Source organism: Oncorhynchus kisutch, linkage group LG12, assembly GCF_002021735.2.
Source record: "Oncorhynchus kisutch isolate 150728-3 linkage group LG12, Okis_V2, whole genome shotgun sequence".
Lineage (NCBI taxonomy): Eukaryota > Metazoa > Chordata > Actinopteri > Salmoniformes > Salmonidae > Oncorhynchus > Oncorhynchus kisutch.
This window is the reverse complement of record NC_034185.2, coordinates 43295098-43356045: the sequence shown is the minus strand read 5'-3', so window position 1 is coordinate 43356045 and position 60948 is coordinate 43295098. Positions and strand designations below refer to the sequence as shown.

Here is a 60948-nt window from a genome sequence, read left to right as displayed (position 1 = left end):
CAAAGCAGTTCGACACATACAACAACACAGAGTTACACATGGAGTAAAACAAACATACTGTACAGTCAAGAGGGCAAGTTGGTTAGGATGATATCTATGAGGGTGCCCGTGTTTACGGCTTTGGGGTGGTACCTGGTAGGTTCATTGATCATTTGTGTGAGATTGAGGGCATCAAGCTTAGATTGTAGGGTGGCTGGGGTGTTAAAGCAAGTCCCAGTTTAGGTCACCTAGCAGCACGAGCTCTGAAGATAGATGGGGGGCAATCAGTTCACATACGGTATATAATGGTGGTCCGCAAGCCAACGTTGCGTGCTGCAACCTACTGTGCTGGAGTGTGTGGTCAATCACGGTTTACAAAATTTCTAAATCCTCCTACCTAACTCAGTACTTCTGAGAAAATAAAAAAGAGCTCTACTAACTTCTTATAGACCCTCCCACATCCCCAAAATCCCTTCCAACCCGTCCAACCCCGTCCAACCTCAATGACCCTACACTTCAATCTTTTCCTCTCCTCAACATACTTACCACAATATAATAACACATGCTCCACCGTTTCATGGATCATACAGTCCAGACACAAACCATTCACATGCTTGCCAACCAGATGTAATGACAAGTTCAATGGACAACGTCCGAAGAGCAATCGAGCAAACACCACCTCTTCCTTCCTAATCTGACCATTGAATATTGGTCCACCGACCTTTCTTTGCAGGGCATATAAATGCCGGCACTTGGGCTCAGAGTCCCATCTCTTCTGCCACACATCTATCAAAATGACTCTGATCATACACTTGGCCTCACCTCTACCCAGTGGAACATTAGTATCAATTATATCAGGTTTTAAAGCTCTTTTGGCTAACTGGTCTACAATTTAATTAGCTGTAATTCTTCTTCTTCTTCTTCTGTGGATTTATATGGCAGTTGGCAACCAACTTTGGGGTGCATTATCGCCACCAACTAGACTGGAGTGTGGACCAGGGAAAGGGAATGTCTAAATTCTACCCATTATTCTCGTCTTCCTAAGGAAATTAATTGCATAGTTAAATACTACATCCCCTGAAGATTTCCTTAGCATTTCACTCAATCTTGGCTCTTCCACCCCATTACTCCATAATTACAGCATATTGAAAGGCCTATAGTTGACAATAAAGAAAGACGAATGCCTTGTTTATACTGTCATTGGAGGGGAATATGGGGATATTAGAGACCAGGTTCAGTTACAATTTTTTAAATAATTACATGTTTCATTTAGGAGTATAAAACGGAATGTTCCCATTACATTTGTGCATGCAGTTTTAAATGCTGGTGAAAGATTAATATGAGAAAAACGCAACATTGTAACTAACACCACGTGTTATCGCGATAACATATGATGCCTATGTGAGACAGCAAGGCGGACATCCGCTCTCTTTTCGGTGGCAGACTGTTGTCGAGCCAGTTTTACAAAATGAAGGTAAGGTAATTCAATTCAACTCATCTTTCAAATAACATGTATATCCTTGTTAATGTCCAGGCCGAATTGGAGTAGTTTATTACAATATTATAGCACGGTATCTTGTTTAGTCAGATATTGCATTGTATTTTAGGATGCATGTTGATTTTGTTGCTAGCTAGCTAGTTAGCTATGGCTGGCAACGTTACTAAGTGAACCTGAAAACATGTCTGCCTCCTGAGAGAAATGTGCATGTCTTGCCGGGCGTCATTCAAAGAACCGCAACAACGTATCATCTGCTGTTCTTTGGGGTGGGGGTTACGAATATGATCTCTGATGTGGGTTTGTTCACACATCCATATTTCGCCAATCTGTTGCAGGTTTGTTAATCGCAACGTAGTCATCCTCAAGGCCGCTTACAGCCAGCTAGCTTCCGACATTGGTTAACTACAGTTAATGTTAGCTACTTAACAGCGTGTCCCTGGATCGTTCCAAATAGTGTGAGGTTAGCTGCCGAATTATTTTCCCGTGACTGAAATTCACTTGCATCCCGTGTTCTGTGTAACGAATCTTGTTTCTAGGAAACTAGCTAACAAGAATGAACCAATTGCATTAACAGCCAACATGCTAGCATCCCGGGTACATCTGCATCATGTTGCACTCAATTCAGCTGTCTCACCATCGTTTTGGTTAGGCTACTGTAGTAGTTAATTATTCAAGACATTTAAAGTTGGTTATGGATTTTATTTATTTATTATTTTACCTTTTTATTTTACTAGGCAAGTCAGTTAAGAACAAATTCTTATTTTCAATGACTGCCTAGGAACAGTGGGTTTAACTGCCTGTTCAGGGGCAGAACGACAGATTTGTACCTTGTCAGCTCGGGGAATCGAACTTGCAACCTTTCGGTTACTAGTCCAACACTCTAACCACTAGGCTACCCTGCAGCACCTATGCTATGGATGGGTAGCATAGGTGCAAGGTGATCGTCTAGCAAGCAATCTGCCTGATGTACATTGCTATGGCCTTCTCAACTAGGAGAGCTTGCTACATCTGGTCAATATACAACACACTGATCTATATATGTCTCTCTCAGCTGAATATCTCGTTTCCTGCCACTGGCTGTCAGAAGCTGATTGAAGTGGATGATGAGCGCAAGTTGCGAACCTTCTACGAGAAGCGTATGGCCACAGAGGTGGCTGCTGATCCCCTGGGAGATGAGTGGAAGGTAAGCTACAGTCACTAAGAAAGATGCTCAGTTTTCAGATCCTGCAGGCAATTTTTTTGAATAGTTAAATTAGTTAGCCTCAAACTCAAGTGAATGTAGTCTTCATTATTTACTCCAAGCTCATTGACTATAGCACTGGGTAATTTTGGAATAGTCAATTTAATGCCTTGGATGCCAGTGTGTCTTGAAACCGAATGTTGATACTGCTTGTGTTCAACTCAACATGATCTCACAACTTAGTAGACCCTTCCTGGCTGGTCTGTAGGGGGGACAGTGTTGTGCTGCAGAAACTGCAGAGCTGCTTTACAAGATGCAACCTTACCCTCTGACCATGGCTGGTTGAACTGCATTGCTCTTCCAAACCTTTCGCTAATACATTTCACTAAACAAATGTCTAACTTGTATGATCATCAGGTCCTTGTATAGAGCAAGGTTTTTTTTAAACTTAATCTTGGCTCATCTCTCCCAGGGCTACATGGTGCGCATCAGCGGAGGCAACGACAAGCAGGGCTTCCCCATGAAGCAGGGTGTGCTGACCCATGGCCGTGTGCGCTTGCTGCTTGCCAAGGGCCATTCCTGTTACCGCCCCCGTAGGACAGGAGAGCGCAAACGCAAGTCTGTCCGTGGCTGCATCGTTGATGCCAACCTCAGCGTGCTGAACTTGGTTATCATCAAGAAAGGTATGGAGTTGTAATGATGGTAACCACTTGCTCTGGCACACCTTAGTAGACCCTTTCTGGCTGATCTGTAGCCTCAAAGGGGGGACAATGTTGTGCTACAGAAACTGTAGAGCTGCTTTACCAGATGCAACCTGACCCTCTGACCATGGCTGGTTGAACTGCAATGCTCTCCCAATCCTTTCCCCATTTTAACATTGGGTTATTTTGAAAGGTCATATTTTTTTTAATGTATTATTTAACCTTCATTTTCACAGGGAAGTCCTACTGAAACTAGAGCCTTCTAATTTTTTAAAGATGAGTCCTGCATAAATCTAATCTATTAAACACAATATACAAATTTACAAAACCCATTAAGGAAAACAAGACGTGCATGTTTCAAGACTATATACCTTTGAAAACAACTTGAACATCCTCAGTGCTGTTCTGCTCCCGCTGCCAGCGCTTGGATGTGGTTAACCATTTGGGTGGTGATTTCTGTATAGCCTTTTTTTTAAATCTAGTGGCCTGACGCCTTTTCCCTCCAACTCCCAGGTGAGAAGGACATCCCCGGCCTGACCGACAGCACTGTGCCCCGCCGCTTGGGACCCAAGAGGGCCAGCAAGATCCGCAAGCTCTTCAACCTGGCCAAGGAGGATGATGTCAGGCAGTATGTTGTGAGGAGACCCCTGACTAAAGAGGGTGAGGCCAACACTGCTTCTAAATGGTCCTGTTAATGAATGGATTGGTAACAAGCTTAGCACATCAGCACTTGTAAAACTCTTGACAGCATGATTTTATTTTTTTCAACTTCTAATATTTCTGCTTGCCAAATTGTGCAAAAGTTATTGTCTGGCACACCAGTAGACCCTTTCTGGCTGGTCTGTAGCCTCAAAGGGGGGACAATGTTGTGCTACAGAAACTGTAGAGCTGCTTTACCAGATGCAACCTGACCCTCTGACCATGGCTGGTTGAACTGCAATGCTCTCCCAATAAGTAGATTTGCTAAAATCTCATTTGAGGCAACTTATAGTTTTGTGTGGGACATTTTGAATGACTGGGACATTTCTTTCATGTGAACATTCAGAATGCTAACTAGAATGAACAACAGCTATAACTCTCAATCACTAAGATCTACATACATTTCATAAACATTGAAACCTTAACTATTTTCCCATGTGCACGCACACACTTTGTAGTAAATGCCACTGGTAACACCTCTTCTCCCCCATCTTTTCCAGGTAAGAAGCCCAGGACCAAGGCTCCCAGGATCCAGAGGCTAGTGACACCCCGTGTGCTGCAGCACAAGCGCCGCCGCATTGCCCTTAAGAAACAGCGCACCCAGAAGAACAAGGAAGAGGCTTCCGAGTACGCCAAGCTGCTGGCCAAGAGGATGAAGGTACCGAAGGGACTTAGGCACTACTTAGGCATTTGGCTGTAATATGAGTCATTATCTATTCTGTGTAATGAATTGCCCTGAATGTTGTGAACACCATTGATTTCATTCCAACGATTGCAAGCGAGTTGATGTATGATTGCAAGTTTACTCATAAAATGGTTAATTAATTTAAAATGTCTATGTATAAAATCCCCAATGACGTGAACAATTTTGTCATTGAGTAACATGTAGGAGGACTAACAAATCTCATCCTTGTTTGCAGGAGGCTAAGGAGAAGCGCCAGGAACAGATCGCCAAAAGGCGCCGTCTCTCCTCCCTTAGGGCCTCCACATCCAAATCTGAGTCCAGCCAGAAGTGAAATGTGGAATTGAATTAAATGTTTTGCTGAAATGCTCTTACTGGTTTTTTTTGTTTTGTTTCATACATCTAAAATAATGTCCATGTCTGAAACAAACATCCTGGTTCTATCTGTATTGATCATTTTCACATCCATAAGAGGCTCCATGGCTCCGAAAACTGTTTAGAAAAAGTATGAACCCTTTGGAATTACCTGGATTTCTACATAAATTGGTCAAATGGGATCTGATCTGCCTCTAAGTTGCAACAATAGACAGTGCTTAAATGAATTATTGTATTTTTCTTGTCTATTGAATACATACTTTAAACATTCAGTGTAGGTTGGAAAAGTATGTGAACCCCAAGGCTAATGACTTCTCCAAAAGCTAATTGGCGTCAGAAGTCTGCTAACCTAGAGTCCAGTCAATGAGACGAGATTGGAGATGTTGGTTAGAGCTGCCCTATTTAAAAACTCACACAGTGTGAGTTTGCTATTCACAACAAGCATTGCCTGATGTGAACCATACCTTGAACACAAGTTCTCAGAAAACCCGAGATTAAGAATTGTTGACTTGCGTTTAGCTGGAAAGGGTTACTAAAGTATCTCTAAAAGACTATGTTCATCGTCCACAGTAAGACATTTCAGGACTTGCTACTCCCTAGGAATGGCCGTCCTGTAGAGATGACCTCAAGCACAGTGCAGAATGCTCAATGAGGTTAAGAAGAATCCCAGTGTCAGCTAAAGATTTTTAGAAATCTCTGGAACATGCTAACATCTTTGACGAGTCTACGATATGTAAAACGCTAAACAGGAATGGTGTTCATGGGAGGACACCATGGAAGACAAAAAAAAATTGGCATGTTGGATGTTCCACAGCGCTACTGGCAAAATATTCTGTGGCCAGGTGAAACTAAAGTAGTGGTTTGGAAGGAACACACCACCAATATCAAAACCTCATCCCAACTAACGTGTGGAGGGAGCATCATGGGTTGGGGCTGCTTTGCTGCCTCAGAGCCTGGACAACTTGCTGTCATCAACAGAAAAATGAATTTCCATGTTTATCAAGACATTTTGCTGGAGAATGTAAGTCTATCCGCCAATTGAAGCTCAACAAGTTGGACGACGCAACAGGACAACGACCCAAAACACAGAAGGAAATCTTCAATGGAAGAAAATACGCCTTCTGGGGTGGCCCAGTCAAGAGTCCTGACCTCAGAAAATGTTTGAGGATATTGGTGCCAAAGGAGGGTCATGCAGTTATTAAATCCAAGGGTTCACATACTTTTCCCATCCTGCACTGCGACTCTATATGGTATATTCAATAAAAACAAAGTGTAATTGTTTGTGTTTAAGCAGACTGTTTATTGTTGTGATTTAGATGAAGATTGGATTATATGACCAATTTATGCAGAACTCCAGGTAATTCGCAAGGGTTCGCATCCTTTTTCTTGACACTAATTGGTGAACACTAAAATCTGTAAAGGGAGTGTAGAGAACAAGACGAGATGGAATCTGTTTTAATGACTGCCACAGCCCAATGGGCAATCGTAAAATAAATGTAGGTACCCACTGCTATTTAAGGCAGTCTGATCTGGAGGGGATCTCATTAAACAGTTGCCATCCTTTGGAAGCCAGGGTAATGAACAAATTATTATGAAAAATCTGTTTGTACGTCAACATTCAACTGACTTGGAACTTTTGCACGTACATAACTAATTTTCACATCTTTTCTGTTAGAAAAATACAAATGTGCCTCAATATTAGTACTGCACTTCCACGCAGAGGCTCTGAAAATTGTGATGTTTGTGGACTCGTCACAGGAAAGACGACGGCTCCTTTAAAACGGGCAGCCCCATTCTGATCTTTTTCTCAATTGGTCTTTTGACCAATCCGGGTTTGGACTGCCAGTGTAAATGCAGCCATAAAGTGACCCAGATATACTGACTCAGAAAGGAGAAACTACATGGCTGCTCTGTCTGGTAGAATATTCGAGGGGATGTCCTGAGGCATGGATAACATCCACAAAGAGAACGGGATGAACCATTACTCTGTCAGACAACAGTTAGGTAAAGCAACTCTGGGTCATTCATGCTGTGGGTGTCAGGTTGAATCAATGGTGGTGTTGTATACCAATGATTTATAATGAGGTAATGGTCAAGCTGTACAAAGTATTATAAAAAATTATGTTTTCACGTTATTTGAAGCAGGAATTCGTGGTTGTTTTGGGATGTTTCAGGATTTAGCCCCGTCAGCCGTTTTATCTCAAGCTCGTGGACAGACGCACGTAACAAAACGGGTGTTGTAGCGTCTGTCGAGACTGTGGGATGCGACGGTTAACGTGGAGCTTTGTTCCAGTGCGCAGATTTTTCGGCACTGATTGTTTGGCATGGCTTGGTTAACAGGCTATACATTTGGCTTTAACCTGGGTACCAGTCTGTTTCTGCCATCATTCCACTGCTTGTCATGCAAAACTCAGGGTTTTTCTTTTTGGTACTTACTTCTGGTGATACGTTTACAGCTGAACTCCAGGCCTGCATTAACTACAGAGTGTTACATCAGATAATGTGTTTTACCAAAGCTTTTTGGTATCCATTACTGGGAGTCACAGGTTAAGTACTGTTTGGTGTAGCACAGCGAATTTTCGACCAACCTTAATGTGGCAATTACGATCTTCATTCTCGATTCGGACAAACATGTCTTCTAAAATGTGTCCAGTTGCAGATGATCCATTTGAATTTAGAAAATGCTCCATTTATTTAAAAAAATAAGTAATCCAATAATGTGTACGATGCCATAGTGTCTATTTAAAATCTTCTCGTTGATTGAGACGGGTGGGTCCACTCCAAAGAAGGAGAAGGATTTAATACACCAGGATTTAATAGTTTCCTGGTATTTTACAAATGTCCCACACCGATAATAAATCACTTTTCTCCCAGGTAGTCATGTATATCATTCAAAATCATAATGCATATAAATATGTCTGGATTTGATTAGAGCTTTGATCAGCATGAAAATGCTAACCTGATGCTACCTGAGCCTGATGAGCCATATATGAAATGCATTTTATGATCCACACATTAATGACATGTAATGAGCCCAAGCCCAAAAAAATACAATTATATTGCAGTTATCCAATACATACAGTGCATTCAGAAGGTATTCAGACCCCTTGACTTTTTCCACATTTTGTTACGTTACAGCCTTATTCTAAAATAGACCACATTTAAAAAAAAAAAAATCTTCATCTACACACAACACCCCATGACTAAGCAAAAACTGTTTTTTAGATATGTTTGCAAATTTATTGAAAAATCAAAATCAAATGTATTTATATAGCCCTTCAGGTACATTAGCTGATATCTCAAAGTGCTGTACAGAAACCCAGCCTAAAACCCCAAACAGCAAGCAATGCATGTGTTGAAGCACGTTGGCTAGGAAAAACTCCATAGAAAGGCCAAAACCTAGGAAGAAACCTAGAGAGGAAACAGGCTATGAGGGGTGGCCTCTTCTGGCTGTGCCGGGTGGAGATTATAACAGAACATGGCCAAGATGTTCAAATGTTCATAAATGACCAGCATGGTCAAATAATAGGTCTGGAACAGGTAGCACGTCCGGTGAACAGGTCAGGATTCTATAGCCGCAGGCAGAACAGTTGAGACTGGAGCAGCAGCACGGCCAGGTGGGCTGGGGACAGCAAGGAGTCATCATGCCAGGTAGTCCTGAGGCATGGTCCTAGGGCTCAGGTCCTCCGAGAGAGAGAAAGGAGAGAGAGCATACTTAAATTCACACAGGACACCGGATAAGACAGGAAAAGTACTCCAGATATAACAAACTGACCCTAGCCCCCTGACACAAACTACTGCAGCATAAATACTGGAGGCTGAGACAGGAGGGGTCAGGAGACACTGTGGCCCCATCCGATGATACCCCCGGACAGGGCCAAACAGGAAAGATATAACAGCAACCAATTTGCCAGAGCACAGCCCCCACACCACTAGAGAGATATCTTCAACCACCAACTTACCATCCTGAGACAAGGCCGAGTATAGCCCACAAAGATCTCCGCCACGGCACAACCCAAGGGGGGGGGGCGCCAACCCAGACAGGAAGATCACATCAGTGACTCAACCCACTCAAGTGACGCACCCCTCCTAGGGATGGCATGGAAGAGCACAAGTAAGCCAGTGACTCAGCCCCTGTAATAGGCTTAGAGGCAGAGAATCCCAGTGGAAAGAGGGGAACCGGCCAGGCAGAGACAGCAAGGGTGGTTCGTTGCTCCAGTGCCTCTCTGTTCACCTTCACACCCCTGTGCCAGACTACATTCAATCATATGACCCACTGAAGAGATGAGTCTTCAGTAAAGACCTAAAGTTTGAGACTGAGTTTGCGTCTCTCACATGGGTAGGCAGACCATTCCATAAAAATGGAGCTCTATAGGAGAAAGACCTGCCTCCAGCTGTTTGCTTAGAAATTCTTGGGACAATTAGGAGGCCTGCGTCTTGTGACCGTAGCGTACGTGTAGGTATGTACGGCAGGACCAAATCAGAGAGATAGGTAGGAGCAAGCCCATGTAATGCTTTGTAGGTTAGCAGTAAAACCTTGAAATCAGCCCTTGCCTTGACAGGAAGCCAGTGTAGGGAGGGTAGCACTGGAGTAATATGATACATTTTTTTGATTCTAGTCAGGATTCTAGCAGCCGTATTTAGCACTAACTGAAGTTTATTTAGTGCTTTATCCGGGTAGCCGGAAAGTAGAGCATTGCAGTAGTCTAACCTAGAAGTAACAAAATCATGGATACATTTTTCTGTATCATTTTTGGACAAAGTTTCTGATTTTTGCAATGTTACGTAGATGGAAAAAAGCTGTCCTTGAAACAGTCTTGATATGTTCGTCAAAAGAGAGATCAGGGTCCAGAGTAACGCCGAGGTCCTTCACAGTTTTATTTGAGACGACTGTACAACCATTAAGATTAATTGTCAGATTCGACAGAAGATCTCTTTGTTTCTTGGGACCTAGAACAAGCATCTCTGTTTTGTCCGAGTTTAAAAGTAGAACGTTTGCAGCCATCCACTTCCTTATGTCTGAAACACAGGCTTCTAGCGAGGGCAATTTTGGGGCTTCACCATGTTTCATTGAAATGTACAGCTGTGTGTCATCCGCATAGCAGTGAAAGTTAACATTATGTTTTCGAATGACATTCCCAAGAGGTAAAATATATAGTGAAAACAATAGTGGTCCTAAAACAGAACCTTGAGGAACACCGACATTTACAGTTGATTTGTCAGAGGACAAACCATTCACAGAGACAAACTGATATCTTTCCGACAGATAAGATCTAAACCAGGCCAGAACTTGTCCGTGTAGACCAATTTGGGTTTCCAATCTCTCCAAAATAATGTGGTGATCGATGGTATCAAAAGCAGCACTAAGGTCTAGGAGCACGAGGACAGATGCAAAGCCTCGGCTTGATGCAATTAAAAGGTCATTTACCACCTTCACAAGTGCAATCTCAGTGCTATGATGGGGTCTAAAACCAGACTGAAGCATTTCGTATACATCGTTTGTCTTCAGGAAGGCAGTGAGTTGCTGTGCAATAGCCTTTTCTAAAAATTGAGAGGAATGGAAGATTCAATATAGGCCGATAGTTTTTTATATTTTCTGTGTCAAGGTTTGGCTTTTTCAAGAGAGGCTTTATTACTGCCACTTTTACTGAGTTTGGTACACATCCGGTGGATAGAGAGCCATTTATTATGTTCAACATAGGAGGGCCAAGCACAGGAAGCAGCTCTTTCAGTAGGTTAGTAGTTTAGTTGGAATAGGGTCCAGTATGCAGTTTGAAGGTTTAGAGGCCATGATTATTTTCATCATTGTGTCAAGAGATATAGTACTAAAACACTTGAGTGTCTTTCTTGATCCTAGGTCCTGGCAGAGTTGTGCAGACTCAGGACAACTGAGCTTTCAAGGAATACGCAGATTTAAAGAGGAGTCCGTAATTTGCTTTCTAATAATCATGATTTTTTTTCCTCAAATAAGTTCATGAATTTATTACTGCTGAAGTGAAATCCATCCTCACTTGGGGAATGCTGCTTTTTAGTTAGCTTTGCAACAGTATCAAAAATACATTTCGGATTGTTCTTATTTTCCTCAATTAAGTTGGAAAAATAGGATGATCGAGCAGCAGTAAGGGCTCTTCCAGATACCTTCCTAAAACCAGATACCTTAAGTATTCAGACCCTTTGCTATGTGACTCGAAATTGAGCTCAGGTGCATCCTATTTCCATTGATCATCCTTGAGATGTTTCTACATCTTGGAGTCCACCTGTATCATTCTTAAAATGGAAGAAGTTTGGAACCACCAAGACTCTTCTTAGAGCTGGCCACCCGGCCAAACTGAGCAATTGGGGAAGAAGGGCCTTGGTCAGGGAAGTGACCAATAACCCGATTGGAGCTCTGAGAACCTTCCAGAAGAACAACCATCTCTGCAACTATCCACCAATCAGGCCTTTATGGTAAAGTGGCAAGACGGAAGCCACTCCTCCGTAAAAGGCGCATGACAGCCCGCTTGGAGTTTGCCAAAAGGCACCTAAAAACTCTGAGACCATGAGAAACAATATTCTCTGGTCTGATGAAACCAAGATTGAACTCTTTGGCTTGAATGCCAAGCGTCACATTGGGAGCAGCATGCTGTGGGGATTTTTTTCAGTGGCAGGGACTGGGAGATTAGTCAGGATTGTGGGAAAGATGAACAGGAGCCAATTGAGAGAAACTTGATGAAAACCTGCTCCAGAGCGCTCAGGACCTCAGACTGGGGCTAACGTTCACCTTCCAAAAGGACACCAATCCTAAGCACACAGGCAAGACAACTCAGGATTTGCTTCAGGACAAGTCTCTGAAGGTCCTTGAGTGGCCCAGCCAGAGCCCGGACTTGAACCCGATTGAATATCTCTGGAGAGACTTGAAAATAGCTGTGCAGCGACACTCCCCATCCAGCCTGACAGAGCTTGAGGATCTGCAGAGAAGGATGGGAGAAACTCCACAAATACAGGTGTGCCAAGCTTGTAGCGTCATACCAAAGAAGACTCGAGGCTGTAATCGCTGAGAAAAGGGTCTGAATACTTATGAAAATGTGATCTTTTAATTTTTTTATACATTTGCTAAAATTGCTAAAACTATTTTTTTCCTTGTCATTATGGGGTATTGTGTGTAGATTGACGAGGGGGGAACAAAACAATTGAATCCATTTTAGAATAAGGCTGTAAAGTAACAACATGTGGAAAAGGTTACTGGCTACTGCACATTACACACAACAGGAAAAAAGAAAAGCCCATAGATGTTGGTGCTACCTTTGGTAAATACACTGAACAAAAATATAAACACAACAGGTAAAGTGTTGGTCCCATGTTTTATGAGCTGAATTTAAAAATCTCTGAAATTTTCCATGATGCACAAAAATCATCCTGATTGGCTGGGCCTGGCTCCCCAGTTGGTGGACCTGGCTGCCAAGTGGGTGGGCCTATCCCATCCAAGGCCCATCCATGGCTGCACCCCTGCCCAGTCATGTAAAATCCATAGATTAGGGCCTAATTTATTTATTTAAATTGACTGATTTCCTTATATGAACTGTAACTCAGTAAAATCTTTGAAATTGTTGCATGTTGCGTTTTATCAATTAAACTAGCTCCAGTAGGCTAATATTTTTGAGTGAACTGTATTACTGTACTGCAGGGCTGCCCAACCCTCTTCCTGGAGATCTACTGTCCTGTAGGTTTTCAGTCCAACACAAATTTAGCATATCTGATTCAGCTAGTTAAGGTCTTGTTGAGCAGCTAATTAGTAGAATCAGGTGTGTTAAATTAGGTTTGGACTGAAAACCCACAGGATGGTAAATCTCCAGGAAGAGGGTTGGGCAGCCTTCCTGTACTGTATTGAATTATACTGTATTATTATATGGACTGAAATGACTCACATCGTACAAACCATGATAAACCAGGAGAGAACATGTGATTCTGGTGCAGCGCCTGCGGCCTACAAAGTAAAAAATATAGGCTAGCGAATTTGATTTGAATTTTGAAATATAATAGTGCCTATTTGTATAGGCTAATTAGTAGGCTGTCGCATATATACAGTTGAAGTCGGAAGTTTACATACACCTAAGCCAAATACATTTAAACTCAGTTTGTCACTTCCTGACATCCCCTTTCTTTTGGTCAGTTAGGATCACCACTTTATTTTAAGAATGTGAAATGTCAGAATAATAGTAGGGAGTGATTTACATACTCTCAATTAGTATTTGGTAGCATTGCCTTTTAAATTGCCTTTAAATTGGTCAAATGTTTTGTGTAGCCTTCCACAAGCTTCCCACAATAAGTTGGGTGAATTTTGGCCCATTCCTCCTGACAGTGCTGGTGTAACTGAGTCAGGTTTGTAGGCCTCCTTGCTCACACACGCTTTTTCAGTTCTGCCCACACATTTTTTATGGGATTGAGGTCAGGGCTTTGTGATGGCCACTCCAATACCTTGACTTTGTTGTCCTTTAACCATTTTGCCACAACTTTGGAGGTATGCTTGGGGTCATCCATTTGGAAGACCCATAACTTGAAAATGATGTGATATCTTAGAAAATAGAGGTAACTGTCAAAATAAAGGAAACACTTGAGTAAATGAGGGATACAAATTATATTGAAAGCAGGTGCTTCCACACAGGTGTGGTTCCTGAGTTAATTAAGCAATCAAACCAAATGTTGATTGTCACATTGTCACGAGAACTTTCAATCCCAATGATGATAACAATCACTATACCTTTGACCAATTCCCCCTAGGTTGTAAAGCTAGGGTTAATAAAAAATTAGGCAAATACTCAGATTCTGCTAAATGTTCGTTGTAGTTTATTCATGAGTGCTCGCAAGTCAACCAAAATTTGAACAGTCTTTATAACCCCCTCTACGCTCTCACTCACTTACTCACTTACTCACTCACTTACTCACTTACTCACTCACTTACTCACTCACTCACTCACTCACTCACTCACTCACTCACTCTCACACTCACTCTCACACTCACTCACTCTCACACACACACACACACACACACACAGACAATTTTATCACTTTTCTACCAGTGTTGGCAGTTTCTCACTGTTCTTTTCCTCCCGAGATAAGAGAGGCCTTGGAAGTGCCCTCCTGTTGTAGCTATCATGTGTAGTCTACCAGCCTCTGTTTTCCTCACATATTTCTCCCTCTTAACTTGTCCCACATTGGAATATAGTCTTAAATGTTTCAGGGTGGATTTCTTTAGTCATTAAACATATAAAGTCATTAAACATACCTTAAACATATAAATTCCCTTATCACACATGCGCCGAATACAACAGGTGTAGACTTTACAGTGAAATGCTTATAGTCTGGGTAGCCATTTGATCAGCTGTTCGGGAGTCTTACGGCTTGGCGGTAGAAGCTGTTAAGAATCCGTCTGGCCAGCGGCCTTGTGAATGTTGACCTGTTTAAAAGGTCTTACTCACATCGGCTGCGGAGAGCATGATCACACAGTCGTCCGGAACAGCTCTCATGCATGCTTCAGTGTTGCTTGCCTCGAATCTAGCAAAGAAGTCATTTAGCTTGTCTTGCTTGCCTCAAAGTGACCATAGAAGTCATTTAGCTTGTCTGGTAGGCTCGTGTCACTGGGAAACTCGAGGCTGTGTTTCCCTTTGTAGCCTGTAATAGTTTGCAAGCCCTGCCACATCCGACGAGCATCGGAGCCAGTATAGTATGATTCAATCTTAGTCCTGTATTGACGCTTTGCCTGTTTGATGGTTCATCTGAGGGCATAGCGGGATTTCTTATAAGCGTCCGGATTAGAGTCCCACTCCTTGAAAGCGGCAGCTCTACCCTTTAGCTCAGTGCGGATGTTGCCTGTGGCTTCTGGTTGGGGTATGTACGTACAGTCACTGTGGGGAATCAAATCAAATCAAATTTTATTTGTCACATACACATGGTTAGCAGATGTTAATGCGAGTGTAGCGAAATGCTTGTGCTTCTAGTTCCGACAATGCAGTAATAACCAACGAGTAATCTAGCTAACAATTTCAAAACTACTACCTTATACACACAAGAGTAAAGGGATAAAGAATATGTACATAAAGATATATGAATGACTGATGGTACAGAGCGGCATAGGCAAGATGCAGTAGATGGTATCGAGTACAGTATATACATGAGTTGAGTATGTAAACAAAGTGGCATAGTTTAAAGTTGCTAGTGATACATGTATTACATAAAGATGCAGTAGATGATATAGAGTACAGTATATACGTATACATATGAGATAAATAATGTATGGTATGTAAACATTATATTAAGTAGCATTGTTTAAAGTGGCTAGTGATATATTTTACATCAATTCCCATCAATTCCCATTATTAAAGTGGCTGGAGTTGAGTCAGTGTGTTGGCAGCAGCCACTCAATGTTAGTGGTGGCTGTTTAACAGTCTGATGGCCTTGAGATAGAAGCTGTTTTTCAGTCTCTCGGTCCCAGCTTTGATGCATCTGTACTGACCTCGCCTTCTGGATGATAGCGGGGTGAACAGGCAGTGGCTCGGGTGGTTGTTGTCCTTGATGATCTTTATGGCCTTCCTGTAACATTGGGTGGTGTAGGTGTCCTGGAGGGCAGGTAGTTTGCCCCCGGTGATGCGTTGTGCAGACCTCACTACCCTCTGGAGAGCCTTACGGTTGTGGGCGGAGCAGTTGCCGTACCAGGCGGTGATACAGCCCGACAGGATGCTCTCGATTGTGCATCTGTAGAAGTTTGTGAGTGCTTTTGGTGACAAGCCGAATTTCTTCAGCCTCCTGAGGTTGAAGAGGCGCTGCTGCGCCTTCTTCACGATGCTGTCTGTGTGGGTGGACCAATTCAGTTTGTCTGTGATGTGTATGCCGAGGAACTTAAACCTTACTACCCTCTCCACTACTGTTCCATCGATGTGGATAGGGGGGTGTTCCCTCTGCTGTTTCCTGAAGTCCACAATCATCTCCTTAGTTTTGTTGACGTTGAGTGTGAGGTTATTTTCCTGACACCACACTCCGAGGGCCCTCACCTCCTCCCTGTAGGCCGCCTCGTCGTTGTTTTGGTAATCAAGCCTACCACTGTTGTGTCGTCTGCAAACTTGATGATTGAGTTGGAGGCGTGCGTGGCCACGCAGTTGTGGGTGAACAGGGAGTACAGGAGAGGGCTCAGAACGCACCCTTGTGGGGCCCCAGTGTTGAGGATCAGCGGGGTGGAGATGTTTTTACCTACCCTCATCACCTGGTGGCGGCCCGTCAGGAAGTCCAGTAGCCAGTTGCACAGGGCGGGGTCGAGACCCAGGGTCTCAAGCTTGATGACGAGTTTGGAGGGTACTATGGTGTTAAATGCTGAGCTGCACTTATTGATGAAGACAGTGACTGATGTGGTGTACTCGTCATCAGAATAATCCCGGAACATATTTCAGTCTGTGCTAGCAAAACAGTCCTGTAGCTTAGCATCTGCGTCATCTGACCACTTCTTTATTGGCCGAGTCATAGGTGCTTCCAGCTTTAGTTTGCGCTTATAAGCAGGAATCAGGAGGATATAATTATGGTCGGATTTTCCAAATGGGAGAGCTTTGTACGCATCTCTGTGTGTGGAGCAAAGGTGGTAAAGTTTTTTTCCCCTCTGGTTGCACATTTAACATGCTGGTAGAAATGAGGTTAAACGGATTTAAGTTTCCCTGCATTAAAGTCCCTGGCCATTAGGAGCGCCACCTCTGGATGAGTGTTTTAGACCGCTACGAAAAATATAGATAAACTCTCTTGGTAAATAGTGTGGTCTACAGCTTATCATGAGATACTCTACATCAGGCGAGCAAAACCTCAATACTTATTTAATCTCTATGGGACAGTTGAGCTAACGTGTGCTAATGTGATTAGCATGAGGTTGTAAGTAACAAGAAAATGTACCAGGACATAGACATATCTGATATGGGCAGAAAGCTTATTCTTGTTAATCTAACTGCACTGTCCAATTTACAGGAGCTATTACAGTGAAATAATACCATGCTATTGTTTGAGGAGAGTGCACAGTTATGAACTTGAAAATGTATCAATAAACCAATTAGGCACATTTGGACAGTCTTGATTTTGAACAGAAATGCAATGGTTCATTGAATCGGTCTAAAACTTTGCACATACACTAAACTGGAATAATACATTGTGGCCTTTCTCTTGCATTTCAAAATTAAAAGTATTATCTTTTACCAGGTCTAATGTGTTATATTCTCCTACATTCATTTCACATTTCCACAAACTTCAAATTGTTTCCTTTCAAACGGTATCAAGAATATACATATCCTTGCTTCAGGTTCTGAGCTACAGGCAGTTAGGTTTGGGTATGTAATTTTAGCTAAAAATTGAAAAAAATGGTCCTTAAGAGGCCTTAATATTAGATTTTGTGCCCTGGCTGTTGTTTACAAATATACACAGACCGCCACCCCTTGTCTTACCGGAGGCATATGTTCTATCTTGCCGATGCAACGTAAACTCTACAAGTTGTATTTTATCCATGTGTCCGTTCAGCCACGTTAGTAGGATATCTCATCTATTTTGTCATCCAATGATTGTACGTTGGCTAATAGGACTGATGTTAGAGGCAGATTACTCACACACTGTCAGATTCTTACAAGGCACACCAACCTACGTCCCCGATATCTCTGTCTCTTTCTCCTGTGAATGACGGGGATGAGGGCCTTGTCGGGTGTTTGAAATAAATCCTTTGCATCCGACTCCTTAAAGAAGAAATCTTTGTACAGTACGAGGTGAGTAATCGCTGTCCTGATATCCAGAAGCTCTTTTCGGTCATAAGAGACGGTGGCAGAAACATTATGTACAAAATAAGTTACAAATAACGCAAACAAAACACACACAATAGCACAAGCCTGTAAAACGGCAGCCATCTCTTCTGCTACCATTCATTGACATCCCATCATGCTTAGGATCATGTATAAAAATGGCAAGGGATAGTTCACCTAAATGACTATCACGAATATTCCCTCTCCTGCGCTCTAGGTTACCTGGCTGCTCAATATTTCTCTCACCTGTCACCATCGTTACACACACCAATTCCTCAGACTCAGCTGGACTCCATCACCTGCCTGATTACCTTCTATGTTACTCCCTTTGGTTTCTTCCCCGGGAGTTATTGTTTCTGTTTCATATCTGTTTCGTGTTTTGTATTATGTTCCATTTATTTATTAAATATTCACTCCCTGAACTTGATTCCCGACTCTCAGCGCACACATTACAATGACACATTGCTTTCCTTACCCTGTAAGGTATGCCAGCAAGCCATGCTTTGGTTTTATTTACATGGCACTGTTTCCAAATGCTAACATTTTAGCATTTGTGGCACAAATCCCATTCAAGTCATGGTATCGATATTAGCATTTTTCACGCAACATGTACAAATCACACGAAAGTATCTACAATTATTTGTAGAGGCCAAGCCAAATTTCTTCAGCTTCCTGAGGTTGAAGAGGCGCTGTTGCGCCTTCTTCACAACACCGTCTGTGTGGATGGACCATTTCAGATTGTCAGTGGTGTACGCTGAGGAACTTGAAGCTTTGCACCTTCTCCACTGCGGTCCCGTCAGAGAGATTAAAGTAGATGTCACGTGTCAAATTTTTGATTGATGACCCTATGTGAACCTATGTGAACTCTATGTGAACCCTATGTAGTGATGACGTGTGCATGTCTTCTGGTCAGGCAAGCCTGGTTAGGTGGGGGCTATGGGGTGAGTAAGGGTCCATTTGACAGGCCGTTAATGATTGATGACCCAAGCCTGATAGGCAAGCCTGGTTAGGTGGGGGCTATGGGGTGAGTAAGGGTCCATTTGACAGGCCGTTAATGATTGATGACCCAAGCCTGATAGGCAAGCCTGGTTAGGTGGGGGCTATGGGGTGAGTAAGGGTCCATTTGACAGGCCGTTAATGATTGATGACCCAAGCCTGATTTATGACCCTATGTAATGATTTATGACCCTATGTCATGTAGAAGGGTGCATGCCCAGGGTTGAGTAAGTGACCATGTGTCAGGTCAACCTGTTACTGTTTCTCACGGTTTGGGGTGGTTAATGCCCCTTATAAAGCGCCTGAACAATACCTGTTTAAGAGTGCACAAGATCTTAAGAATAACCATGGAATTTGGGATCGGTACCAAACAAGTGATGACGGTAACAACTGAAGCAGGCCCTCGGGTTGCCCATAGAGCAAGGGCAAAGTATCAACCAGCAATATATGATGCGCCAAAAAAACGTTTTTTAAATGTGTATAGAACCCAAATACCGCCAGCAAATGCTCTGACAGATCAAGTGTTGATGTCTAATGGCCAGCAGTGGGGGTATCGGTTTGATTACCTGGCCTGTAGAGTGACCCTCTATACGGTAGATGAAGGAGAAGAATATACAGACCAGACTGTAGGCTTGGAATATGGTGTTGAAGACTGGTCGGTTTTTCGCAAGGTTGTGTGTCCTGAACTGAGCCTTATCACCAAGGGGTATAGTGTGTTCACGGGCCACGAGACCCGTTGGGAAGGTACCCCGGACTCCTCAGGACAAATATTTCACAGGGTGAAAATACAAAGAAAGAATGGCCGACCGTGCGGCAGCGTGGAGTTCTATATCGGCACCGAGGCAATCCGAAACCACAACCTTAGGGGTGGTGGCCTGACTGGGGATACCCGACTGCGTCTGCTTATTCCTTTTAAGAGTTGGGATGTACTGGAATTGAAAATGTTGCAACCGTTGGATGCTCTCTTTGTACAGAGCCAACAGCGTCAGAGCCTTGTTCATTTAAAGAAGTGCATAATATATACGAATCGTAAAGATTACGATGCAAAAGAGCCTCAAGAAGATAACTAAGTAAGCGGATGCTTTAACCCCGCCCCCCAGATACCCAATGGCCTTGTTCTACAATAAAAAGAAAAAAGCAGCCAGTTCTTCATTTCAGCATACACCATGGATCTCCAGACCATCTACGAGGAAGCCACTACGTCATGGGGGCCCGACACTAAAGACTCTATGCCACGAAGCCCTACACTCTACGCACCCCTGGCAAGACCCGTGACACCCCCGACATTTACCCAGCCTGAGGATGTGTTTGATGGGGTGGCCAGTACTATTTTTGTGGATACAATCAAGGCCTCTGTAGCTACACTTTTAAACGTGGTGATTGGCGAATATATACGAGAAAAATGCATCGGCTGTGAGATCAATCATCCCAGCCAGCGTCGTCATCCTTGCCTCTACGACCCTCCTAGATACTACTTTTTCAATCATTTTGAGGAGCTGGTGAAAAGACTGTGGTCCTGCCGTTTTATACCAGCGCTGGTCATCGCCCTGGAGTCTATGGGTATTGCGCCGTCTATCCCTAGAGTTTACGGGGTAACCGAAGCCTTCCTACATGAACTGAAGGAGGCCATCTTCATCCATGAGAAACTCAAAGAAATCCGACACACCCTGGTGGACGACAACAAATACAGGGAAGCTGTGGTGGCTGATGTGATGCTTTTCTGGCTCAATAAATCCCAAGAGACCGAGTGACATTTTGTTTATTTAGAGCTATGGGTAACTATGTGTCTACGATGTTTGAGCGAATAAATACATTTTTTCTTTTGAGAGACCTTACAAATGTTATGCATCAGATTATTGAAAATAAAGTGAACAATGTAAAGTTCTACACAACCCACAATACAGGGGTTATTGTAGAGCGTGTGTTAAAAATGGAGCAAATCATGAAACATGTCCGACATACGGGCGAGAGTTTACAATGGTCACATATGGTATCAAGGCTTGTTGAGGATTCTGAAGAACTAGAAATAACTTTGGCTAAGATTTTACATTATTTGTTTGAACCACCCTTTAATGTGAATGTGTATCATATTTGTTGTTTATATACTTATATATCAGACGTGTGTGTTTTAAAAATTCAGCGAAACAAACCTGTAAATCTAAACAATATATACAGGGTGTTGCATGCTGTGATTGTTGAGAAAACGGGGACTTGTATCTTGCAACAAATCCTGAATTGTCTGTATACGTAATAATTGTTGCATTCTTAAAATAAAAATTCACAAACTGAAATGTTGTCGTTATATGAAAGTGGCTCATTACAGTTATTGTACCTCAGAGAGGCAAGAAGGATGGCTGAGCAGCTGTTGAAAAACATATATTATAATCCCTCTAACCCCGGGTCTTATGGGGGTAAAGAGCGTTTACAGAGAGCTATAGTCGAAGAAACAGGTAGTCTGTTAAGCGATGCTAAAGTGAATGAATGGTTATCAGAGCAAGATGCCTACACTCTACATAAACCTGTAAGAAAACATTTTCCAAGAAATAGAGTTTTTTCTACGCATCCATTATCCCAATTTCAGGCGGATCTATGTGACATGCAGTCCCTTGCCGATAAAAATGATGGAAATCGCTACATACTAACGGTTATAGATATTTTCTCTAAATTAGCCTATGTAAGGGTGTTAAAAAATAAGAGCGGGGCAGAGGTGACCAGGGCCTTTGAATCGATCTTGAAGGCAGGAGGCGCCCCCAAGAAAGTGCAGACGGATGGCGGAAAATAATTTTTTAATAAAACATTTCAGAAGCTAATGAATAAGTATAATATAGTACATTTTGCTACAGGCTCTGATTTGAAAGCTTCGGTTGTGGAACGCTTTAATAGGACTTTGAAAGAGCGGATGTGGCGCTATTTTACAGCTCACAACACCAACCGATATACAGACATAGTTCAGGATTTAGTAAACGGGTACAACCACAGCTACCATAAGACTATACGTATGAAGCCCTCGGAGGTCTCTTCGGAAAACTCTTTTCAAGTCTTTAAAAATATGTATGGTTTGTTCCCACTTCGCCGTAAGAAAAAAATGACTTTTAAATTCCTAGTGGGTGACTTGGTGCGTATATCAAAGTTGAGGGGTGTTTTCGACAAAAAATACGAACAAGGCTTTAGCTCGGAGTTGTTTACCGTTACCGAATGTCTGCCACGCATTCCGCCGGTCTACAAATTAAAAGATTATGACGGGGATCTTATAGAGGGATCTTTTTATGAGAAGGAATTACAGAAGGTCCAGTTGGGTAAAGACAAAGTCTTTCACGTGGAGGAGATTCTAGATCAGAAGAGAGAAAAGGGTAAAAAATGGTTGCTGGTCCGCTGGAAAAACTGGCCTCAAAAGTTCAACAGTTGGGTATTGAAGCAGGATGTGGTGGAGGCAACGGGGCTTAATTTAAACCCCTAGTCATGATAACTAGCGCATCATTCGCGTGTACACAGTTGGGCATCATGGAACACAGCGGCTTCTACCTGACTCTCCCCAGTAATGCGTCGGCACAGATATATCGTAATAATCAGAGTTCGAAGTATACAACCAATTTTCCAAAGCCTATAGAGTTATCAGAGGCTTGGGAAGTAGGTCTCAGCGAGATTACATACCCCCATAGTTGGTATAATATCAAAGCTAAGGACCGTGATTTTTATTGCAAAAGGTTCTCGGAACCTGCGATACTTATTAAGCTTAAAAAAGGTTTCTATAGAACCGTCGACAGGATCGTCTCAGAGTTGAATGAACACCTAACCCTGAACAAGATGGAAATATTCCTATTCTACAATCCAATCCATAAAAGGAAACAAATCTCAGGGCCTGCTAACGGAGGTATAAAGACCAGCGGTAATTTATCCTACATGTTGGGGATGGGTCCCAATAAATGGACGTATGTGAACGATAAATTATTCCCATTCCCTGCGGATATACATGCAGGCTTTTACAACATATTTGTCTATACCGACATCATAACCTATCAAAGGGTCGGAGACAGCTGTGTGCCCCTCCTGCGAACAGTTCATATAGACGGCAAGGATGGGGACATCGTCACTGTCAATTATGACAAGCCGCACTACGTACATGTCAGCAAGAACTATATTGAAAACATTCTGGTTGAGCTTAAAACGGATCAGAACGAAAACATTGAATTTACTTATGGTAAAACGATTGTAAAACTCCACTTTAGACCCACCAAAACCTCTCTACATATATAATAGCTGTATTATATTTATAAACATAATACAAATAAAAGTGTTATGGAGCACCATCAGCTCGACCCTAACCGTTATGTTTCATACTATGTGGATCAAGTGGGTAATGGACTACCAGGATATCATGGAGCGCCGACAATGTATGGTTCGGGGATAGGAGGTATATTCCGTAACCTCTTCAGGATGGTTTTACCGTTTATGAAGAGAGGCTTCAGCATAGCCAAACCACATTTAAAATCAGCGGCTAAAAATATAGTAAGTGAGGTTGTAGCCAATGCTATGACCCGAAGGGCGTCACCAGAGGTGGAGCATCAAGAAGGCTCGGGGCTTATGATATTGTCTCGAAGGCCAAAAAAGAGACCCCCTGGTTTAAGGCGTAGGCCGGCACCTAAAAAGCGGCGGTTAACTGTTAAAAGAACCTCAGTAAGTCAAAGACGGGGTAAAGTGAGGAGGTCTGTACCAAAACAGGCTAAAAGAATACTAGGAAGTATTTTCTAAAAGAATAAGTGACATGGCTCTTTTACATCGAATGTCCTCTGAAGCTATAAAGACAGAACTTGATCTTTTCACGGCACCGTTAACGCAGCATTCAATAGATAGATCCAGTTATGTGGAGATAGCCCCTCTCTCTGCTATTACCGATAACGGGCCTATCGAATTTTTCATACCAGGCCATGGTGACAACTATCTGGACCTCAACAACACCTTGGTGCATTTACGTCTAAAAGTGACCAAAAGAGATGGGTCTAATATTGCAGACGATGCCAAAGTGAGTCTCATTAATTACCCCTTGGCCACCATTTTCTCCCAAGTTGATGTGACATTGGGTGAACGCCTAATCAGTCAAAGCAGCGCTACATACCCTTATAGAGCCATCATGGAGTGTTTACTAAACTACTCCGAAGACACTCTCAAAACCCAATTTAGCGCCGGGCTGTTTAGCAAGGATACTGCAGGAGCCTCTATGGAATCGACAGACCCTTCCACCGGTGCAAACAAAGGACTAGCGGCACGAGCTCGCTACTGCGCCGAATCTCGAGAGTTTCATTTGCTAGGCCCTATACACTCTGACATTTTCTTTCAAGAACGGTTACTCTTAAATTCGGTTGATTTAAGATTAAAATTAACCAGGGCCAAGGATGATTTTTGCCTGATGTCTCCCCAAGACGGGGATTTTAGTTTGAAAGTGTTGGGGGCAACCCTTTTTATTAAAAAAGTATCTGTATCTCCGGCCGTGCGCCTGGGTCACTCACATGCTTTGATGAAAGGAAATGCCCTTTACCCTCTCCAAAGAATTACCATGAAAACCTTTAGCATACCTGTGGGCAGTAGAATCTGCAGTCAAGAAAACCTATTTCTAGGCCCTTTACCTAGATATGTGGTTATAGGTCTGGTTGATCACGCCTCTAATACGGGCAGTTTAGATAAAAAAAACTTTAATTTTCAGCACTTCAATGCAGAGTATGTAGCGCTCTGTCAGGACGGACGTCAGGTTCCGGCGAAGGCTTTCCAACCACAATTTAATAACAACATATCTGTGCGAGAATTTTACAATCTATTCCTGGCTACAGGGCGACATCTAAAAGATCTCTCTTTACCTATTGACAGAAATGATTTTGCAGAGGGTTACACATTGTATGCTTTCAATTTATCACCTGATGATGACACCTCAGGAAATCTGTCTGTGGTGTCCCAAGGTAACCTCAGGCTGGAAATGCGTTTCCGTACACCTTTAGCCTGTACAGTTAGCATGATTGTTTACGCATGCTCTGATTCAATCTTGGAAGTGAATGCCCGAAGACAGGTCTTAGTGGATTATTATTAAGGACCTTTGAACAAAGACATGAATACCCAAGAGTTGGACGGTCTCATGAGCCGCTTGATTGGAAAACAATTTTGTGGAGTGTTGGCTTGTGATGAATTACCTATTGAGATATGGTCTGAGAGGCCTGCAATGTTTATTGTCAATACCCATCCTAAACACATGCCTGGTGAACATTGGCTAGCTATGACATTAGAACAGGAAGGTGGACGAAAAATCTCAACTTTTTTTGATTCCTATGGCTTTCCCCCCGGTTTTTCACATTTCCCTAAATCTATTAAAGATTTTTTGACCCTAAACGGTACAAAGATCTACTACAACATCAAACAAGTGCAAGATAACCTTTCCACTACATGCGGTCACCACTGTGTATTTTACCTGTGCCAAAGAGCCCGGGGAGTTTCTTTTGAAGATGTTATGTCTCTTTATAAGGATGATTTAAGAAGTAATGATAACCTTGTATCTTGTTTTGTTAGAAAATATCAAGTGTTCAAATGTGTGTCCTTTAAGAACGCGTAATCAAGGCGTATGCTCACGTCATATGTTTCAAGAATGCCACAAATGTTAACTTGCTTATTTTTCAAATAAAAAATTTATTGAATTTAATCATAGTCATTCAAAAGTCATTTTCAAAAGTCTAACCACGCCGAGAGATCGGGTTTAGGAAAAGGTCCTGAGACGTTCATGGGAGTAAATGAGTTAGCATCATCGCTTTCATAGGGGGACGGTGTCGTTGGGGCATCTTTAGGGGTGCTGTATCTCGTTGAAGGCTTTTGTTTTAAAGCTTGAATCTGTTGACGAAGCTTATGGTTGGGTACACCGGAGAGGGGGATGTTGAGGATTGCCAGGGCCTTAAGAAACTGACGCGAGCCGGGAGGCCTTCGGTCATCAGCAACCTTGTGGGCAGCCGTGGTACTTTTAAGCAAGTCCTGCATATGGGACCCCCTAACCACAGAGCCCTGAAGGATAAACTCTCCAGAGTCGTTCCAAGCAGCTATCCCCTTTGAGTCTTTTATCTTGTTCATAATGTATTTAACATTCTTCCTGTTACGTAAAGGCACATGTGTCAGTAGGTCATGCATAACTTTATCTTCAAATGGCATTTGAGCTTCACCCGATATATTATCTCCACTAGGTAAGATCGACGGTACAGGCCTTACAGGGGCATGGCTATCGTTAGGTTCGACATCTGTTAAAGGGTCCGGTAGGGAAAGGGTTAAATGGTTAGTCTCTCTCTCCCCTTGCTTTACCCGAGTCAAATACCTTTGCATTAGGTTTGTGTATTTTTGAATCTTATCATAGGGGTTCAATCCTTTTCGGTTCAAAACATCCTTCATGGCCGTATCCAAATCATTTTCCGCTGTTTGTCTGATATCTTCAGGACCCTGCATTTGTTTTTTAAGTCTATCCAACTCTTGTTGAGGCACCAAGTACATTTTAGTGGCCATCACACCACGTGTTCAACCCCCACGTCTGGCCGCAATAAGGCTGGTGATGAAGGGCACGGCTATACTGAGTAAAGGTAGAAGAAAACCCCCAGACTGTTGTATACTATGTCTTTTCTTTTGAAGACTGGCCCTTTTATTGGCAAAGAGTTTGATCGCTGTCTTTTGTCTCCTTAATTTTTTCAATTGGTTCAGGGTGAGTGGAATGCGTCCTTTGAGAAGATTCAAAGCAATCTCACATAGGGCTAATATGAGATCTGAAGAACAGCGACCCAAGATGGCCTTCCGTTCTTTAGCTGTAGAACCTACTAGCCTTCTCAAGAGGGGGAGGTTTCTTTTTAAACGCAGAGACATAGCGTTTACTTTTTAGGAAGGTATGCAGCAGGCCTCTCCCCCGGAAACAGCCCTGTACGTAGCCTAAGGTGTTCTGGAGTATTTGCTTTTAAATCCACGATTAAATAAGAAAATGGCTCTTTGGTAGCGTCCTCATAGCTCTCCATAAAGTATGATTTCCGTCCAGGGTACATCTGCTGAGCTAGAGTGCTAATTTGCAGTTTGTCTCTAGGATTTTTAAACAATACCATGTAGTTGGCATTCAAGCTAATGGTCCGACTATTTTTACCTTGGTGAAACACATTCTGGACCAAGTAAAGCACGGACAGGTTTCTATGATGAGTATATTGGGTAAAAGCTCGTGCAATTTCAGGGTGTTCGCTACCAGCAAATAGCATATCGTCCAAAACCAGCAGATTATTTACATGTGGGGGGAGAAGTTCATCATCAGACAGAGAATCGGGTATTCCTTCAACAAACTTGATTTTTATTGTCTTCAATAATTCATCATACAGAGGTTGGTAACATGAATAACACCATACAATATTGTCAGGCTTTTGAGATAACACATGTTCAGAATTCTCTAAAATACTTTTTACAAAAAAAGTTTTACCACTGTTTGAAGGGCCTGCAATTAATGCTGAAAAAGGCAATTGTAGACGGGGGTCAAAACCCTCGACAGCAGTCATAATATCTTAAGCTTTAAGACACACTGGGGCTTGTAGCATAAGTCAGTAGCCAAAGGGCAATGTGGTACCGTCAGGCAATAGCTGTCTCTTGTCATAGACTACCCTGAATCTTTTAGTGAGTGGTGCGTTTCTTAGATGGAACCCCTTTTTATCCCTCACTATTTTGTTGTAGGAGCTCAAAATCTCCAAGTCACTATTCTTGTCCTTTACGAACCCCTCGACCAAGCGCGTGATTGATTCCAAGTTTACACGCGGTGCATTTTCATAGTTTTGAGTCACGCCTTTGGCTTTCAACACCACGTGATTGGCTTTAGTCCTAAAAGCTACCCCCGGGTAACTCTTCGAGTTCACTCGTTAAACCCCCAAGATAGTTGCTAAGTGGGGGGGTCCAATCCCCCGGTTTGCTTACATAGACCACAGAGTCTGTGTCGTGGTAAAGAACCCGCCTCTGAAGCTGTTCCATGAGGGTGTACAGTTCAAGGCGGCCATAGGCTGTGGTAAATGCTGCAAGAAACACATTTACATTACCCGGGGGTAGAACCCACTTTTGGTGGCGCCTCCATTGCACCAAGGCAATGTCTTGACTCTAGAAGGAAAAATGTGAAATTTCGTATTGGTCCGAAAAAACAAATTCCAAAAATTCTTCGGGGTCTTTAATGATCGAAGTTGTTAGCATATTGCATCTCTGCGCTAATTTCCCCCAAAGGGAGTTCAAGTACAATTTCGACACATTTCTTTTGGTTTTGTTGACCTCTATTCTGTCAGGGTCAAGAAGTATGCCTTCTCTGTCATGGTAGTCTTGAATGTACTGGTCTTTACTTTCTTGATCTGTGACCGATGCAGGATAGCCTGAAGCCATCTGCTTGCATCTCAAGAAGGTTTTGATGTACTCTTTAAAAAGTGTGTCTGATTTCCTGGAAAAGTTCCACACTTCAAAGATTTTGGCCACACGATACCCCTTCTCTAAAGCCTTAGAGAATTCTACAGTGACCCATACACCGGTCAGGGCTCTTTCTTGATCTGTGTGATCACAGGGGTTTTCCTGGTTGTGGTTTTCACAGCATGTGCGACAAAGGGGAAAGAAAAGTTTTCCTTTAGGACCCTTGTAAGGCAACACAGGTATAAACAGCCCCCTAGGAGGGTAGACAGTCGCTTTGATTAAACCAAAATAATTTTGGGGTTCGTCAAAGTCGCTGTGAATAATTTCAGGATGCCCTATAGGATAGAATGAGGAACTCATTACATGAGGATATAGGGATGTAAAATCTACATAGCCTATTGTCTCGTCGGGTTGAGCTACATAACGCAATGTCAAAGCATTGGTCCGGCCTCCAAACAAGGCCTGTCGCGGTTCCAGGGGCTCTGGAGGGTCATAATGGGTAAGGAAGGCCTTAACACTAGGATCTGCCTTTTTGAGGGCTGTCCATTCGTGCTCCCACAAAACCACAACTTTTAACCCGTAAGTAGCCTTTAAAGAATTCAGTTTGTCTTGAAACTCTTGGTACATTTCCCCAAAAGTCTTTTGGGTTAGGACACACAAGGTCTGGGGGACAAAGCATAATTTACAACCGTGGAAGAAACAACCGTTGTACTCATACACTGTCTCAACCCCGTCAATCTGTGTGTATCCATCTACATGGTAAGGCCCAAAAGCCTTCTCCCCCCGATTCAAAGCATGTTGGATAAAAATATCTTTATCCTGGGCCAAGTACTCCAACCATTGAATGGAACCACTAGAGTAGGCCTTGAATTGGCGTCGGTAGTTGTCTGGCGATGGGATAGCTATAGATTCAGGAGTTAGATAGTGTGTACGATAGGTTTTCATGCACGCTGATGCAATAGTTGTACAGCTCCAGGGGTCAATGCCCGCATCTTTGATTACCTCTTCTCTGAATCTGAGGCATCCTTCACGAAGTATAACAACGTCATTGTCACAGTATGATTCCATCTCTTTATGGAAATCAAAAGTGCCATGTCTTACGGTCTCGTACCATGTCATGAATCTCTCACGCTCTTTGGGAGACATTTGATCACACCCGTACATTTCGGGGGCTGGATAAGATCCTATATAATGTAGATTCTCCTCAGATGTGAAGAAATGAGGGAAATAGCCTTTGACAGAGTTTTCAAAACCCAAGGCCTCTGGCATTTGAGCCAATCTCATGGGTAAGAAGCTTAAGCTGTCAATGTATCTCTGTTTGAAGGTGGGGTCAACAAAGCATAATATTTTACTCCCTTGAGCTATGACACTGGGGGCCACGCCTTGCTGTATCAAAGGGTTCAGAAGCAGATAGGCGTCATAGGCCCTAGCATTGTGAGCTATAAACGTGAAGTTTCTGTACTGGGCTTTTCTAAAATGTTTTAGAAAGAGCCGGGCACAATTGGGTCCCTCGGCCGACCATTTTTCACCCTTGAAAGTCATGGTTGACACAAAAATAGGCAAATGAACCCCTGATTGCTGATTTGTCTCAAAATCATAAAACACATATTTCTCTGTATGTTCATCTTCAGCCAAGGGCTGAATGTAACACTCATGTGTTACTTCTTGAACCGCTTCCGCGTCTCTGCTTTTCAAAGGACCTTTACAGATTGGGCAGTGTATAATTCCACAAACATGAGGTTTAGGGCTATCTATTTTAAGGTTGTAATTGCAATGACATTTTGGACATTTCTTGTTAATGTCACAACTGCTTACAGATTTACATGCCTTGGGATGCCATGTTTCAGTTTTGTGTTTTTCGTAACAGTAGGCCGAACGACATGTGCGGTGACAATCCGCACAGGGGGTCAAGTTTAGCGGCTGCATAGGGCAATGTTTATCCAGACATACTGAACAGTTGTAACGGCACGAGTGCCCCCCCATGCGTGTGTAGCCGGTATGACAGGCTGGACAGACATATGGCGCGCCTAAAAAGGCTGTGATGTTAGTTACGGCATAGTAATGCTCATTTTGCACATAAAAGTACATAGTCTTAGGATGTGGTTCGGGTATATTTTGGAACTTGAGGAGAGCGTCATTAGCCCTACTGTGGTACAAAACCACAATCTTGATGTTCAGAAAGTTTTTAAATTTGACTATGTCTGAGAAAGCCACAGCATCCTGTATACCGAGACCCACCGCAGTTTGTAGCTCTCGAGCTTTTTGTAACGCGGCTTGATCAGTACATCCTGGGCTGAGTAAGTGGGCCAAACCTATGGCAAAACATAGCTTATTACCTGGATTGTGAACGTTTATGAGATAGGCCCTTTTATTGCTTATGATTTCGGACTGCATTAAACTCTCGAGCTTTCGTCTCTGACCCCCGCCCCCTTGTGGTTGTCGTACTAATTGTACTACAAGTTCGAGGGTCCTATCTGCTAGCACGTTTAAATTTGACTGAACAAGGCGTTCTAGCAGTTTAACAAATTGTTCAAGCTCTGCTTCACCATTCTGTAAAATAAGCGATACCTTGCTCTGTAGACTGTCTCCACAAATTTCCAACTGTAAGAGATCCCTAGGTTCGCTATAATCTCTAATCCTCGCTAACAGTTCATTCAAAGTGTCCATAAGCATTACGTAAAACACAGCATATTCCCGAATCTGACCCCCCCATGCGAAATTGAAAAACTGGCGAACCTCAATATTGCTGAATTTATTTCGACGCAAAACATGTACACTTCGATCAAGACCTCCCCCCTCCAGATTTGCTAGGCAATTGTCCAACTGTTCAAAAACATCGTATTGGGTTTCAGACTCTTCGGACATTGGTGTTAAAGGCTGATTTATAGGTGTCTGGGGTGCCGAATTAAACCTAGCGCTCTCGTTCTGTACACTGATCTCAAGACCGCCCCCCTCCAGATTTGCTAGACATTTGTCCAACTGTTCAAAAACATCATATTGACTTTCAGACTCTTCGGACAATGTTGTTAAAGGCTGTCTTAGAGGTGTCTGTGGGGCCGAATTAAACCTAGGGCTCGCGTTAAGCTGGGTAATTAGAGATATGATGGTTTCGGGAATCTGTGTTAACATGTTTCCTCGGAAGGCCCTGACTCATTCATACGTGTAATAATGTCTATGAGTTCGGAGGGAATCTGTGATAATAGATTTTAATCTATTGTCATTATGTCAATTACCCCCGAATCATTCATATGGTTAACTATATCTTGGAGCTCTGTAGGGATCATGGCTAAGAGGGTTTCAATTGTCTCACTTTGGTCTATAGGGGGCGCCATCTGTCTAATTAAGGATGTGTGTGTGTGTGTGTTTACATGTGTGTTTTTTAACGGCGGTATTTGCTTGTTTTAGCCCTAATGTTTTTTAACATACGGGGTAGCTCGCTACGCCAGAATGACACATCCTGATTGTATTGATGCTCGAGTAGAATACACATGCGCCTCTGGAGTAGAGCCTTTCGTGATTTTAAACCCAGGGTAAACGCTTTGAAAAAACGTTCTTGGTCTATTTCAGAATCTGCTGTTTCCCCCACAGAATTGGCCGATTCAAGAAGGTTGGCAGCTTCACAGAACATCAAATCGTCTACCTCAGAAATGTCATTTAAATCTTTGAAATCATCAGGTTTCGCTGTTTTCTTGACTGGTGTCTTTGGAGCCTCCTCGGGGATGCATGTCTGGGCATCCTCCGATGTTTGTGCGTTGTCTTTATAAGCCGGTGAGGAGTCTGAAATAAAAATAATACATACAAAAATAGGTTATTAACCCTAAAATATGTTAAAAATGCCAAATACATTTCAGATATAAGCCTATATATTAACAATACATTAATTAAATACCTCGGCTTTTTTGACGAGGGCTGTTCTGAAGAAGCTCTGAAACCAGGGGCTGATGTCTTTGTTCAACCTGTATTACAGCATCTGCAGGTTCGGTAGATGGTGAGCCTGAAAAAAAAAAAAAAACAGCATTAGGCCTTGTTTTAACATATTCCGGCATAAAAAAAATATATAAATATTAAAATAATAATATATATAAATAATAATATATAATTGATTCATACCTTGTCCTTGGAACGACGTCTCGTGAATATCGGCCAAGTAGAATTGTTCGGGTGAAGCGGAACTGTGGATCTGAGCACTAATTATCCTTTGGTGTTTAGAAATATGGGGGACAACGTTGTCCTGGCCAAGGGGAGTTGACCTGCCGTTTAAAGTCTCTGTTCGCTGCTTTTGTGTAAATACATCCTGGGAGTAGGGCAGAATTGTCTCGTAGTCATATGCTTCGCAGAAACCGTTCAGGCTCCATAGGGCCTCGTTTAACCTTCTAGGCTTTAGGTCCTCTGTAAACATATAAAATAACTTTTAATATAAGATGCCCACACTTTTTGTTTTTAAGGTATAAATATTTTTATGTATGGAATTCTTGGAGCTTACTTACGTTTACAATTCAGGGTAGGCGTTTGTTTGTCTGCACTTTGTTCCGGAGCCCCATTGGATGGTTCGAGCTCAGTTATACCTCGGAGTATCTGCGTGAATGCTTCAGAATCTATAAAACATTCGACAATATTAAAGCTATAATCACTTTAGCTAATATTGCCTTGTTATACGGTAAGCATACTGATCCTAATGATTGTTTAATATTTCTATAACATCCCACGCTTTTCAAACAATTCCCCACAACAACCAAATCTAATAAAGATTTATTTCAAGAACTCACCTTGCGATAGATCCATTAGACTGTTTTCCCCGATTATCTTTTTTAACGCTTCAGTCCGATAACGATTCTTGGAGTTTCTGGAGGTGCTGTTTGCATCGGAACTAAAACGCTGCTAACATTGCCCATGGTTTCTAGCGCTTTTGTACCCTACGACCTAGAGAAAAACCCCTGAATGATTTTTACATAGCATTTGGGGTTTGTCGTTTTTTTCGGGCTATACCCCCGCCCATGGTATATTTGACACATTTCAAACACATGGTATTGGGTGTGTCTAAACATTAGGATCCTTTTGGATCTTCTAAAATCTCCGGGGTGCTAGCACCTAGATGCATGGGGGGTGGTTTGGTCTCGACATCGCTGGGATGAATGACTTTTTAGCCCACCTAAAAAAATAGTTTTATGAAAGGCCTTTAAGATTAGGAGTCGTAAGACACAATATTATTGTTGGGGGGTAGGCATCTGTTTTGCAGGCTAGTGTAAACCTTGGTTTCAAACGACTGCAAGGGTATTTTTTTAAACAAACACCCGCCCCCCTTTTTCTGTTTTTGAAACACACACACACACCACACACACACACACACACAGCCACTACAGAAAACTCCCTCACGCACATACGCGTGCACATGGCTTTTTCCGCAAGTTTTTTCTCAGGGACAGACTGCGCTAAGAGTGAACAAACGCGGAGTTCATAACGTGGTGAGATTCTGATTTTAAAACCATTTATTTCATTCAAAATATTTAGTACATACATTTTATATCCTTACATTCTTAAGGTATTTTACGATGCCTTTCTTACAGATCCTGGGAGCTTATGCAACCAACCGCCATGTCCGTGTCGAGTTCGCCCTCAAAAGGCAAGGCTCTCTTGCTAGGTCCCTCAGACATCATTTACAGATATCCAGGGCACACTCCATCACTCAGACATAATTTACAAATATCCAGGGGCACACTCCATCACTCAGACATCATTTACAGATATCCAGAGGCACACTCCATCACTCAACATCATTTACAGATTCCAGAGGCACACTCCATCAATCAGACATAATTTAAAGAGATCCAGGGGCACACTCCATCACTCAGACATCATTTACAGATAGCCAGGGGCACACTCCGTCACTCAGACATATTTACAGATATCCAGAGGCACACTCCATCACTCGGACATCATTTACAGATATCCAGGGGCCACACTCCGTCACTCAGACATATTTACAGATATCCAGAGGCACACTCCATCACTCAGACATCAATTTACAGATATCCAGGGGCACACTCCATCACTCAGACATCATTACAGATTACAGGGGCACACTCCATCACTCAGACATCATTTACAGATATCCAGGGGCACACTCCATCACTCAGACATAATTTACAGATATCCAGAGGCACACTCCATCACTCAGACATCATTTACAGATATCCAGGGGCACACTCCATCACTCAGACATCATTTACAGATATCCAGGGGCACACTCCATCACTCAGACATCATTTACAGATATCCAGGGGCACACTCCATCACTCAGACATCATTTACAGATAGCCAGGGGCACACTCCATCACTCAGACATCATTTACAGATATCCAGGGGCACACTCCATCAATCAGACATCATTACAGATATCCAGGGGCACACTCCATCACTCAGACATATTTACAGATATCCAGGGGCACACTCCATCACTCGACATAATTTACAGATATCCAGGGGCACACTCCATCACTCAGACATCCTTTACAGATATCCAGGGGCACAACCATCACTCAGACATCATTTACAGATATCCAGAGGCACCTCCATCACTCAGACATCAATTACAGATATCCAGGGGCACACTCCATCACTCAGACATAATTTACAGATATCCAGAGGCACACTCCATCACTCAGACATCATTTACAGATATCCAGAGGCACACTCCATCAATCAGACATAATTTACAGATAGCCAGGGGCACACTCCGTCACTCAGACATCATTTACAGATATCCAGAGGCACACTCCATCAATCGGACATCATTTACAGATAGCCAGGGGCACACTCCGTCACTCAGACATAATTTACAGATATCCAGAGGCACACTCCATCAATCAGACATATTTACAGATAGCCGGGGCACACTCCATCACCAGACATCATTTACAGATATCCAGGGGCACACACCATCAATCAGACATCATTTACAGATATCCAGGGGCACACTCTGTCACTCAGACATAATTACAGATATCCAGAGGCACACTCCATCACTCAGACATCATTTACAGATATCCAGGGGCACACTCATCACTCAGACATCATTTACAGAGATAGCCAGGGCACACTCCGTCACTCAGACATCATTTACAGATATCCAGAGGCACACTCACATCATCGAAATCTCATTTACAGATAGCCAGGGGCACCACTCCATCATCAGACATCATTTTACAGATATTCCAGGGGCACACTCCATCACTCAGACATCATTTACAGATATCCAGGGGCACACTCCATCACTCAGACATCATTTACAGATATCCAGGGCACACTCCATCACTCAGACATCATTTACAGATATCCAGGGGCACACTCTGTCACTCAGACATAATTTACAGATATCCAGAGGCACACTCCATCACTCAGACATCCTTTACAGATATCCAGGGGCACACTCCATCACTCAGACATCATTTACAGATATCCAGAGGCACACTCCATCACTCAGACATCATTTACAGATATCCAGAGGCACACTCCATCACTCAGACATCATTTACAGATATCCAGAGGCACACTCCATCACTCAGACATATTTACAGATATCCAGGGGCACAACAACACTCAGACATAATTTACAGATAGACGGAGCACACTCCATCACTCAGACATAATTTACAGATAGTCCAGAGGCACACTCCATCAACAGCATCATTTACAGATATCCAGGGGCACACTCCATCACTCAGACATCATTTACAGATATCCAGGGCACACTCCATCACTCAGACATCAATTACAGATATCCAGAGGCACACTCCATCACTCAGACATATTTACAGATATCCAGAGGCACACTCCATCACTCAGACATCATTTACAGATAGCCAGGGGCACACTCCATCACTCAGACATCATTTACAGAATCCAGAGGCACACTCCATCAATCAGACATCATTTACAGATAGCCAGGGGCACACTCCATCACTCAGACATCATTTACAGATATCCAGGGGCACACTCCATCACTCAGACATCATTTACAGATATCCAGGGCACACTCCATCACTCAGACATAATTTACAGATATCCAGGGGCACACTCTGTCACTCAGACATAATTTACAGATATCCAGAGGCACACTCCATCACTCAGACATCATTTACAGATATCCAGAGGCACACTCCATCACTCAGACATAATTACAGATATCCAGAGGCACACTCCATCACTCAGACATCATTTACAGATATCCAGGGCACACTCCATCACTCAGACATATTTACAGATATCCAGAGGCACACTCCAACTCAGACATCATTTACAGATATCCAGGGGCACACTCCATCACTCAGACATCATTTACAGATATCCAGGGGCACACTCCCACTCAGACATCATTTACAGATACCAGGGGCACACTCCATCACTCAGACATCATTTACAGATATCCAGGGGCACACTCCATCACTCAGACATCATTACAGATATCCAGGGGCACACTCCATCACTCAGACATCATTTACAGATAGCCAGAGGGCACACTCCATCACTCAGACATCATTTGACAGAATCCAGGGGCACACTCATCAATCAGACATCATTGACAGATATCCAGGGCACACTCCATCACTCAGACATAATTTACAGATATCCAGAGATACACTCCATCACTCAGACATAATTTACAGATATCCATAGGCACACTCCATCACTCAGACATCATTTACAGATATCCATAGGCACACTCCATCACTCAGACATCATTTACAGATATCCATAGGCACACTCCATCACTCACATCATTTACAGATATCCAAGGCACACTCCATCACTCAGACATCATTTACAGATATCCAGAGGCACACTCCATCACTCAGACATCATTTACAGATATCCAGGGCACACTCCATCACTCAGACATAATTTACAGATATCCAGGGGCACACAACAACACTCAGACATCATTTACAGATATCCAGGGGCACACTCCATCACTCGACATCATAATTACAGATATCCAGGGCACACTCCATCACTCAGACATCATTTACAGATATCCAGGGGCACACTCCATCACTCAGACATCAATTAGATATCCAAGGCACACTCCATCACTCAGACATAATTACAGATATCCAGGGCACACACTCCATCACTCAGACATAATTTACAGATATCCAGAGGCACACTCCATCACTCAGACATAATTTACAGATATCCAGGGCACCTCCATCACTCAGACATCATTTACAGATATCCAGGGGCACACTCCATCACTCAGACATCATTACAGATATCCAGAGGCACACTCCATCACTCAGACATAATTTACAGATATCCAGGGGCACACTCCATCACTCAGACATCATTTAGATATCCAGGGGCACACTCCATCACTCAGACATCATTTACAGATATCCAGAGGCACACTCCATCACTCAGACATCATTTACAGATAGCCAGGGGCACACTCCATCACTCACATCATTTACAGATATCCAGAGGCACACTCCATCACTCAGACATCATTTACAGATATCCAGGGCCACACTCCATCACTCAGACATCATTTAAGATATCCAGGGGCACACTCCATCACTCAGACATCATTTACAGATATCCAGGGGCACACTCCATCACTCTCATAATTTGCAGATATCCAGAGGCACACTCCATCAATCAGACATCATTTACAGATATCCAGGGGCACACTCCATCACTCAGACATCATTTACAGATATCCAGAGGCACACTCCATCACTCAGACATCATTTACAGATATCCAGAGGCACACTCCATCACTCAGACATCATTTACAGATATCCAGGGCACACTCCATCACTCAGACATAATTTACAGATATCCAGGGGCACACTCCATCACTCAGACATCATTTACAGATATCCAGGGGCACACTCCATCACTCAGACATCATTTACAGATATCCAGGGCACACTCCATCACTCAGACATCATTTACAGATATCCAGGGGCACACTCCATCACTCAGACATCATTGACAGATATCCAGGGGCACACTCCATCAATCAGACATCATTTACAGATATCCAGAGGCACACTCCATCACTCAGACATAATTTACAGATATCCAGAGACACGCTCCATCACATCACATAATTTCAGATATCCATAGGCACACTCCATCACTCAGACATCATTTACAGATATCCATAGGCACACTCCATCACTCAGACATCATTTACAGATATCCAGGCACACTCCATCACTCAGACATCATTTACAGATATCCAGAGGCACACTCCATCACTCAGACATCATTTACAGATATCCAGGCACACTCCATCACTCAGACATAATTTACAGATATCCAGGGGCACACTCCAACACTCCAACATAATTACAGATATCCAGGGCACAACATCACTCAGACATCATTTACAGATAGACAGGGGCACACTCCATCACTCAGACATCAATTACAGATATCCAGGGGCACACTCCATCACTCAGACATCATTTAGATATCCAGGGCACACTCCATCACTCAGACATCATTTACAGATATCCAGAGGCACACTCCATCACTCAGACATAATTTACATATATATTTAGATATCCAGGGGCACACTCCATCACTCAGACATAATTTACAGATATCCAGAGGCACACTCATCACAGACATAATTTACAGATACCAGGGCACACTCCATCACTCAGACATCATTATAGATATCCAGGGGCACACTCCATCACTCAGACATCATTTACAGATATCCAGAGGCACACTCCATCAATCAGACATCATTTACAGATATCAGGGGCACACTCCATCACTCAGACATCATTTACAGATATCCAGGCACACTCCATCACTCAGACATCATTACAGATATCCAGGGCACACTCCATCACTCAGACATCATTTACAGATATCCAGGGGCACACTCCATCACTCAGACATCATTTACAGATATCCAGGGGCACACTCCATCACTCAGACATAATTTACAGATATCCAGAGGCACACTCCATCACTCAGACATCATTTACAGATATCCAGGGCACACTCCATCACTCAGACATCATTTACAGATATCCAGGCACACTCCATCATCAGACATCATTTACAGATATCCAGGGGCACACTCTCATCACTCAGAATCATTTACAGATATCCAGGGGCACACTCCATCACTCAGACATAATTTACAGATATCCAGGGGCACACTCCATCACTCAGACATCATTTACAGATATCCAGGGGCACACTCCATCACTCAGACATCATTTACAGATATCCAGGGCACACTCCATCACTCAGACATCATTTACAGATATCCAGGGGCACACTCCATCACTCAGACATAATTTACAGATATCCAGGGGCACACTCCATCACTCAGACATCATTTACAGATATCCAGAGCACACTCCATCACTCAGACATCATTTACAGATATCCAGAGGCACACTCCATCACTCAGACATAATTTACAATCATGGGCAACTCTCTAAGACATCATTTATATCCAGAGGCACACTCCATCACTCAGACATAATTTACAGATATCCAGGGCACACTCCATCACTCAGACATCATTTACAGATATCCAGAGCACACTCCATCACTCAGACATCATTTACAGATTCCAGAGGCACACTCCATCACTCAGACATCATTTACAGATATCCAGGGGCACTCCCATCACTCAGACATATTTACAGATATCCAGGGGCACACTCACTCAGACATCATTTACAGATATCCAGGGGCACACTCCATCACTCAGACATCATGATACCAGGGCACACTCCATCACTCAGACATCATTTACAGATACCAGGGGCACACTCCATCACTCAGACATCATTTACAGATATCCAGGGGCACTCCATCACTCAGACATCATTTACAGATATCCAGGGCCACTCCATCACTCAGACATAATTTACAGATATCCAGGGCACACTCCATCACTCAGACATAATTTACAGATATCCAGGGCACACTCCATCACTCAGACATAATTTACAGATATCCAGGGCACACTCCATCACTCAGACATCATTTACAGATATCCAGAGGCACTCCATCACTCAGACATCATTTACAGATATCCAGAGGCACACTCCATCACTCAGACATCATTTACAGATATCCAGAGGCACACTCCATCACTCAGACATCATTTACAGATATCCAGGGCACACTCCATCACTCAGACATCAATTTACAGATATCCCAGGCACACTCCATCACTCAGACATCATTTACAGATATCCAGGGCACACTCCATCACTCAGACATCATTTACAGATATCCAGGGGCACACTCCATCACTCAGACATCATTTACAGATATCCAGGGGCACACTCCATCACTCAGACATCATTTACAGATATCCAGGGCACACTCCATCACTCAGACATCATTTACAGATATCCAGAGGCACACTCCATCACTCAGACATAATTTACAGATATCCAGGGGCACACTCCATCACTCAGACATCATTTACAGATATCCAGGGCACACTCCATCACTCAGACATAATTTACAGATATCCAGGGGCACACTCCATCACTCAGACATCATTTACAGATATCCAGAGGCACACTCCATCACTCAGACATAATTTACAGATATCCAGAGGCACACTCCATCACTCAGACATAATTTACAGATATCCAGGGGCACACTCCATCACTCAGACATCATTTACAGATATCCAGAGGCACACTCCATCACTCAGACATCATTTACAGATATCCAGAGGCACACTCCATCACTCAGACATCATTTACAGATATCCAGAGGCACACTCCATCACTCAGACATCATTTACAGATATCCAGGGGCACACTCCATCACTCAGACATCATTTACAGATATCCAGGGCACACTCCATCACTCAGACATCATTTACAGATATCCAGGGCACACTCCATCACTCAGACATCATTTACAGATATCCAGGGGCACACTCCATCACTCAGACATAATTTACAGATATCCAGAGGCACACTCCATCACTCAGACATCATTTAGATATCCAGGGGCACACTCCATCACTCAGACATCATTTACAGATATCCAGGGGCACACTCCATCACTCAGACATAATTTACAGATATCCAGAGGCACACTCCATCACTCAGACATCATTTACAGATATCCAGGGGCACACTCCATCACTCAGACATCATTTACAGATATCCAGGGGCACACTCCATCACTCAGACATCATTTACAGAATATCCAGAGGCACACTCCATCACTCAGACATCATTTACAGATATCCGGGGCACACTCCATCACTCAGACATCATTTACAGATATCCAGGGGCACACTCCATCACTCAGACATCATTTACAGATATCCAGAGGCACACTCCATCACTCAGACATCATTTACAGATATCCAGGGGCCACTCCATCACTCAGACATCATTACAGATATCCAGAGGCACACTCCATCACTCAGACATCATTTACAGATATCCAGAGGCACACTCCATCACTCAGACATCATTTACAGATATCCAGAGGCACACTCAACACTCAGACATAATTACAGATATCCGGGGCACACTCCATCACTCAGACATAATTTACAGATATCCAGGGGCACACTCCATCACTCAGACATATTTACAGATATCCAGGGCACACTCCATCACTCAGACATCATTTACAGATATCCAGGGCACACTCCATCACTCAGACATCATTACAGATATCCAGAGGCACACTCCATCACTCAGACATAATTTACAGATATCCAGAGGCACACTCCATCACTCAGACATCATTTACAGATATCCAGGGGCACACTCCATCACTCAGACATCATTTACAGATATCCAGAGGCACACTCCATCACTCAGACATCATTTACAGATATCCAGGGGCACACTCCATCACTCAGACATCATTTACAGATATCCAGGGGCACACTCCATCACTCAGACATCATTTACAGATATCCAGGGGCACACTCCATCACTCAGACATTATTACAGATATCCAGGGCACACTCCATCACTCAGACATCATTTACAGATATCCAGAGGCACACTCCATCACTCAGACATCATTTACAGATATCCAGAGGCACACTCCATCACTCAGACATCATTTACAGATATCCAGAGGCACACTCCATCACTCAGACATCATTACAGATATCCAGGGGCACACTCCATCACTCAGACATCATTTACAGATATCCAGAGGCACACTCCATCACTCAGACATCATTTACAGATATCCAAGGCACACTCCATCACTCAGACATCATTTACAGATATCCAGGGCACACTCCATCACTCAGACATATTTACAGATATCCAGGGGCACACTCCATCACTCAGACATCATTTACAGATATCCAGGGGCACACTCCATCACTCAGACATCATTTACAGATATCCAGGGGCACACTCCATCACTCAGACATCATTTACAGATATCCAGGGCACACTCCATCACTCAGACATCATTTACAGATATCCAGGGGCACACTCCATCATCAGACATCATTTACAGATATCCAGAGGCACACTCCATCACTCAGACATAATTTACAGATATCCAGAGGCACACTCCATCACTCAGACATAATTTACAGATATCCATAGGCACACTCCATCACTCAGACATCATTTACAGATATCCATAGGCACACTCCATCACTCAGACATCATTTACAGATATCCAGAGGCACACTCCATCACTCAGACATCATTTACAGATATCCAGAGGCACACTCCATCACTCAGACATCATTTACAGATATCCAGGCACACTCCATCACTCAGACATCATTTAGATATCCAGGGCACACTCCATCACTCAGACATAATTTACAGATATCCAGGGGCACACTCCACACTCAGACATCATTTACAGATATCCAGGGGCACACTCCATCACTCAGACATCATTACAGATATCCAGGGGCACACTCCATCACTCAGACATCATTTACAGATATCCAGGGGCACACTCCATCACTCAGACATCAATTACAGATATCCAGAGGCACACTCCATCACTCAGACATAATTTACAGATATCCAGGGGCACACTCCATCACTCAGACATCATTTACAGATATCCAGAGGCACACTCCATCACTCAGACATAATTTACAGATATCCAGGGCACACTCCATCACTCAGACATCATTTACAGATATCCAGGGCACACTCCATCACTCAGACATCAATTACAGATATCCAGAGGCACACTCCATCACTCAGACATCATTTACAGATATCCAGGGGCACACTCCATCACTCAGACATCATTTACAGATATCCAGGGGCACACTCCATCACTCAGACATCAATTACAGATATCCAGAGGCACACTCCATCACTCAGACATCATTTACAGATATCCAGGGGCACACTCCATCACTCAGACATCATTTACAGATATCCAGAGGCACACTCCATCACTCAGACATCATTTACAGATATCCAGGGCACACTCCATCACTCAGACATCATTTAAGATATCCAGGGGCACACTCCATCACTCAGACATCATTTACAGATATCCAGGGGCACACTCCATCACTCAGACAATTTACAGATATCCAGAGGCACACTCCATCAATCAGACATCATTTACAGATATCCAGGGGCACACTCCATCACTCAGACATCATTTACAGATATCCAGAGGCACACTCCATCACTCAGACATCATTTACAGATATCCAGGGGCACACTCCATCACTCAGACATCATTTACAGATATCCAGGGGCACACTCCATCACTCAGACATCATTTACAGATATCCAGGGGCACACTCCATCACTCAGACATCATTTACAGATATCCAGGGGCACACTCCATCACTCAGACATAATTTACAGATATCCAGAGGCACACTCCATCACTCAGACATCATTTACAGATATCCAGGGGCACACTCCATCACTCAGACATCATTTACAGATATCCAGGGCACACTCCATCACTCAGACATCATTTACAGATATCCAGGGCACACTCCATCACTCAGACATCATTTACAGATATCCAGAGACACTCCATCACTCAGACATCATTTACAGATATCCAGAGGCACACTCCATCACAGACATAATTTACAGATATCCAGAGGCACACTCCATCACTCAGACATAATTTACAGATATCCAGGGCACACTCCATCACTCAGACATCATTTACAGATATCCAGAGGGCACACTCCATCACTCAGACATCATTTACAGATATCCAGAGGCACACTCCATCACTCAGACATCATTTACAGATATCCAGGGCACACTCCATCACTCAGACATCATTTACAGATATCCAGAGGCACACTCCATCACTCAGACATCATTTACAGATATCCAGGGCACACTCCATCACTCAGACATCATTTACAGATATCCAGGGGCACACTCCATCACTCAGACATCATTTACAGATATCCAGGGGCACACTCCATCACTCAGACATCATTTACAGATATCCAGGGGCACACTCCATCACTCAGACATCATTTACAGATATCCAGAGGCACACTCCATCACTCAGACATATTTACAGATATCCAGGGGCACACTCCATCACTCAGACATATTTACAGATATCCAGGGGCACACTCCATCACTCAGACATAATTTACAGATATCCAGGGGCACACTCCATCACTCAGACATCATTTACAGATATCCAGAGGCACACTCCATCACTCAGACATCATTTACAGATATCCAGGGGCACACTCCATCACTCAGACATCATTTACAGATATCCAGAGGCACACTCCATCACTCAGACATCATTTACAGATATCCAGGGGCACACTCCATCACTCAGACATAATTTACAGATATCCAGAGGCACACTCCATCACTCAGACATCATTTACAGATATCCAGGGGCACACTCCATCACTCAGACATCATTTACAGATATCCAGGGGCACACTCCATCACTCAGACATCATTTACAGATATCCAGGGGCACACTCCATCACTCAGACATCATTTACAGATATCCAGGGCACACTCCATCACTCAGACATCATTTACAGATATCCAGAGGCACACTCCATCAATCAGACATCATTTACAGATATCCAGGGGCACACTCCATCACTCAGACATCATTTACAGATATCCAGGGCACACTCCATCACTCAGACATAATTTACAGATATCCAGGGGCACACTCCATCAATCAGACATCATTTACAGATATCCAGAGGCACACTCCATCACTCAGACATAATTTACAGATATCCAGAGACACTCCATCACTCAGACATAATTTACAGATATCCAGAGGCACACTCCATCACTCAGACATCATTTACAGATATCCAGAGGCACACTCCATCACTCAGACATCATTTACAGATATCCATAGGCACACTCCATCACTCAGACATCATTTACAGATATCCAGAGGCACACTCCATCACTCAGACATCATTTACAGATATCCAGAGGCACACTCCATCACTCAACATCATTTACAGCCAGGGGCACACTCCATCACTCAGACATCATTTACAGATATCCAGGGGCACACTCCATCACTCAGACATCATTTACAGATATCCAGGGCACACTCCATCACTCAGACATTATTTACAGATATCCAGGGCACACTCTGTCACTCAGACATAATTTACAGATATCCAGGGCACACTCCATCACTCAGACATCATTTTAGATATCCAGGGGCACACTCCATCACTCAGACATCATTTACAGATATCCAGGGGCACCTCCATCACTCAGACATAATTTACAGATATCCAGGGGCACTCTCCATCACTCAGACATCATTTACAGATATCCAGAGGCACACTCCATCACTCAGACATCATTTACAGATATCCAGAGGCACACTCCATCAATCAGACATAATTTACAGATATCCAGAGGCACACTCCATCACTCAGACATATTTACAGATATCCACGGGCACACTCCATCACTCAGACATCATTTACAGATATCCATAGGCACACTCCATCACTCAGACATCATTTACAGATATCCAGGGCACACTCCATCACTCAGACATCATTTACAGATATCCAGGGGCACTCTCCATCACTCAGACATAATTTACAGATATCCAGGGGCACACTCCATCACTCAGACATCATTTACAGATATCCAGGGGCACTCCATCACTCAGACATCATTTACAGATATCCAGGGGCACCTCCATCACTCAGACATCATTTACAGATATCCAGGGCACACTCCATCACTCAGACATCATTGACAGATATCCAGGGGCACACTCCATCAATCAGACATCATTTACAGATATCCAGGGGCACACTCCATCAATCAGACATCATTTACAGATATCCAGAGGCACACTCCATCACTCAGACATAATTTACAGATATCCAGAGATACGCTCCATTACTCAGACATAATTTTCAGATATCCATAGGCACACTCCATCACTCAGACATCATTTACAGATATCCATAGGCACACTCCATCACTCAGACATCATTTAAGATATCCATAGGCACACTCCATCACTCAGACATCATTTACAGATATCCAGAGGCACACTCCATCACTCAGACATCATTTACAGATATCCATAGGCACACTCCATCACTCAGACATCATTTACAGATATCCAGGGGCCACACTCAATCACTCAGACATAATTTAAGATATCCAGGGGCACATCCAACACTCCAACATAATTTACCGATATCCAGGGGCACACAACAACACTAAGACATCATTTACAGATAGACAGGGGCACACTCCATCAGTCAGACATCAATACAGATATTCCAGGGGCACACTCCATCACTCAGACATCATTTATAGATATCCAGGGGCACACTCCATCACTCAGACATCAATTACAGATATCCAGAGGCACACTCCATCAATCAGACATCATTTACAGATAGCCAGGGGCACCACACCATCACTCATACATAATTTTGCAGATATCCAGAGGCACACTCCATCAATCAGACATAATTTACAGATATCCAGGGGCACACTCCATCACTCAGACATCATTTATAGATATCCAGGGGCACACTCCATCACTCAGACATCAATTACCAGATATCCAGAGGCACCACTCCATCAATCAGACATCATTTACAGATAGTCCAGGGGCACACTCGTCACTCAGACATCATTTACAGATATCCAGAGGCACACTCCATCAATCAGACATCATTTACAGATAGCCAGGGGCACACTCCATCACTCAGACATCATTTACAGATATCCAGGGGCACACTCCATCACTCAGACATCATTTACAGATATCCAGGCACACTCCATCACTCAGACATATTTACAGATATCCAGGGCACACTCCATCACTCAGACATAATTTACAGATATCCAGAGGCACACTCCATCACTCAGACATCATTTACAGATATCCAGGGCACACTCCATCACTCAGATCATTTACAGATATCCAGGGGCACTCTCCATCACTCAGACATCATTTACAGATATCCAGAGGCACACTCCATCACTCAGACATCATTTACAGATATCCAGAGGCACACTCCATCATCAGACATAATTTACAGATATCCAGAGGCACACTCCATCACTCAGACATAATTACAGATATCCAGGGGCACACTCCATCACTCAGACATCATTTACAGATATCCAGAGGCACATTCCATCACTCAGACATCATTTACAGATATCCAGAGGCACACTCCATCACTCAGACATCATTTACAGATATCCAGGGGCACTCTCCATCACTCAGACATAATTTACAGATATCCAGGGCACACTCCATCACTCAGACATCATTACAGATATCCAGGGCACACTCCATCACTCAGACATCATTTACAGATATCCAGGGGCACACTCCATCACTCAGACATCATTTACAGATATCCAGAGGCACACTCCATCACTCAGACATAATTTACAGATATCCAGGGGCACACTCCATCACTCAGACATAATTACAGATATCCAGGGGCACACTCTATCACTCAGACATAATTTACAGATATCCAGAGGCACACTCCATCAATCAGACATCATTTACAGATATCCAGGCCACTCCATCACTCAGACATCATTTACAGATATCCATAGGCACACTCCATCACTCAGACATATTTACAGATATCCAGAGGCACACTCCATCACTCAGACATCATTTACAGATATCCAGGGGCACACTCCATCACTCAGACACATTTACAGATTACAGGGGCACACTCCATCACTCAGACATCATTTACAGATATCAGGGGCACACTCCATCACTCAGACATCATTTACAGATATCCATGGGCACACTCCATCACTCAGACATCATTACAGATATCCAGGGGCACACTCCATCACTCAGACATCATTTACAGATAGCCAGGGGCACACTCCATCACTCAGACATAATTTACAGATATCCAGGGGCACACTCCATCAATCAGACATCATTTACAGATATCCAGAGGCACACTCCATCACTCAGACATAATTTACAGATATCCAGAGGCACACTCCATCACTCAGACATCTTTACAGATATCCAGGGCACACTCCCACTCAGACATCATTTACAGATATCCAGAGGCACACTCCATCACTCAGACATCATTTACAGATATCCAGGGGCACACTCCATCACTCAGACATCATTACAGATATCCAGAGGCACACTCCATCACTCAGACATAATTTACAGATATCCAGAGGCACACTCCATCACTCAGACATCATTTACAGATATCCAGAGGCACACTCCATCACTCAGACATCATTTACAGATATCCAGAGGCACACTCCATCACTCAGACATCATTTACAGATATCCAGGGGCACACTCCATCACTCAGACATCATTTACAGATATCCAGGGGCACACTCCATCACTCAGACATCATTTACAGATATCCAGAAGCACACTCCATCACTCACTCATCCATTTACAGATATCCAGGGGCACACTCCATCACTCAGACATCATTTACAGATATCCAGAGGCACACTCCATCACTCAGACATAATTTACAGATATCCAGGGCACACTCCATCACTCAGACATAATTTACAGATATCCAGGGCACACTCCATCAATCAGACATCATTTACAGATACCAGAGGCACACTCCATCACTCAGACATAATTTACAGATATCCAGAGGCACACTCCATCACTCAGACATAATTTACAGATATCCAGAGGCACACTCCATCACTCAGACATCATTTACAGATATCCAAGGGCACACTCCATCACTCAGACATCATTTACGATATCCAGAGGCACACTCCATCACTCAGACATAATTTACAGATATCCAGAGATACTCTCCATCACTCAGACATATTTTTCAGATATCCATAGGCACACTCCATCACTCAGACTCATTTACAGATACCATAGGCACACTCCATCACTCAGACATCATTTACAGATATCCATAGGCACACTCCATCACTCAGACATCATTTACAGATATCCAGAGGCACACTCCATCACTCAGACATCATTTACAGATATCCAGGCACACTCCATCACTCAGACATCATTATACAGATATCCAGGGGCACACTCCATCACTCAGACATAATTATAGATATCCAGGGGCACACTCCAACACTCCAACATAATCCAAAAATCCTTTAAAACATTCTGGAGCTTCACACAGAACTTCTTCAAGGCTTTGGTCACTGGGTTCATGACAAGCCGAGCATAACATCCCTAAAATTGGCATAGGTGTCATTTTTGTTTAATATTCAGGGGGGTTATCATGTACAGTCTTAAACAGGTATTGTTCAGGCGCTTTATAAGGGGCCTTAACCAACCCAAACCGTGAGAAACAGTAACAGGTTGACCTGACACATGGTCACTTACTCAACCCCAACAACACCCCTGGGCATGCACCCTTCTACATGACATAGGGTCATAAATCATTACATAGGGTCATAAATCAGGCTTGGGTCATCAATCATTAACGGCCTGTCAAATGGACCCTTACTCAACCCATAGCCCCCACCTAACCAGGCTTGCCTGACCAGAAGACATGCACACGTCATCACTACATAGGGTTCACATAGAGTTCACATAGGTTCACATAGGGTCATCAATCAAAATTTTGACACGTGACATCTACTTTAATCTCTCTCCCGTCGATGTGGATAGAGGCGTGCTCCCTCTGCTGTTTCCTTAAGTCCAAGATCAGCTCCTTCGTTTTGTTGACCTTCAGGGAGAGGTTATTTTCCTGGCACCACTCCGCCAGGGCCTTTACCTCCTCCCTATAGGCTGCATCATTTGTGGATCTATTGGGTGGTATGCAAATTGAAGTGGGTCTAGGGTGTCAGGTAAGGTAGCGGTGATGGGGAGAGATTGAATATGTCCGTAAACACTCCAGGCAGCTGGAGGATGCGTCTAGGGATGCAGTCTGGGCCGGCAGCCTTGCGAGGGTTAACATGCCTAAATGTCTTACTCATGTCGGCCCACAGTCCTTGGGAGTGGGCCATGTCAGTGGCACTGTGTTATCCTCAAAGTAGATCAAGGTCTGGGGATCCATGATAATCAAACATTTCAATAAGCATTTCTCCACGGCTGGCCATGCTTTCCTTCTGGCTACCCCAACCCCGGCCAACAGCTCCGCACCCCCCGCAGCTACTTGCCCGAGCCTCCCCAGCTTCTCCTTCACCCAAATCCAGAAATCAGCTGGGCTAGATAATTTGGACCCTCTCTTTCTAAAATGATTCGCTGCCATTGTTGCAACTCCTATTACCAGTCTGTTCAACCTCTCTTTCGTGTCGTCCGAGATCCCTAAAGATTGGAAAGCTGCTGTGGTCATCCCCCTCTTCAAAGGGGGTGACACTCTAGACCCAAACTGTTATAGACCTATATCCATCCTGCCCTGCCTTTCTAAAGACTTCAAAAGCCAAGTTAATAAACAGATCACTGATCATTCCGAATCCCACCGTACCTTCTCCGCTGTGCAATCCGGTTTCCGAGCTGGTCATGGGTGCACCTCAGCCACGCTCAAGGTACTAAACGATATCCTAACCGCCATCGATAAGACAGTACTGTGCAGCCATTTTCATCGACCTGGCCAAGGCTTTTGACTCTGTCAATCACCGTATTCTTATCGGCAGACTCAATAGCCTTGGTTTCTCAAATGACTGCCTCGCCTGGTTCACCAACTACTTCGAAGACAGAGTTCAGTGTGTCAAATCGGAGGGCCTGTTGTCTGGACCTCTGGCAGTCTCTATGGGGGTTACCACTGGGTTAAATTTCAGGCCAACTCTTTTCTCTGTATATATCAACAATGTCGCTCTTTCTGCGGGTGATTCTCTGATCCACCTCAACGCAGACGACACCATTCTGTATACATCTGGCCCTTCTTTGGACACTGTGTTAACTAACCTCCAAACGAGCTTCAATGGCATAAAACACTCCTCCCGTGGCCTCCAACTGCTCTTAAACGCTAGTGAAACTAAATGCATTTTTCTCTACCGTTCGCTGCCTGCACCCGCCCGCCCGACTCGCATCACTACTCTGGACGGTTCTGACCTAGAATACGTGGACAACTACAAATACCTAGGTGTCTGGCTTGACTGTAAAACTCTCCTTCCAGACTCATATTAAACATCTCCAATCCAAAATCAAATCTAGAATCGGCTTTCTATTTCGCAAACAAAGCCTCCTTCACTCACGCTGCCAAATTTACCCTAGTAAAACTGACTATCCTACCGATCCTCAACTTCGGCGATGTCATCTACAAAATAGCTTCCAATACTTTACTCAGCAAACTGGATGCACTCTATCACAGTGCCATCTGTTGTTACCAAAACCCCTTATACCACCCACCACTGCGACCTGTATGCTCTAGTCGGCTGGCCCTCACTACATATTCGTCGCCAAACCCACTGGCTCCAGGTCATCTATAAGTCTATGCTAGGTAAAGCTCCGCCTTATCTCAGCTCACTGGTCATGATAACAACACCCACCCGTGGCACGCGCTCCAGCAGGTATATCTCACTGGTCATCCCCAAAGCCAACACCTCCTTTGGCCTTCTTTCCTTCCAGTTCTCTGCTGCCAGTGACTGGAACGAATTGCAAAAATCGTTGAAGCTGGAGACTTACATTTCCCTCACTAACATTAAACATCAGCTATCTGAGCAGCTAACCAATCACTGCAGCTGTACATAGTCCATCTGTAAATAGCCCACCCAATCTACCTACCTCATCCCCGTACTGTTTTTATTGATCTTTCTGCTATTTTGCACACCAGTTTCACTACTTGAACATCATCTGCTTGTCATCATCTGCTCATCTATCACTCCAGTGTTAATCTGCTAAATTGTAATTACTTTGCTACAATGGCCTATTTATTGTCTTACCTCCTCACGCCATTTGCACACACTGTATATAGACTTTCTTTTTTTTCTATTGCGTTATTGACTCTACGCTTGTTTATTTCATGTGTAACTCTGTGTTGCTGTTTGTGTCGCACTGCTTTGCTTTATCTTGGCCAGGTCGCAGTTGTAAATGAGAACTTGTTCTCAACTAGCTTACCTGGTTAAATAAAGGTGAAATATATAGATTTTTTAAAGGTGTTCAGCTTGTCCGGGAGCAAGACTGTGTTCGCGACGTGGTTGGTTTTCCCTTGTTAATCCGTGATTGTCTGTAGACCCTGCCACATACGTCTCAACTCTCTCTACTGCCATGCGGAGGGAATAACTACACTGTTTGTATTCAACCATATTCCCAGTACCAGTATCAATATCAATATTCAGCTACCAATATCAGCTGATGTACGAAGGGCTATATAAATACATATGATTTGATCAGTAGTGGTTTAGTTGTTGGAGTCATGGCTGTTTACTTTTTTTTTTTAAAGGAAGATCCATCCTGTGAATTCCGTCAGCAAAAAGGACACTTCTGAAGCACCAAATCAACTGACCACATTTCCATCCACAGTTATGAGAATAAAGTCTTATCGTAATTTTTTTTTATCACAACAGCTGTGATAGAAACAGGAAGTTTCGGTGTAATTTTATAATTTCCGACAGATCATTTGTCCATTCAACATGGTGGGATGTTTGTTATGGTACTGAACAAAAATATAACATGTAAAGTGTTGGTCCCATGTTTCATGAGCTGAAATAAAAGATCCCTGAAATGTTAACTTATTTCTCTCAAATGTTGTGTACAAATTTGTTTACATGTTAGTAAGCATTACACAGGTGCACCTGGGGCCCACTCAAATGTGCAGTTGTGCAACAACAACGCCAGAGATGTCTAAAGTTGAGGGAGCATGTAATTGACATGCTGACTGTAGGATTGTCCCCCAGAGCTGTTGCCAGAGAATTGAATGTTCATTTCTCTACCATAAGCCACATCCAACATCATTTTAGAGAATTGGACAGTACATCCAACCGGCCCCACAACCGCAGACCACGTGTAACCATGCCAGCCCAGGACCTCCACATCTGGCTTCTTCACCTGCGGGATCGTCTGAGGCTAATCACCCGGACAGCTGATGAAACTGAGGAGTATTTTTGTCTGTAATAAAGCCCTTTGGGTGGGGAAAAAACTCATTTTGCATGGCTGTGCCCTTGCCCAGTCATGTGAAATTTATAGATTAGGGCTTAATGAATTTATTTCAATTAACTGATTCTTATAGGAACTGTAACTCGGTAAAATAGAAATTATTGCATGTTGCATTTATATTTTTGTTCGGTATAATTATGCGGGAAATGGCGGTGGAGACAACTATCATATCGAAGTAAATTTGGAGCGATGATATGGTGTGATCCTCCCACTATGACTGGGGAAACCATGCAGTTTATTAGGCCAAAGAGTAAATAAATTATGAACTTCACAGGGTGGTGAAAGTGCACAGTGATGAGCTAGATGCTAATTTCCAATTAATATTTTAGGGTCTCATCCTGGTGACATGCTGACCGATGCTTGACAAATACAAATGTTCTGGCTCTTATCCATAATTATCTCGTCATGTAGACCAGACAACTCACACAGCCTAGCCGCATGGTACTGTCAATCTGCCAACTTCTGTCTGTAGTGTCCAAAGGTTTAGGCTACACACATACCTCTACGGAAACGCGAGACTCATGAACACATTGGTTGTTTTGCTCTAGGACACCCACAAGCCTCACAACTCATCTGAAGGTAGCCCGGTACTAGTAAAAAACTAAAAAAGTATATGGAAGTAGTTTAGTGCCCCAAAAAAAGTGGTTAAATATAGGTAAAAAAAATATACTCTACCATTCAAACATTTTAGAACTCCTATTCATTCAAGGATTTGTCTTTATTTTGACAATTTTCTACATTGTAGAATAATAGTGAAGACATCAGAACTGAAATAACACATATGGGATCATGTATTAAAGAATTTAAGTGTTAAACAAATCTAAACATATTTTATATTTGAGATTCTTCAAATAGCCACCCTTTGCCGGATGACAGCTTTGAACACTCTTGGCATTCTCTCAACCAGCTTCATGAGGTAGTCACCTGGAATGCATTTACATTAACAGGTGTGCCTTGTTAAAAGTTAATTTGTGGAATTTCTTTCCTTCTTAATGTATTTGATCCAATCAGTTGTGTTTTGACAAGGTAGGGGGGTATACAGAAGAACGTCTTTTAGCAAATAGGGCTAAGTCCATATTATGGCAAGAACAGCTCAAATAAGCATAGAGAAACGACAGTCCATCATTACTTTGTCATGAAAGTCAGTCAAAACCATCAAGCGCTATGATGAAACTGGCTCTCATGAGGACCACCACAGGAATGGAAGACTCAGAGTTACCTGTGCTGGAGAGGATAAGTTCTTTAGAGTTGCCAGCCTCTGAAATTGCAGCCCAAATAAATGCCTCACAGAGTTCAAGTAACAGACAAATCTCAACATCAACTGTTCAGAGACCATGTGAATCAGGCCTTCATGGTCAAATTACTGCAAAGAAACCATTACTAAAAGCACACCAATAAGAGACCTGCTTGGGCCAAGAAACACAAGCAATGGACATTAGACCGGTGGAAATTTGTCCTTTGGTCTGGAGTCCAAATTTGAGATTTTTTTGTTCTGCCGTGTCTTTGTGAGATGCAGTGTGGGTGAACGGATGATCCCCGCATGTGTATTTCCCACCATAAAGCATGGAGGTGGTGTTATGGTGTGGGGGTGTTTTGCTGGTGATGCAGTCTGTGATTTATTTAGAATTCAAAGTATACTTAACCAGCATGGCTACCACAGCATTCTGCAGCGACACACCATCCCATCTGGTTTGGACTTAGTGGGACTATCATTTCATTTTCACCTCCAGGCTGTGTAAGGGCTATTTTACCAAGGAGGAGAGTGGCGTGCTGCATCAAATGACCTGGCCTGCACAACCCCCCAAGCAAATTGAGATGGTTTGGGATGAGTTGGACCGCAGAGTAAAGGAAAAGCAGCCAACAAGTGCTCAGCATATGTGGGAACTCTTTCAAGACCATGGAAAAGCATTACAGATTAAGCTGGTTGGAGAGAATGCCAAGAGTGTGGAAAGCTGTCAAAAGCAGAGTGGCTATTTGAAAGAATTTCTAAAATAAAATAGATGTAGATTTGTTTAACACTTTTTTGGTTACATGATTCCATGTGTGTTATTTCAGTCAATTTCTTCGCTATTATTCTACAATGTAGAAAACAGTCAAAATAAAAACCTTTGAATGAGTAGGTGTTCTATAACTTTTGACCGGTAGTGTACATTTTCTTATCTCTTGATTAATTTCAGTTTTTCCATGTATGAATCGGTTGTTAAATTAATTTCTATGGGCTAATACACTACATGACCAAGAGTATGTGTACACCTGCTCATCTAACATCTCATTCTAAAATCATGGGCATTGATATGGAGTTGGTCCTCCCTTTGCTGCTATAATAGCTTTCACTCTTCTGGGAAGGCTTTCCACTAGATGTTGCAACATTGCTGCGGGGACTTGCTTCCATTCAGCCACAAGACCATTAGTTGGGCACGGATGTTGGGAAATTAGGACTGGCTCGCAGTCAGCATTCCAATTCATCCCAAATGTGTTCGATGGGGTTGAGGTCTGGGCTCTCTGCAGGCCAGTCAAGTTCTTCCACACCAATCTTGACAAACCATTGCTGTATGGACCTCGCTTTGTGCACAGGGGCTGTTTTCATGCTGAAACAGGAAAGGGCCTTCCGCAAACTGTTGCCACAAAGTTGGAAGCACAGAATTGTCTAGAATGTCAGTGAATGCTGTAGCGGTAAGATTTCCCTAAACTGGAACTAAGGGGCCTAGCCCAACCATGAAAAAGAGCCCCATCCTCCTGGCATCCGCCAAGCCCATTTGTCCGTCAGACTTCCAGATGAAGAGCGATTCATTACTCCAGAGAACGTGTTTCCACTGCTCCAGAGTCCAATGGAGGAAAGCTTTACACCACTCCAGCCAACGCTTGGCATTGCGCATGGTTATCTTAGACTTGTATGCGGCCATGGAAACACCATTCCACTTCACAATAAGAGCACTTAAGCTGACCGGGGCAGCTGTAGCAGGGCAGAAATGTTACTTGTTGGAAAGGTGGCACATTGGATGTCACTGAACTCTTCAGTAAAGGCCATTCTACCGCTAATGTGTGTATTTTACACCTGTCAGAAAAGAGTGTGGGCGAAATAGCCAAATTTGTAGGGGTGACCACCTGCACACAAGGCCAAAATCAATGTTTCATAATTTTTTTTTATCCCTAAAGGGGTCGTAAACTCAAATCACAAGCTAAATGATCCTTGGTATGACCATCTTAAAACCAATTCCATATGTTAGTTTATTAGAACCTGCCATCATGACTTAACGGATTAACGGATATTAATGCTGCAGTAGTTTGTGTCGGGGGACTAGGGTCAGTGTGTTATATCTGGAGTACTTCTCCTGTCCTATTCGGTGTCCTATGTGAATCTAAGTGTGCGTTCTCTAATTCTCTCCTCTCTCGGGGGACCTGAGCCCTAGGACCATGCCCCAGGATTACCTGACATGATGACTCCTTGCTGTCCCCAGTCCATCTGACTGTGCTGCTGCTCCAGTTTCAACTGTTCTGCGTTATTATACGACCATGCTGGTCATTTATGAACATTTGAACATCTTGGCCATGTTCTGTTATAATCTCCACCCGGCACAGCCAGAAGAGGACTAGCCACCCCACATAGCCTGGTTCCTCTAGGTTTCTTCTGAGGTTTTGGCCTTTCTAGGGAGTTTTTCCTAGCCACCGTGCTTCTACACCTGCATTGCTTGCGGTTTGGAGTTTTAGGCTGGGTTTCTGTACAGCACTTTGAGATATCAGCTGATGTACGAAGGGCTATATAAATAAATTTGATTTGAACGGATCTCATTGACGGTAAGACTATCGCAACTGGGGTCTCAGCCATCACTCTTCCCATCTGTACCACATTCAGTCTCCATCTCAGACCAGCTCTGGCACTAATTAATCTGGACAAGGAAGATCCTCAAACTTGTCAGAAGTTTCACATTTCTCTCCGATGATCATATGGTTAACTGTTGTGAACTCAAATTCATGTTTACAGTCACAGTACCCCATCAACACTTCACATTCTGGGAGCGCCGAGTAAGACTCAGAATATTACCCAGGTAGCAGTATAAGGTTTAATACAGTATACTTTACTGGAAGGGCCACTGTGGCATTAAGGCAGGGGTGTAAAACTGAATTGGAAGGCATGAGTCTGCTGGTTGTAATTTCCTTTCAATTAGTAGCCAATAAAGACCTCTACAACCAGGTGAGGAAAGTTCCTAAATGACCTTGATCAAGGCCTATTTGGTTTTTTCCTTAAGATGCACAAGAAACCTACAGATTTGTTCCCAGATCTTTGCACTTTTGCCATTGTCAAGCAAAACAGGTTTAGCAATGACAAAAAGGCAAACAAATTGTGCTCTATTACACTGGGGCACTCACATTGGGTCATGTCTTTGCTGTCAACCTAGACCAGGGCATTTCTTTGTTAATTTAGTTGCTATATGTAATCTTGATATAACATTTAGGAACATCACCCAACCATGAATGACAAGGCCAAAGGAAGTAACTTGCATTGTAATTTATTGTGGTTTAACAGATTCTTTCCACAGCATGAAGCATACAAAATTCTAGGGCCATTCACACATCGATTTGCAGTATGGCAGTGACAGAAACCCCAAACAGTCTATTGACCCAAGTCCATTAAACATTATATGCCCACAAGTCAAATGCATTGACATGCTGTGTTAGGCCAATATTAATAAAAACCGACCACTGCATTTCAGAAGCCTACGCATATCTGAGATGACCGACTCCCAACACAAACCACATCAATATTGTTCATAGGGTGTGACAGTACACCCAAGGTCAAAAACACCTGTTTTCTTGGCAGGCCTCTTCCTCTGACCATTGGTCTGGGCCCTTGGAGTAATGGGGGGCATCTGAGGACACCAGGGCCCCACCAGACAATTGAGGGACATGTTGTGGACCAGGTAGTCCAGGATGGCATCCAGAGAACCACTCACTTTGCCCTGAGGTCTGATGCCCAGGTGGGGGTCAGTGGAACTAAAGTTGTTTAAGATCTGTGAGGCAGAAAGCAGCACACACACAGCCTGCTGCTGGAGGTAGCGGGGGAGATTTTGTAGGCTGCAGGCCAGGGTCAGACAGTTTCTCTGCAGCTGGTGACTCACACTGGGAGAGACATTCAGGCAGTGGATAACCACCCGCTGGAGAAACAGAGGTTATGTACTGCTTTATATATGGTACTCTGCTGAACCATGCAAGCAAACACAACCAATGCTTGGTCTGGGAAAAGCAACAGCATGGTTGAGCACAATTCTGTTTTATTTAACATGTTAATTCAGGTACTGAAATGTTTTCAGTAAGGATTTCTCAATTAGCCACTTGAATATGAGCCAATTTCTAGGGAAAGAATTTGAGAACCCCTAGAGCAAGCTTGTAACAGTAATAATCTTAACAGCTTTTAAGACCCACTTCCACCAACAGTACATTAGTAAATAGATTTGATAATACCTCGGTCTCCTTGTCTTCCTTCTCTTGAACGTTACTAGTCCATTCCACCAAGGCGCCAAGATTGTCCTGCACACATTAATTCCATCAGAAGCATAATGGACATTGGACTCAAAGTAGCATTTCTATTCCAAGAACATGGATTATACTGAACACAATTTCAAAGATAACAGAGTTAATATAAAGGTAGTCAGTCAATTGATATAAATTCATTATTCCCTAATCCATGACATATGCATCTGTTGGGCACAGATATCTTAAACAGGTAGGGGGTGTAACAGAAAACCAGTCAGTATCTAGTGACCACCAGCCTTATGCAGCACAACATCTCCTTCACAGAGTTGATCAAATAGTTTGTGGCCTGTGGAATGTTGCCCCACTTCAATGGCTGTGCGAAGTTGCTGGATATTGGCGGGAACTGGAGCATGCTGCCATACACGTTGATCCAGAGCATCCAAACATGCTCAATGGGTGACATGTCTGGTGAGTATGCAGGCCATGGAAGAACTGGGACATTTAGCTTCCAGGAAGTGTACAGAGCCTTGCGACATGGGGCCGTGCAGTATCATGAGGTGATGGCGGTGGGCCTCGGGATCTCGTCATGTATCTGCATTCAAGTTGCCATCAATAAAACGAAATTGCGTTCGTTTTCTGTAACTTATGCCTGCTCATACCATAACCCCACAGCCACCATGGGACGCACTGTTCACAACATTGACACCAGCAAACCAAATCAAACCAGGACCCCAAACTGACCTGAAACTATTAGGCTACCAAATCCTATCAGTGGGTCCCTCTCCCAAATGGACTTCTAGAGAAACTGGTTTAAGCATCTACCAGGCTTATTACCAAGTGCATGGTGTGCTGAAGCAAGTTGAGGGATTTCTGACAGCAGACTTTGACAAAGCGCATCTTCTCCTCTGCCTGGTGGTATGCTCGTCTACACAGCTTGATCGTGAGGGAAACCAGTCGGACAGGAGAGCTGGGCCTGGCGGCGGCAACAACGTCAAAGCCCTTCACAGTCTTGACCTCGTCTTCTAAAGACAGAAGAGTAAGTGTGATGAGAGATTAGAAGAGAACACAGCTTTCAGTTGCCTTTCATTTGTGTCAGTATAAGTTTCCAGAGGCCTTGGAAAACCATAGTTAAGATGCAAAACATTGTTGAGTACACTTTGATATGCTGGTGTAAATAGCCCCTCATTTCCATTACGAAATATTTCGCTACGGTGTGCCACTAATGCATACACCCCAGCATTAGCATCACTCACCCATCTCTTCATCGGTCGGAGGAAGGGCTTGGTCCACCAGGGTTTCTGACAGGCTCAGTGCATTTTTCAGTCCCATACTAACCAGCTGGACAGCAGGTTCCAGGGACACAATGTTGGCTCTCCCACCACTTGCTCCTTTTGTCATCGCAACCATGCCAGTCAGGGTGTAATACATGCAGTTCTTTGCTCCGTAGACAGCAATGACTACAGCATCTTTGGCCTCCATCATTATATTCTTCACATCTGAAACAATCTGGGTGATAATGATAAACAGAAATAGTTCTTACAATAATATAAAAATATATTTGTCACAAAGGACAGCCAATAGAGGATTGGGACATA

General features: G+C 43.3%; 2 protein-coding genes across 4 annotated transcripts in view; one reads left to right on the top strand and one right to left on the bottom strand.

Moving 5' to 3' along the window:
- The first annotated feature begins 1340 nt into the window (after positions 1 to 1340).
- Positions 1341 to 5109, top strand: LOC109901023 (40S ribosomal protein S6). The gene is made up of 6 exons (XM_020496999.2): positions 1341 to 1453; positions 2529 to 2660; positions 3130 to 3340; positions 3872 to 4018; positions 4558 to 4715; positions 4978 to 5109. The coding sequence occupies exons 1-6, from the start codon at positions 1448 to 1450 to the stop codon at positions 5071 to 5073; spliced, it is 750 nt and encodes a 249-aa protein (XP_020352588.1). The 5' UTR covers positions 1341 to 1447; the 3' UTR covers positions 5074 to 5109.
- A 53263-nt stretch (positions 5110 to 58372) lies between these two features.
- Positions 58373 to 60948, bottom strand: part of LOC109900405 (perilipin-2) — a 3750-nt gene continuing 1174 nt past the window's right edge. For 2 of the 3 annotated variants that reach the window (XM_031837584.1, XM_031837583.1), the window contains 4 exons: positions 60607 to 60859; positions 60188 to 60375; positions 59342 to 59407; positions 58374 to 59034 (listed from right to left, as the gene is read on the bottom strand). In XM_031837584.1, coding sequence (XP_031693444.1) covers positions 58639 to 59034; positions 59342 to 59407; positions 60188 to 60375; positions 60607 to 60859 — 903 coding nt within the window. In that variant the 3' untranslated portion in view covers positions 58374 to 58638. Of the gene's footprint in view, positions 59035 to 59341; positions 59408 to 60187; positions 60376 to 60606; positions 60860 to 60948 lie in introns of all 3 variants that reach the window. The other variant, XM_020496095.2, reaches the window with a different exon arrangement.

What these genes read in the sequence shown, in the direction of transcription:
- LOC109901023 (XM_020496999.2), top strand. An exon ending in CCCTGGGAGATGAGTGGAAG is followed by an intron (nt 2,661 to 3,129) that starts GTAAGCTACAGT and finishes CATCTCTCCCAG; the next exon opens with GGCTACATGGTGCGCATCAG. An exon ending in CTTGGTTATCATCAAGAAAG is followed by an intron (nt 3,341 to 3,871) that starts GTATGGAGTTGT and finishes TCCAACTCCCAG; the next exon opens with GTGAGAAGGACATCCCCGGC.